Raw genomic sequence first — 72,089 nt, 5'->3', positions numbered from 1 at the left:
AAACAAGATATTTTAAAGCGCACCATTACTTCATTGTGAAAATATTGAGTTTTAAAAACTTGAATATTTCAAACAAAGCACGACTTATTTTCTTCTTGATGCTTACTTTCCACTAAATTTAGATCGGTTTTAATCGGTTATAAACACTAAATACATGTCGAAATGACTACAGAAGAGATTTTGCAATTACATATTTTGGAGTCTGCGATAGTCATTTTGTTTTACCATTAACGCACAGGGCGGTTATGAAATGGGCGGTTATGACGAAACCTTCATTTATGAGGATTATGCCTTGGCTAAAGATTAAATGCCCGCCATTAATAAAAAATGAAGTGATGGACGGCAGTTTATAAGAAGTAACCTTATCTGCAAGTGGGTTTTGAGTTTTATTAGCCTGCTTTACAGGTTTATTGAGAAGAAGTTTGAAAGACTTCTCTTCCATTGGAAGCATTCTTTTCAAATTAATTTTAGTGAAGCGGTGTGTTTTGAGACAAAATTGTATGTGATGTATGTATGTATGTGATGTGGAAGTTTGTTTGTATGAAATGTGAAAGTGCCATTGTATTTAAGAATATTTTTTCTTTTATCTGTTTTTCTAGTGCGTGTATGTATGTAATTTTCGATGCAAGAGTTATCTTTGACCAAACTTGACCGTTGCCACCAGGAAAATCGCCTGATTGTAACGTAATTCTAAATAGTTCTAAACAACATAATTAATGAAAAAATCATCAATGCTCCCTATTGAAACACGATGTTATGTCAGACGAAAATCTTGGCATTGTTCGCATTGTCGACTTTTTGAAAAAGCCCTTTGCATGGGCATAAAATATGCATGCCCTGGGTCTGTGAGCGTGGAGTATCGATGCTGGAAACGGAGAAAATCGTGCGCACTGAACAGCTCACATTCGCCCATTCGAGCGACGATAGAAAGCGTTGGAAAAGGGAAGACCTTGACGTCAAGGATTGTCTCAGAGTTCTGTCGGTCGCGCAGTGCTGAATTATGCGAAACATCGTTGTCCATTCACCGGCTGTGTAGGCGAGAAAAAAAAAGCGGGCTTAAACCCAGGTTATCCTGACGGTGCGAAAATTGACGCGTGGGTGACGAGTGATTTACTCCCTCCACCGTGAGGTGACCTTAATGCGCTCGGGTGAGTGACTCTGCAAGCCGCCTCAGTCCGTCTACGAGAACCACCCAAACGGCTGGCGACCCCATATCATTATCCCTCTTTCTCCTCTCCCCGGAACGCCCCAAAGTTAAACAGTCGCGTGTTTGTCGTTCAGTGTTGAGTAAACACATCCGCGATGAGCGGCTTGTATTTAGGAATTCATAAAATTGCTGCCTTCGATTCACACACGCCGGACATGTCGCTAGACCAATGCTTCCTGAGTCGTGTTCGGTGTAAATAATGATCTGAAAACAATTGATAAATGTTCATATAAAATGTGGGATGGCTGATGAACAAAATTTCGTCAATTGTTTGGACTTCACACGGTAGTTTACATTTTCAATTCGGCAAGTGGCAATATTTGCTTATTGTTTGTTCCCCCACCCCCTCGGTTATCTAGCGGGTGTGGCATAGTTTCTGAAAGCTCTTCAGGTGGCTCTTGGAAAATATTGATTAGTTCGAACCGGTGCAGTGATATACTCATTCAGTTAATAGATAATATTAAATACCGATCTGCCTAAGATACCACGTTAAGAAAGTCAACACAAATTGTCGAAATTATAAAAGTGAAAAAATGAGCTTTATTATCCTAGAGCGTGCATAATAATTTTATAAAAATTAATTTTTTATTAATTCATCACAATATATATTCACCCGAACCCCCCACTGCAAATGAATTGAGCATGTATAGGTACCTGTTTATAATATAATATATTACTTGTTTACATTATACTCAATGACATTTACGTGGTTTTGGACAAATCAGCCTGAACTCCCCTGTTCTGTTCACAATTACAGCACGTTATGAATAATTTTACTGCATTATGGTTGATACCATTGCTCATTTTGTTTAAATGGGACTTATTCTTGAGTTCTGAAAATCTTAAAAAATTCTTCTTCGACTAATTCTATCCATTAAACAAGGACTTTCCTTGGACGACTTTCGTTAAACCTAAGCTCCCTTTCCAAAGTATTGAAATCCACCATTATTTATATATATATATATATATATATATATATATATATATATATATATATATATATATATATATATAGGGAAGGTTTGGAAGTGTAGGGTCGATATGAAAGGTTTTGGGAGCGGAGGGGGGATCATAATGTCTGAGGATTGGGGTAAATAATGTCTAATATTAATTCCTGGCTCATTCCAGGAATCAAGGAGCCATATATACGCTTGTTCTACTGTTTTGAGTTTAAATGGAGGGTCGGAGGGATTCTAGAATGGAGACACTATAGCATTCATCAAAGGGAGCGTTATGTTCGGAGGCGTGTTTTAGCATTGGGAGCATCCCAATCAGGGAAGAATTCTTACAAGAGGCAAGGTGGTTATTAATTGTAATTTTTAGGGGTAGCACACTGTCCAACACAGAAGGCAGAGCATAGTTGACACTTAAGAAGGTAAACTATATTGATGGAGGTGCATGAGGAATAGGACATTGGTGGGTGAGAGTTAAAAAGCGGGTGGAAGAGGGAAGGAGTTCGGGTTTTAAAATAGGACATCTTTTGCATCTTGGTTTATTGTTGGGCATGGGAGTGGCTTTGGGACGACGTAGGGATGTAATGAGTGAATTGGTTGATTTGAGGAGATCTGATAAATTGGTTAGGGCGTTTGAAAGTAACGGAGGGACATTTGGGAAAAAGGTTGATGGTGGAGTTGTGGCTCTTGAGAAAAGGGTTTTTCAGGATGGATGTAGGAGACTCTAGGTCAAGGAAGTGTGTGATACCGATTGAAATAGGGTGGTTTTCTGCGGTGGACGAAGATTTGGGAGCGTAAGTATGTCTTCAGATTCTTTTGTTTATGAGGTAATCAGGATAACCTTGTTGGAGGATGGAATGGTGTAAGTTTGAGAAAAATTTATCCAGGGAGTCGGGATGATTGTAGAGTATCTGTCCTCTTGTGGAAAGGGAAAAATGAATGGAGTGTTTACTACGATAAGGGTGGCCACTGTTATTGTGTATTGTTGTTTGTTGATCGGTTTTATATGTACAGAATTGTAAAATGTTTTGTCTATTAATGATATGTTTGCATCTAGGAATGTGATTTGGGAGGAGGAAACGGTAGGGATGAAGGAAACAGAGTCTGAAGCATTGAGGTCGGAAATGAACGTATTCAGGGAATCAGTACCATGTTGCCAGAGAAGGAAAATTATATGTCGATGATAATTTATTCTATCCGATACCTTCCTGTATCTGTTTTAATGTTCCATTTATTCATGTGCCTGTGATGGCTTCTGAACTACGAGATAGTTATCAAGTAAACCCTTCCCTCATAAAACGCAGTCCTTTTCTTCCTGAGTTCATGTCCTCTTCCTTTCTTATTACTTCCCCCTTCCCATCTTTTCCTTCACTTCATTCCATTATCCCATCACCATGCGTTAGATGTTTTCTTTCTTGTAGGTTCTTAATTATGCCTCCTTGTTGGTCTTGTACACTTGAATACTTCTTCCTCTCGGCGAGTATTCGTAGGCATATAAAAATGGATCACCACTACTTGCATATGCTGAGATTCCTATTATAAAAGACCAGAACTTTGGAGGGAAATCCTTTCAGTGGGTATTTTACATCGAAACCAAGGTACAAGATGTTTCTTATAATTGATTAAAAATCTTCATGCATATGAACTATAGCAAAGTTCTAAGTATTATTCAAAAAATTCATGAAATAATATGAACTCCATACCAGCAATAATATTGAGTCTAATAGGAAATGAATGCATATTGAAGGATTGTTTGAAATTTAATTTATGTGTAATTAACTTTTTTATGACGTCCATCGCAGGAATACACGAGAATCGAGATAAAATCTGTCTCTTTCCTAGCTCTATAAATATTTCAGTTCTAATATCATGTGGAACTTCAATCTTCCAATATTTTTGTAAGAATTAGAATTTTATCTCCCATTTTTTTACAAAATGCAAATCCAAGTAAAATGTTACTGACAATCTTTAGGAAAACGTCAGCACATCATTGAACAAGATTCTCAATCCCTCATCTGCTATCGATCTTCCGGTCAAGGAAACCCGCAAAAAGGCCTAAGTGAACTGAAATAAGTGAGAAGTTCGAGTCAAAGTTATATCTCTAACAATGAGCCCCCATTAAGCATCATCACAAGGTTGCTACTTAACGGTGAAGATGATGATGTGAGTTGTTGGTTATTCTTCTGTAGGTCGTAACTTCGAGACCTTTCCACTGAAAAAATAGATGTGAAGACAAATTATCCTCTCGGTAATCATGCGATCACCTTTAGAAAGAAAAAAAAGTATCTTTATTTTCTTTTATTTTTTCAGCCATTCAGCACACTTTCATTTTCACTTCTAGAGTGAGCCACGATGAATGAATACTGTAGACAACCCTTTCAGCCCAATCCAATCTTTTTAAGTATGTCACTACCATGCCATTCACTCATCTCCAAATTGGATTTTTCTACCGAACAGCTTTTATCCCAATCTTACCAAGAGCTTACAATTAACTCGTCTCAGGTTGATTTCGCTCTGCCCCCAATTTAATGCGAGTGCAAATTGATTCACAGAAATATTTTCTCGCCACCGTTGACAATAGGCAATTATCTCGAATGTGGTGTGTGGAAATTTTTATGGCACCAGAGACAACGGAAACGTTTTCCATGAGGTAGAATCGGTCACGCCCCGACACTAAGAATGCTTTGAAGAAGCCTATTTTCTAAGAGGTTGCTGTATTCGTTGCATGAACCATAAGAACAAGACGATTGGCCCACTAATTTTAAGAACCAAAAATTTTGTCGAAAAATCGGACGTCCAGGGGCTTGTTTCTCAAAGATGCAAGTTGATTTTGAAAGGCCCTTGAAAAGGCCTGAATGCTATGTAAGCTTTCTAATGCATGTATAACATAATTTAAGCAGGGAACAAGTTCTGCAATATGTATTGCCATCAGCCGACTCCGTGTGTGTAAATTAAAATGACTTGTGAACTGACTGGTAGCTTTGAGAAACTGGCCGCACATGTAGTACTATATGGTTCATCTTCCGGTAACTCATGTGCAATTTAAAAATTAAGTGTTCATTGATGTTTTCCAGAAAATGCAGAACTAATTGCTTCTGATAACCCCAGTAAAACTCTATTGTATTCATTTAACATGACACAAAATTCCTTAAACCCAATGCTACATTAAAATAATTCAATTCTTCAGCTCTCTAAACTTTCTAACCCGATATTGAGGTTATTTGGCAAATCATCCTCAAGTTGTTAGATGTGACCTCTATGTTTTAACTTCAGACGGTTTTCACAAATGCGTCCGTGTTGTGATTTTTCTTCAGTACTCAAAGGTGGATACTATTTGCAATTTTATTGTGCTTCGGGTGTGGTTTTACAAGTAATCTACCGGTTAAGGTAGGTTTTGGATAGATACAACTATCCATTAAATATCTTGTCCCTTCAAACAAAACATAACAGGCTTCCCACTCTACAGCAAAGCTCTTCAACTCCGTATACTTCCTTCCTTTCTTCACTCCGCCCAACATCATTATCATAATCCTGCCCCTTCCTCGTTTGCCTAACATCCTCCCCTCTATCACAGTCTTAAACATCCCACTGCCAATCAATATGCTTTGTATCCATTTTTCCTGTCTGTTTATGATTTCTCAACAAGCCCCTCTCCTCCTCACCATACCTAGCAATTCCTTGTTTGTGTTCCTTACTGTCCACTTCAGCTTCTCCAAACCCACATTTCAAAAGCCTCCAATCCATGCCTATCCTTCTGCCTCAGTGACCATGTTTCCGAGTCGTACATAACTACGCTCCGTATCAAAGTTTTGACAAGCCTTTTCTTTACGACCTTACTGAATGTCCCCATCATCAATTCCCTACTACTTGGACCATTTTGTTCCAAAACACCTCCGATATACGTAAACTCTTCCGCCAGCTCTAGTTTTTGCCCCCCTATTTTAACACTTAACTTACCCCTTCTCTCTCTGGAAACCCGCGTACCATTTGTTTTATTTAAATTTATTCTCATAACATATCCGTCGTACTCAATTTCCAAATTCACCCAGCAATGCTTGCAATCCCTTGGCCGACTGACAAAATAAAGCTTGGTCATCAGCAAACCTAATTGATTTTACGAATTCCCCATCGACTTTCATTCCTATCTCCAGTTCTTTACATGTTCTTCCGCGTGTTTAAAAAATATAAAATCTGAATGGGCTGTGGTATATGGGGGAACGAAATATAATGGGAATGAGGGCGATCAAATGACATTAACACGAACAGAACAGGTGCAATCATAGGTACTCAAACGCGGACTACTCACTGTAAAAGTTTGCTCAGAAATGTTTAGTACTAATTCCTAAACCAAAACTTATGCGTACACCTGCTTTTCTGTTTTGTTTCAAATATTTTCACATTCATTAAACGTAAACAATTCCTCCCTTTGTCATTTCAAACCGATATTTTCTCCTCGGTATTCATGCGAATTCTGCTGTGAGACTTGTCATTTAATTTCAGTGGTTTGACAATAGGTAAACTAAAATCGAAGCAAAGAACTTCACTAACATCATGCATGACAACATTTGAGTGAAATAAGATTAAATTTATTTGAGCAAATCTGGCAAATCATTGGTCATACATCTTACAAACTACAGGTATATTCGCATACGGTCGCGTCTATTTCGCTCTGTATATTATCGATTTTTTTCCTCTTTATGAAACATCTTTATCTCCACTCTTTTTCGCTTCCTTCGTTTTTCGAAGAGTTCTAAGAAATCGACACAGAAAGAAGAAAGGAAAAAATATCTGCATGGAAATAAGGGAAATTCAGGTAGAAAGTGAGCAGAGCTAAAGGGTGAGTAATTTTAATACTTGATACGGGGGAACCAGTGTCTATTTGTGTCGTGTGATGATAAAATTAATTGATTTGAGTTATTTATATAGATTAAGTTATTTATATTATACATACAATGGAACCATCTAAATATTTGGTTCGTGACAGCAAAGGGTGATATTTAATTGAAGATATGTACAAGTATAAGATACCTAATTGATATAAAAGGTTTTATGTTCGCCATTAGGTGGGTTTTCGTGTTTCACTTTGTGTGCATTTATGTATATATGTATTTATGTAACTATGTTATATAAATATATATTGGTATATCGGTGCGGAAACGTGGTCATTGAAGCAGGAGGATAGACGTAGATTGGAGGCTTTTGAAATGTGGGTTTGGAGAAGAATGGAGAAGGTGAAATGGACAGAGAAGAAAACAAATGAAGAAGTACTTGGTATGGTGGGCGAAGAGAGGGGGTTGTTGGGAGAAATCCTATGGAGGCAGGAAAAGTGGATGAAGGGGGTGTTGACCGGCTGTGGGATGTTGAAGACTGATTGAGGGGAGAATGTTGGGCAAAAGAGGAAAGGGAAGGAACAGGATAGGGATGTTGGACGGGATCAAGGGAGGAAGAAAGTACTCAGAGATGAAGAGGGACCTGATATAGAGTAGGATGATGGATTTTGTGTTTTGTTAGGAGTAATAAAAAGTTTGTTTGGTCGTTGTGTCCATCCAAAAACCTACCTTAACTGGTAGATTACCTTAAAAAAATATTGGTATATATATATATATATATATATATATATATATATATATATATATATATATATATATATATACATACATACATACACATATATATATACATTCATACACATATATATATACATACATACACACATATATATATACAAACATATATATACATATATATTTATAAATATATATATATATTTAAATATAAATGTGCATAGTTAAATAAGGAGTAAGTTCGAGAGTAACGCATTGTTCGCCTCATCTTACGTCAGATCGAGCGGTTCCGGAGGGCACGTGGGTCGCGGAGGGGGTGGCGTGGATGTTTCGCCGCCGAGGGCAGCAGCCACGAAAAGCCGCCGTCACGTTCCGCCGAGCCGTGCCTCCTTTTGGAGATCGCCGAATGATGAGGACACAAGGGACATGTTGCGCCTCTCTGACAATAAGCGACGAAACGGAAAACGAGTTGCTGACACGCCTTCGTCATCTGCATCGGGAGCACGTTTTTGGAGCCGGGCGTGCTCGGGAACTCGAAGCAAGCAGCGAGAGAGTTGAGGGGAGCTAAGAGAGCAGGCAGTAGGTGAGTCCCATCTCCGGGATGTGTGGGTGGCGACGATGAAGTGTATACCGGCCCGGATATTGTAATCAGATGGTTCCCATTGTTCACGCTCTGACTTGTATAATACGTTCCAGCCGGTTGCGTCATGGGAAGCCGGTGGAAACTCGGAAGGGAGCATTTCTAGCCTCAATGTTTTTAAAATTGTTTTATTATGAATAGTTTTCTATTTTTGCATAGTCCTTGAAACCTTGACATTATTTCTGGAACAATTTCACGCAGCGTGGGCATCTTTCCTGTTACATCGCTGTTAAATTGATTAACTTATATTCAACCCTCTATTCGATCGAAAACGTGTTTTTTTAAGTGTAGCGACTAAATTCATCCCAAAATATTTAGGTATTTAGAACAGAATAATTATTAATCAATTATACTTAAATAATGCGTTCTCTAAATCTTCTAGGGCATTAGGGACTGGAGCAATTCAAAGCAGTATATTTTGCGAATCTAAGATAATAATATATTTTATGTGCATTTTTGAAGCCGTAATAGATCGTTTTTTTCCTTTTTCTAATGATAATATCTACTGCTAGTAAGAAACACGATATTAAGCGCGAAAATTGATTACTCAAGTACCTGAGACCAGTAAACTAATACTTGGATCAATGCTTGCTAGAAATTTCGTATTAATGCTCTCCTAATCAGTTGACGTTTGATCTTACACATTCTCTGCTTGGGAACAGAACATAAAATAGCAGTGCACTTCCAAACTTTTAGCGTCCGTGGCTCCGTGTATTTCCTTCCTTAAATCTGAAAATGATAATAGATTCTAATATATGCGAAGCTAACGAGCCGCGGGGTTATGGAGAGAAAGTGAGCTGGCCTGCGGAATGCGATTCTTTTAGGCTATGGGTACACCCTTGTTGTGCTTATTCATTTTAAACTAAGGCTCTTGCATTGGTAATCATGATTTGTTTAGATATAATATAATCAACTTACATGGCTTAGTCCAGTCACGAAATATCCAGAATAATACACTCCCTCCATATGAGTCTAGATTTAGTATGATTTTATATGGATAGTGTTTGATTCGGATGTAGGTTTAGCATGGTTATGGTTTTTATGTAACCAAGTCTTCATATTATTTTGCTGTATCCGATGTAAAAAACGGTCGCCATAACTACTGCATCCTTCCGCGAAAATATCGAGAAATCCGTGCTCCTGCCAGAGTTTTGGTCTTAGCTTGGCTTCAATTCTTTATTGTTGACTTATTATAAACTGTGGTATTTTGTGGTACTTATTCGATGAATTCTTTGTTACTGACCGAAACTACTCTGTAGTACTACCATTTTACATCTCATTTTCATATTTTTTAACGATCACAAAGATATATTTTTAACAACGTCGTAGTTTATTTGTCCGGCCCTGTTGTTACCCACGACCAATGGTATACTTCATTTTTAAGAGATACAACGGAAGCCTGCTACAGGTGCTAGTAGGTTACACGCCGGATACGGCGTCGATTACAGACCTTTCCTCTGTCAATAAGGTTTATTTCCAGAGAATTTTTGACATACCACATTCCCTGACGGCCGCACTTACAGTGACTTACACATACCCTGTATTTCCTTTCTTATCCAATATTTTCTGCTAACCTCTTCATGCAAACCATTTTGTATGAAATATTTTTGTTCTATGAAAAATATTAGTACTTCTTTAACTATGATAATGTACCGTAGTAATCATGGGAATATTGTAATGCTGAGTCTTCTCACGAGTCGCCACTTATTGAAATAATTTGCTTTTTTTTACTTTACGTAGTAGTGCTCTTCTCTCCCTCATCACTTCATCAGCGCTTTTATTCTTTAAACCTTTTTTGCCAGCACTTTTTCTTTGGTGTTTCTCTATCAAGATATTTTAAGATGTACGTCCAGGTAATATGCGTGATCTGAATTGAATATACACAGTAAATCTTCCCACTCTCGATTAGTAAAGAGATTAGAGGTTTGGAGGCAGCGTGCTGGGAGGAGACAATATTTTTCCGTCGAAAGGAATAGGTGCGTTTCTGGACTGAAGTTTTCAAATGAGAGTAAACAGAAGCAACTACTCGCAAAAATCTTCCAACGCCAACCCGAAGATGTGACTCATCCCCTAGGGATTTTTCGTTTTCTTTTTGGACGAGAGACAGGGAGAGGTTCGCCCTTTGTGAAATCCTTTTGGAAATCCGTGACGAGCTTCGACGGGGGGGAAACCGAAATTTTGCCAAAGACACGACACCAGACACTATTGACCAATTCTTTTCGGGCATTGTTTGGCGTATCGCCTGTCCATTCGAAATCATCTACATAACTCTACCGTTCCCTCCATTCATTTATTCTGAAAAAAAGAAAGCATGTTTAAAGTACATTAAAAAATTCGAATTTTCAGTGGTAATGAAAGAAATTTCGACGGAATATGGTAGACTTGTTTATTATAAAAACAATAGATAGGGTGAGGAATGACTGTATCGCGAAAGAATGCGGATTAAATGCACCTGTAATAGATATGCGTACAAGAAGTATGCTATGCTGGTTTGGTCATGCTGAGGAAATGGATGAGTCCAATCACCGAACAGTTATTTATATGTGAGATGCGTGAATGGCTTCATAGGGGAATGGGTAGATGGAGTAAGTCAAGGTATTAAGGTGTATTGGTAATCGCAAGAATAGAAAGCTGATTCTCATCCCTGTGTATATACAAGGTTTGTATAAAATGTATCGGGAAAAGTTTTGGAAAAATAGAGTTATTTCAGATATTGCTTCAATGCCTCAAAATTCTTCCAAGTATATCCCTTGAGCGTCGACACACTTTTGCCAGCAACTTTTTTTACGACTCAAAGGCTCCCTGGTAAGCGGACTCTAGAACGTCCTAAAGGGTACGTTCGCAAGCTTCTTTGACGGCACTTAGGATCCCATTGTGGTTTCCTTAGAGGGAGGATTTCAATTTTAGCAATAGGAAGTAGTCTGCTGGTTCCATGCATATTTCAAGCTTTATTACCGTGAATATTTACAGGTGGTGTTTACAGAATGGAATGTAAACGTATTTTATTTTCCATTTTGTCATCACAGCATCCCCACGGCGAAAGTAATTTAAAGTCCTTGTAATATATGTAACAATAAATGTAGAGCGTTCGTACTCCACTACATATTTAACATCATATCTATGCAATTTGAGCAAGCAGCGTGTAAAGTAGTCGATGATAACACTGAATACAAAGTTTAGCATCAGATATATGGAAAGAATGGAAATATATTCCTTCTATCGCTTATGTAAATTTTACCACCAAGGATAGAAGCCAGACTCGCAGGTCTCATTTTCTCAGCACTCTCCTTACCTTACACTTCACTTATCCACGCTTAAAAAGTTCTTTTTTTGATTTAATGGCTTGACTAAATGGAAGGATTTCATGACGATGAGAGTTTTCTCAGAATTTTTCCCATTTGCATTACCTCAAATGAAATTCCGGAGTTCAAAAGAGGGAAGGGGTGAGAGATGGCCGATCCAAAGGACTTTTTTATAGTATTCCAATCAATTCAATTTCAAAGTATGGTTTTTACTGGAGCCCATATCTTTCTATTCTACTGTATGTGAATGCAAGACAAGGCTGCATATTCTTGGGAGAATTATGTGGTGGTTTCCCGTTGCCTTCCACATCGCAGTATTGCGGCCAATGCCGTGCATTTCACTCTCGCCCGCAGCTGTGGCAGCTGATGCCGGGCCGATCCACTCGGTCTGCGCCACCAGTGCCTTAAGGTGAAACTGCTACCTTTCACCATGGTTTCAGGGGTCTATTTTTCTCGTTGCCTCGTTCCAAAATACCATTATTGTGGTTTTTCTGTTAATAGGTGGTTGCCTCATTCCGAAAAACCATTAACAAATATTTTCTAAGCCGAAAAATTTCCGCCGGTATCGGGACTCGAACCAGCGACCAAAGGACCAGTTTTTTTTCCTCTCCTCCCATTCTTGAATTCCTTCTCATTGTCCCCCTTTTCCTTTGGATTTTTCTTCATCTCGAAATGCTCCCCTGAACCTATTCGAGATTTTATCTCGCGCCTTTTACGCCCCCTTTTCCTCGGATCGTTATCAGGACACCATATGGTTCCAGGACTTTCTTCGGGATATCCTAAGCCGCCATTTTCCGTCACTCGGGCAACCGGTGGCCGAGGTAGGGAGGAGTGGTCCCCGCCTACTCTGGTCCTCAGATTTAGCTAATTATTATAAGCGTTAGTCTACTGGCTAGTATAGGCTTTGAATGGACTATGCAACGCCTTCCTTGCCTACCTGATGTTCTCCCTTATATCACAGTCTCAATTACCAATCAAAACGCTCGGCATCCATCTTTCCTGCTTCATTGGGTTTTACCCCAATAATCCCCTCTCCTCCCCCACCATACCCAGCACTTATTCATCTGTTTTCCTTTTTGTCCATTTTAACTTTTCTATCCTTCTGGTAGTGCTAATAAAATAAAATAAATATCACTGTGCCCTTAAATGTATAAAAGAAACGATAATCCCTTGTAAGTAGAGTCATATGATTTGTAACTTTGGTGTGTCTTTGAAACTCAGCTTTAAAATTATGTGAAAATTTTGGCTGCAAAAGATACCTCAGGGTTGATGATTCACTCCCGCCAATTGGTTATTCACTCCCGCCGCGGCTTATTCATGGCTATGAGTCAGAATTCAAATTCTAAGGGTAATATTTATATCCATTTTTCAATTATGAGCAAGTAAAAGTGAAGTAAATTTTGACGCAGTTGAGAGCGCGATAAAATAAATTTAACCTACGGCTAGCCTACTTGTGCATTTATTTTCATTGGTATTTATTTAACTTCAATCAGCAAATTAATCAAGCCTTGCAATAAGGTGTGTGTAGACGCCCCACGTGCTTCATCCTATGACATAAGAATACCTGACATAACCTGAATGTGATATTTATCGCATTCAGATTATGAAGACCTCAATTCATTCCCCTGTGCCGCATGTACCCAGGATGATTCCTATTAAGAGCAGTCTACCTGCCAGAGTGGATGTTTGATCGGGTCACTACCTACGCACCGCTACATTAACAAGCTCCAACTAACACGACACTGGAAACATATTCCAAAGCCTGCATTATAATTAACCATTCTTCAACTCCACACACACACACTTAATTTTCCATCCAAAAATCCCATTCTGTTCCTATCTCTACCTCGTCTAACCAATATTTTCCCCTCTGTTAGAGTCTTTCATGTTCTATCCTTAATCGGAATGCCCTGAATCCAATTTTCCTACTTAGTTAGGATTTCTTCAAACACATTTTCTCTTTCCCCACCATGCTTAATTCTTCTTCGCTTGCTTTCCATTTCGTCAATTTTATTTTTCATATCCTTCTCCACACTCACATCTCAAAAGCGTCCAATTTACGTCTATCACCTTGCATCTACCCGAAAAAATCATTCAACCTGTTTGGAGTATTGATAGCCATCAAAGGCGGAACCGCATTTAAACCTGGGGGACACTGTTATGCAGCCAATCATTCTTTCCAATGGAGCACAACGATGCAGTCACATTTGATTTCTTGAAAAACTCACCATAAGATTAACAAGAGACATTTCAGGCGTGATGTAGTGGAATAACATGATTAATTAAAAATTGGCAATGTTCCACCAAATATAATTTATTACGACCGATTTCAATGTAACTACTTCATCTTCAGGTATCTGATGATGATGATGTAGTTACATTGAAAACGGTTGTAATAAATTTTATTTCGTGGAAAATTGCCAATTTTCAACGAATCACTAAAAGATGTGGTAAACGGCAATTGTGAGGTGAGCACGTGGTTATCTTATTATGCTGGCCAACATTTGAGTAATAGGTGAGCAAGAGGAAATCGTTCGGGAAACATTCAAGAAAGGGAGAGCATTAGAAAACACGGAACGCCCCAGGTGTCGGAAGAGAGAGAGTGTGTGTGTGTATATAATGACTAAAGACCTTACTGGGTCGGGTAGGGATTCAGGGGAGGATTCGAGATCGAGGAGCTCACCGAGGTCCTATGAGACACTGAAACCCTTAAAACTCAACGTGGACTGACAGAGCCCATGGCGGTTTCTGTTAAATTGAGCATTGTGCGGATACGTCATTCCACGCATATCTACAATAAAACATCTTCGCGGATAGTTCGGCTCGGGAGCGCATTGTAGATTAATGTGCCGGCGAAGATACAAAACAATATTGTTTATTATCGTAATCATGGTGAATCTTCCCTAGGGCCTCACAAAGGAATCGTTGCCTCCTGGCATTCCAACCTGTGCATGGTGTTTCAAAGATTGTGTATGTCCTTACTTTCTTTTCATCCGTCTGCTTTCAAATTTTCCTTCTTGCTCTATTCTCAGTAATGTTTTCGTTTGTGATTATCTTTTGCCTGCAGTTCCTCATTAAGATGTGTTCTTTCCAACCCGTGCCTATCTCTTCCTTTACTGTTCAATTTGCATTGTTCTCCCCCGATCCTTTCGATTACTCTAATCAAATCGTAACCGTCAAACCAAATTATCCCCTCCATCCGTCGCCACCACAACATCTCAAAGCTTTCAATTTCAGTGTATATATCTACTTTTCTTCCTTCTTCCTATTAATCTCTGTTACACATCCATCTAAAACAATGCTCCATATGCAATACTTTACAGATGCTAGCTCCTTAGTTCTCTTTTGATCCTCCTGATAGACCAAATGTCCCTTATCTTATGTTTTTATACGAAACATTTTAAAGCCAATTTAGCAACATTCTTTCCAACGGGGCCCACACATATTGGAATAAAATTTCACAATAACTGTGGATGGATTAATTTGATTTTTTTCATGTTGAATTAGCGTAATCAATAGAGTGGAAGTAATAATACTTCGGATTATCCTCCTTATATCCGCGATTGCCGATGTTGGTGGCTGCTGAGGTGGCTAGTCGCTTTGAGGATACCAGCTTGGTCAGCGATGTTAGTCACGCTTGGTACACGGAGAGTCGCTCAATGCTCACGTAAGACTATGCTAATTTGTTTTGACTGAAAGGAACGGCAGTAGACTGCGGAAGGGAACCTATGGTACAAAATCCTTCCCGTAATATTTTGGTGCACTCATTACTTCACGCTAAACAATCTAAAATACGACTATGCACTCATCAGAGTCGGTATGGTGCTTCGACTCACTTCCGTCTGTCTGTCTTTACGAAGAAATTCACCCGAACGGATGTTCATTCGGATTGACAAACTTCTTTCAATGAGACGTAAGTGGGAGCCAGGATCGTGATGCTTATTCAGATATTTCGACAACTCCAGAGACAAATAAAATCGATGGAATGGTGGGTCCTTAACGGTGGACTTTGGTTGATGATAATGTTGTAGCAGCGGTCCGAGCGGTTCTTCTGAAGCCGTTTGCAGGTCGTTAAGACTCGTCCGAATGCGACAGCAGTGAGACGATTATATAAGTATTATGCAATTCGTCGGGAGAGAGTGTGTCTCTACTCTCGCCGGTCGCTTCACTGGGAGCAGAGCACCAAAATGGTGCGTGGAAGGGGGCGTTGAGAAATAGTGCGTATAGCCTGTCCACTAATCAACCGGTGGGAGGCGAGCAGATGACCAATAGGTTTTGAATCAGTGCCCTGGCTATCTAATTTTATATCGCGTGCCGCCGCAGTCCCTCCCCGCCCCCTCCTTGGGTCGAGTCGGGTGCACGTGGGAGGTGTCACGTGGAATCTCAAGCGGAACGTCGTCCACTCACTTTCGTTTTCTTTTTCTTCCAGTTCGGTTGCACCACCTGATTTTTTTTCCATCTCGCCAGCACACGCGGGTAAATAATTTAGGGCCTGATTAAATTGTGCAGAATCAAACTTAAGGGTTTTGAAAGTTACTTTTTGTCCTGTTTAGAAGAAAATCCTCGATGAAAATTTGAGAGGTGGCTTGACTCGAGAAAAGAAAATGTTCGGTGCAAATACAGGTAAATGTATTCCTCTTTATTTTTCCAGACGATGAGTAAATTTCAGTTCTTTTTGTCCTGTTCTCTTTTGACATTTTTTCGCCTATCGTCTTCTATCTTAAAGTGCATACCACTATCAACTAAAACGAGTTTTTCCGATAGAAGAGCCTGAAGAGTGCTTTTGAAATCATTGTTGTTTTGTGATTATAGTTTGTTATGTTATAGTTCTTCTCCGTTGCATGTTAGGATAAGTCGATTCGATATCAGGTCAATAAATACTACGTCTATCAAGACCAGAAAAAAACTACGGGAAATATAGGTTGAGACCGAGACTAAAATCTATTAAATTCGTTTGGACGATGTATCCGTTACACACTTGAAAAATATTCAAACAACTGCCGGAGATGTTGCGAAAATTAATTTAACGTAGTACTCCGCTGAAGTGAATCGAAACGCAGAAATTTCACAGAGTAAACATCATTCGCCTGGACCGGGTTTCGAACCCAATTCGATTCACAGTGAAAGAAGACGCCTCGATTGCTTATTTGGATAAATCACTCGGCCGGAAATGGTTTTCACACTGTGTAATTCCTGCATTTCGATTCAAAAATATTTTTAACTCTTCAATTATTTTGTCATTGGCATTTAAGTTTGAGAAGGTAATGATCTAATGCTAAGAAGCACAGCTAATCATTTCGAGAAAAAAGAGGGGATTTCAAAATGATTTTGATCTAGTGGAAAAATAATCATACCTGTACCTAAATAATAACCTATAATCACGTTCACGGAATCGACTATAAATTCTATCACCATGTGCTTGTACCTCCGGCATAAGTGCTAGGGTATCTTATGATGGATGTGTCCCGTCTGGGTTGTGATTTTACCCAAGTCCTCAGCAATCTCTTTCGTCATTTATTCATCCGAAGCGTGAAATCGAAAGCATACTTCATATCAACATTTGTTCCTTCTCATCGTTGTAAATGGAGAGAAATCTCATCGATAGTTTTTTTTTATCTCGCAACTGATGTAATTATGTCAGTCAAACACCCGCCGCTAGAGAGACCCGATCGGGTCCTACCTGGAATACGTTGTGGATTTTCTACCTTTGGAATCGAGCCATCCATTGATTTGCAATTCGCTCTGCCGCGGATGTCGCAACTTCGACCGACACGATCGAAGTGATATTCTTTTTTGTGCAAAAAAGGGAGTCAAGGGGAAAGAGACTTTGGCCCGGGCACAAATATAAAGTTTAAGAAACAATGGATTGCGTAAATCCACCGTCCTGAACCTCCTGTGATCCACTTGCGTGAACCTTTTCGGCGCGTTCGTCATTTAATGACACATGAGACAGTCTATTACACTCAAAAGGGGTTTCTCAAGGCATTACTTCCGGAGGAATGCGGCGCGCAAGCCTAAAAAATCAATTCCCATCATGAGTCGGGTGAATGATTCACACAAATAAGCTTGGAATGCATATGAAAAGGAAGACTTGCCGGCTAATTCTCCATACTGAGTGACCTCTACCGTGATCTCAGCAACAATATATTATTTATAGTAATTCCAAGCTCAGATTACGACGTAGGCTCGGTTACACGTGTCCAGGATGCAGTTCGTGATAGACAGACAGAATGCATTATGCCTACCGAATGCTTTCACGTTCCATATCAAGCGCTTGATGCGTGACTTGAGGAGATAGCATCACACACTGAATAAGAACGGGCTCACTGCCTTAAAACAGGACACCCTGATGAAGGTGTGGGCAAAGCGGTCGTCAAATTCGGTTTTTCAAAAGTGCTAGAATTGTGAAGAAGAATTTTACCTTCCTTCGTTTCCTTCCGTTCGCCTTCGAAAGTCATGAAATTTTCGCTACCTCGTCCTAAAGGTGTAATATTTATGTTAGTTCATTTATATAGGTTTAAAAATATTTTGAAGAGGTAATTCAGCTCCACCCTTCCTTAAAGTCGCGCGTCCTTTTCGTATTTGAAGTGAATGGACCCCTTTCGGTAACATAAAATGACGAAAAGAGGACAATTTCTGGAAGAAAGAGTTTCTTAGCCTCCCAGAAGAGGTCAACGTTAGGTTTTATCTTAGATTAAACAAACATTTTCTTCCGCACCTATAGATACAGGTATATTGTATGTACTGTTCACGATTGTCTGAAATATTCTACAAATTATTTCATTCAATTATACTTACTGCAACTTAAGGGCGGATAGATTCGGAGGCAGTGACGGATTTGGAAAATCTCGAATGGGGGAGAGATTACGAAGCTAATAATAAAAAAAATGTGTTACGAAATAATACACGAAGAACAACAATTTTTTAACCTTTTTGCTCACAAAGAAAGTAAAAATAGCGTCAAATTTAAAACTAATCGCACTAATTTTGAGATCTCAACGCAGATAATTATAGGTTCATGGGCTTCAACAGATATTCATAAGTAGTGAAGGGCGTATGCTAGTACTAATATTTTATTAATTTATTTTTTATTTAATAATTTCTTATTAACCCTCTTGTAAGTAATATTATTTTATTACTGGCAGTATTCCGTCGACTACCGTATAGATTTTTGATGGACTCTGACCTGCACGCTACCATTCTCGCAAGACCCATCATTCATTACACGTAAGAACCATAATAAGACCCATAATAAGTCCCATATATAAGACTCGTATCATTACACAAAATAATCTCAAATCCCTTTTTCCCCAAAGAAACTACAAATTTAAACTCCAAACTTAGACCCCAATATTTCCCTCTTCAGCTCAATACTTTCTACTCCCCTTAATGCCATCTAAGTCATCTAATTATTTTCCTCCCCTTCCTCAATTTTCCATCATTCTCCCCTTTATTAGCACTTTCAATGTGACATTACGTCAAAATTAGTATCTCGTGTATCCACGAGACCTGACTTAATCTAATTTTTTCACAATAACCGTCTCTCTTCCCCTCCCATATCTAGAACTTCATCGTTGTTTTTACTTTCCGTTCATTTTATAAGTAACATTCGTTTTTAATTTCATTAAAGGCAAACATTCCGTAATGTGAGTCGTACCAAATTCCAAATTCATAATCTTTCCCTTTCCTCACCTCGCTTAATCTTCGTTCAACATTCCATTACCCTCCAAAATCTCTTATATTCACTTTTCTTTTTTTTATTTCTCCTAGCAAGATTCTCTCCTATCCTACCATGCTTAGCACTTCTCCTTTTGATTTTTATCCATTTTCTCTACGCCCACTTCTCAAAAGATTCCAATCTACATTTACCTTCCTACCTCAACGACAAAGTTTAGGAGCCTCGCAACGCTACTTTCCATTTATAAATTTCCACTCATCTTTTCCTTCCATCCTCTCCTAAGTTCCCTGTCGTCTATTATCTGTTGGTTTTAAATGAGTACATATGTACTCGATGCATGTTACAATGCTCATGTTGACCGTTGAATAACAAATTTCATTCAGGCCATATGTAGAATTCACATCCAACGACAAGTTTCGATGCCTCAAAACACTACTTTCCATTTAAAAGTTATCAGCGGTCATCAATTCATTGCGTCTCCTCCTTAGGTCTCTGCTTTCAGTTATCTCTTAGTTGCAAATGAGTCAAATAAATTCATACTTGATGTATGTTATCATGCTCATGTTGATCATTGAATCATGAATGTCCCATAGACCTTAGGCTGAATTCAGATATAACGTCGCTTCTGCCTTCACAGTAAATTGATGTGCAATCTAAGATATTACAGGTATTTAGGTAATCAAGGAATACAGTTCAGAATTTATTTTCGTGGATGTGTGAGTTTTGCATTGGGGGGACCTCAAAAAATGTTCACGTAAACAGATTGGATGCCAAATGGATGAATCCATCTATTCTCCATCTAACTGTCAGTTTATTTTGGTAAATTAGCCAAATCCACAAGGGCGTACCATAGAATGTTTTATTTATAGTAAATTTATCTTTTGTTTTGGATTAACCCTCTTGAGATAATTTTCATTTACAAAGTTACATTTAAAAACCATGATCACGTCAAGTGTGGCACAAGTTTCCACGTTACATTAACAATTTAAAATAAATGTAGGCCTACAGAATGATTGATGACAAAGAAAAATTATGTGAACCGCAGATAAATACATTGAGAGTATCATATAACCCTTAACCCATACTTATATGACAAGAAAATTTGTGCACTAGGGAATAATTCGGGAGAATGAATGGGGTCTTAATATTTCAAAAATAAAACCACCTGAGTGTGTCTTGACTCCTTGTTAATAAGATCAGTGCTCTAACCACTGAGCTAAGGTGTGTCAGGTAGATAATTATTATTAGCATCAATTATTCTCAACTCCAATCAAACAGTCGAGCTAGACATTTGATTCGCGATCAGAAATTATGGTGTGGGCTATATGTTGACTTCCCATGTTGACGGCAATGCTAATTATAACACAAATTATTTTTATGACACTGATGCTAATCGATGAAGAAAATACTTGAGCCAACTGCAGTGAAACTTGTGAGATAGCAAGCAAGATCGGGTCGGGAAGGAGGTTTTAACTACATAGCCTTCGACTTGCGTATATGGACAATCTGTAACCCTGGGAATAAATTACATCATGAAAATTAGATTTGATGTTCTAATCTTCAGATTTTACCGGGTAATTCTGATTTTGAGCAAAACTGATTGTCTCAAAATTGACATTCAATCGCATTCACTTTATCACAAAATATATCATATAATCGTATATGTTAAAAATAAAGATGGAAAAATAACTTAAATGATATTAGAGAGAATATTAAATTTTATTATAATTTTAGGAGTGCTGTTTTTACCTCTTGAATACAAATATCTTCGTAAAAAATAACTTAAACAACACTTTTAGGGAATGATGAGATGAGATGAGATGAAATGTGCCATCTTGTAACATGTGACGGTACACATACATTTTTTTAGAATGACCCAAATTTTGTGAATACCTAAAAACAGGCCAAATTAATTCTATGAACTTTCCCCACAGTAATTGTTTTCATGGTAAATGAAGGATTTACTTGATGGAATGTTTACCTTGCCATATCTCTATGAGTAAAGAGTTAAGATGACGTATTTACAGAGCCAAAAATGCATAAAATGCGCATAGGCTACCGCACTTAAAAAGTTTTGCATTATCTTCGTGAATCGCCCCTTCGTATGGACTCCGAAGGCTCTCAACGTTACGGATTTCGAAGCCTGCTTTTTTTTTAATGGCAAGTGGTACCGGAAATGATAAAGATCCCCGATTTGGCATGTCCACACGAGAACTACATGAATTTCACAACATTTCAATTCACTTTCATACATTTTTGATGACGAAGTATTCTGTCCAAGCATATATTTGAAAGAAAAAATATTTTTTGTCGATCTTATCGTCCTAGGATTAGAGGACATTAAATATCAAAATGAAGGTTAAAAAAAGCAAGTGAAACGGAAAGAGATAATTCACATAAATATCGGGAAATAGAAAAAAAACATGTTAACATTGTACATGACTGATTGAATACCATTTCCATTCGGTATAAAGATGATGTGATTCTTACTGAATACGATGTCAAAGCGATGAAACGGAAAGAGTATTTGTAGAATCTTTATAGCAGAAATGAATTCATGCGAGAATACTGGAAGGAGACACCATTGGTGGTGATAAAAAAGGAGATTTCATCTTCAGATCTTAATTTTATTATGCATCAGAGAACTTTCGGGAAAGGGAGACCCCAAGGATCGACGATATACTCTCAAAATTAATTAAAAAATAAGAAATCAGATCCTGAAACAGCTATGCAACTTAATACGTGTGTGAATGGAGAGACGTGGATGGAGTCTGATACGAATAAAATCGTCCCTCGCCAAAATAAGTGCGGAAAAATGTGAAAACCGAAAACCATAATCCTACGATCCAAGCGTCAAAGTACTTGTAATAATAATATATCGAAGAATGGAGGAGAAAGCGGAAAAATACTTAACTTTTTCCCTGAGGTTTGGGAATTGCAAAGAATTTTCGCTCACATAAATTGAGCCCCAAAATAGATAAAACACATCTAATCTTCCTCTTGCGCTGAATCGTTATTAGTAAGTAAGCCATGTGGAGGAAGAATTCCACAGGGAGCAAGTTTTCAAGAGACTCGCATCAAAGAAGAAGACCCATTTTTGTAATTATTTTGAAATTATATTGGCCATTGAGAAAGATTTTAATGAGAACTATATTTCATTTTGAGTTGAATGAAAGTATCAAATATAAACGAGAAATGTCGGGTTTGCTACGCAAATACTATGAAAATATTACAAACTAATTTTATTTCCCGTGTCTGAGGAATATCCTTGAATTTATCACAGCAAACATAACAACTTTTACAATAATCCTAACGTTTCGTGAGTGATATAATTTGTTTCATATCCTGCTTTTCGAATTGCGATAGAATTATCATGAGATCGAACGTTATGTTGTACGGACGTTTGTACGAAAAATTGAGAAAACACAGCCTTAGGGCGATATCATCACGCAAATATTAATGGGAGGTGATATATAGAAGTCACGAAAATTTTAATGACTAAATGAGAGGAATATCCTTCAGTTTAGATTGGTAAAAAGAAGAACTATTACGAAGAGTCCTTCCAAGTTTTCGTGTGTGATTTTATCGAGGTTATATTGCGTCAGAAGAGTGAACTGTTTGCGAGTCGGTTCAGACGTTTTCTCGGAGAAATAATATGGAGAGTCAGCCCGAGCGATGCTGTATTTAGAATGCTCCCCAAGGCGCCCCTAATAAAATATTTTCCCAATTTTCCGCTCTCCATTGGTGAGTCCCAGGAAGAATATCTCCACTCTTTTACGCTGATTCGTTCTGGGTAATGATGAATCTTACCTCTGACAGTATTAATGTGGTGGCATTTAAATGAATTCCTCTGGCGAAAGCAAAAACAAAAGGATTACGAAAAAATGGGCCATGCACACGATTCCCAAAGTGTGGGTCCTGCTTCGGTGGGAAGATGCCAAATCGTTCAGTAGAGGAGTAAGTACACTGAAAGTAAAAATTGAAAAGTAAAAACCAATTGGTTATAATATTTTTGATACGAGATTAGACCCAACTAACCAAGAAATATTATAATTAACCAAGCAAAGTGTTGTAGTAATCAGTAATTATTAATTCATTTAATTGGTAATTGAGTTTGTGATTTTCTGTAATTTATTATTTTATTCGGGATATTATTCTCATTTAAGGTTTTATATTTTCACACGCAAGTAGCTAAAGTAAAATTTTAAGTCCTTCTTATTTTCTCTAATCTTTATGTCCCCAATTTCAAGAACTGTCTTTCCTATGCGGTACTTCATGTAATGCGTGTCGTGGGGTATGACCAAAACTCAGTTTAATGACCGCTGGTGAAGTTTAAAACCGAGTGTTCAATAACTGACAGGACCATGTTACTACGGCCAGAATTTTCCGATTCTCTAATGAGTAATTTTAATTGTTTGTAAATTAGAACCTGTTCGTAATCGCCACATTAAGCCAACCTTCAAATTAACTGACGATGAATTGAATAAGTCGTCATAAAAGTGGGCCTTAGGGTACTAACCATTGCAATGAAACACCGAAAAGTTTTCAAGTTGAATTTTAATCCATTAGTGGACTAAACGTCTTGACGGAAGCATGAGAAATGACACTTATGAAATGATGCATTTTAAGAAACTTTAAGTCAAACTCTTAATTAGTATCATTCATTTATGCTAATATATGGCGATTCAATAAAACTTCCATAGAAATCAGTAGACGTTAAGAGTATACCAAATTAAATCAATCAAGTTTCTGCGTGAAGAAGGTTGTACAGATTTTTATTAATATAAAGTTAATGAAAAAACTATTACGTCAATATTCCTTTCCAAAAGGGGGCACAAATAACCTTGGGGTGACTTAATAATAGGGGTTAGGTAGAAGAAGGGACTGTCAAGTCTCAACCTCGCCCCAGTTTAGAAGTTTCATTATTATTATTATAAATGACTCACGGAATCAATCACCTTGATCCCTGGTGGATTCCTCAAATACCTTAATCGCCTAAAAATACATTCTCCCAGTTTGTGAAAACAGTTCGTCTTTTCATCGCCGCTTCTGTGTGAAAAAAAAGAAAGTGCGCTGCTAGTTAATTTAACGGCAAGGATACCAGCACCGAATGCTCTTAAGGTTATAGCTAAGTCGATTTCCCATGAGGCCAGTTGTTCATGCACGCGAGCTGCACGACCGAAATTAGACCATTGACAACTTGAGTCGCGCGGTCCCATTGCCCGTCGAAACAATTGAATCATTCTCTTCGGGTGTACAAAAGGTGGGGGCAGTCGTCGACACGCCTACGCTTTACGACGCAGCCTAAATGTGTAACAGTCCGTCTCCGCTCGACTTGGTGGCTCGACACGCGGTTTCGTCACCTCTTCGTGGCGTCGTGAACCTTTCAAGACCGTCCGTGATACGCTTTAGTTTTCGATTAGCGAGTTTTGCACGCCTTCCTCATAGCTCCGTGGAGAGCCGGACGTCCGACTTTGACCATGGACGAGTCACGTCGGCGGTCGCTACCGCTTTCACGCGCGACCTTAGCGTTCCGCTCAAGTCAGTGACATTGGGAAGAAGGACTTGTTTCGCGGCGGCAGATATGACAAAGGCACCATCATCTTCGCGAAGACTTCTCCCAGAATGACTGCCGCCCTCCACAAAGAAAAAAAACTTGATCCTTGAAATTAAAGGACGGAATTTCAAGATACCGTTCGCCCCTTAAAAAAGTGCAGATGGATGCGTAACGGAAGAGCGAAAGGTAAATAATTTTTGTTTGCCAAGTAGGTTGGGGATTGGCAAAGACCAGATTCTTGATGAGGAAATAAGTTTATTAATGCTTATGATCACAGTTATCGGCCATCGAAAACTAATGCCCTTTAAATACGAAGGGGTGGCTTGGAACGCTATTTCAAGTAAAAGATGATCGTGACTACTTGATTCAGTCAATCTTTGAGGCATCACGGTTTAGAAAATATGTATATTCTTAGCCATAAAAGGCTTGTCAATGATAAGGTAACCTCTGGAAAACTCAGGAGAATGCGCCATTCTGTAAAACTCAAGGAAATTGGCGAATGTTTTGGAAAAATCATTTTTTGATACATTTGAGGTAGAAATGAAAGAAAAACTCCACATGATGAAGAAGCGGAGCCACGACGTAATGGTTTTGCTTTAATTATATTTATTTATAATTTAAAAACTGAAGGAAATTGAAGAAAGGGATATTTAAAAGTGGGGTAAAAAGAAGTTTAATGAAACTTTGCTCATAGGCTCATGGACTCGAACCGTTGGAGCAATAAGATGAGTAAGTTTGGATGTATTCGTGGAGTCAGTGTGTGTACGTGAAGACAAATAGAAGAAATTTAAGGAAAAGCAAAGAAAATCAGCGAATTAGTAATAAAAATGGGATGGAATGAGAAAAGGTTGCTGGAAGGAATTGAGAAGGTGAATGGTGGAGGCAGGAGATATTGAGAGGGAATGAAAAGCAGAAGAAGACAGTGATTAAGAGGGGAGAATGATGAGCGTGTGAGGAAGAGGAAGGAAAAGAATACGGCATGTTGGACGGATTAAAGAAAGCAGAAAGTATGTGGATTTAAAGAATGATGAGTTTAGTTCGTTGATTTAAGGTATTTATTGCTAGGTGAAGCTTGCCATTGTAGCAATGCTTCGTTCCTGGATCTATCGAAAACCTACCTTGAAATATGGAACTACCTACAGTTTTATTTCGTTTATTTTCCTTATATAGTAAATTGGTTTTTATTTTTGCTATTAACAGGGATTACTATGCTTCCCTCCTCGAAACCCTAGTTTCCTATAAATGAATTCCTTGGTCTTGTTAGTGATGGTTCGTCATTTTTTATTTATTTATCTAATAAATTATTAATGTGACTCCAATGACACCTGCCATCCCCCCGTCTGTTGGCTCTTTGTTCATTTGCATCATTATGGCCTTGCAAAGCATTTTGGAAAATTAAAATATTTTCCAGTTGAAACTTAAAACACTTTTTGTATTGCTAAATACCTTTATTTTCAGATGCACTATTGGGTTAATGGATTAGGGAAGGACTTCGTTAAAACGATGGATAGCCATTAAGATGTAAATAATTTGCACTTGTTCACATATACATTTGTATTATATCTTGATTTTCAACTTTACATAGGGATGACGTACAAGCAACGTCCAAAAGTTTCTGATAGACTGCCATAGTTGCGAAACGCGGCGTGGAAACTTTAATAACATAGTTGTTCTTTTTCATTTAGGAATTACAAAACATGTTTTCACTTGCATGTAATGTTAATATACGTATTAAAAATACAATGAAATAAATATTAAACCAATATAAAAATAATTAAAATCAAATTGAAAAAAGTGTCCCCGATCAACATGCAATCCCAATGATCATTCGATGTAACCCTCTTACTTCTAGCATAGCGTTTCAATTATGAATTTTGTTTACCGTATGTAGCCTTATGGCGCATATTATACCCTTTTTTACATATTTATGTATCATTTTGTGGAACTGTTTTATTAAATGAACAGAAAAAAGCTTTGTTTAATGTACACGAAAACAAAATTTAGTATTAAAGGTGGGTAGACTCATTATCGCTCAATACGTCATTACATACTCGATAATTACGTCTTAATTGAAATTTGGAGCGTACAATAACAATTTGTTTGTGTGACCCAATTTCTTAAAAACAATTTTTTTTTTAATTTTAAAACGGACAATAGTGATTAATTTATATTTATTTTTAAAATTATTTTCATATCATTACCTAATAAAATTACCTAAACCAGGTGAGGTATAATTGCGCACGGGCCTGTGGCCGGGCTTTTACCAACCCCGTCCTTGCATCAATTATTTTAAATGCTTTGAGAGAGTTGAAGGCGATACTTTATGTAAATTCATTTATAAAGCACGATGGAAGAATAAAAAAGGACTATGCGTTTCCAAAGGAAAGAATGTATTACTGTCGACTAGTTTCGCTATACTGTAGCAGTGATGAGTTATAACTAAAAAAGGTATTCATAAAATAATATTGGAAGAGTCAAATGTGATATTTTTGTGCTCTTCCCGATTTTCTGTCTCATAATGGAAACATAATTTTATATTTATCTCCCTTCATTTTGATTTTATTAGTGAAGACAAATGGCAGCTAAGGTCATTTGTGACACAGACATATTTAAGCAGAGGTCATTTGGGTCACAGATATATTTCAGATGTCATTTTTTCCACGAATAATAAGGGACGAGAATAACATTGTCCGACCGCGGAATGGTCACATTCGGGTCAAAATTAGTCTGGCGTGTATTCACCACCTGCCACACACCCTAGCGGCGGCTTGCAGGGTACTAAAATATCTAAATTTCTACAAGCGTCATTTTGAAACGTTACGTTGTCGCAACCCAGGGGTGGAATGCAAGAGCGAATGCCAAAATGATATGTTATCATAGTAAGAGGCAAGCTTACCAGGAACACATAAACTTGCAGAAGCTATACCTAGCGGAGTCATAAGATTACATGCACTTAAGGCACATATACTAATCCCAAACTTTTGGCCAACAGATGCCTTCTTAGCTCAGTGGTTAGAGCACTGGTCTTGTAAACCAGGGGTCGAGAGTTCGAATCTCTCAGAAGGCTTCGTTTTTGAAGTATTATGGCCCGATTTTTATGTTCTCAGAATTTCCTCTATTTCTTATATTCGCTAATTAAATTAGTCCTGCGAATAATTTGATTGTATTTGTCTGATGTTCCAATAATATTTCATTATTATCAAACATAGGATAGGCCTTCAATTTTTAAACTGGTAATTTAACTTCGAAACTTGTATAAATCTTTTGTGTGATCACGGCTTATACATTTAAATCATGAAAATTAAGTAAAGAAAGTTATTCGAAAGCAATGGATATTTTTACTGCTTGATATTCTTGCTTTATTATTCAAGTATTCAACCCTCGTTCTAGAAAAGAAGCTTTAGCACACGAGGACTATGGCGAATAATAACCATAAGTTAGCAAGTGGCATAGTAGTAAATGCTAATAAAACTTGGTAAAGACTGGATATCCAAATGGGAGGGTCCCTTGGAATGGGAGGAGACTTCGTTTCATCATATCAGAAGTGAGAGGTGAACCTTCACTTCATAGAATCTTTAAATCCATAATATAATCAACTAGGTTACTATTTTGCACAGTTTAGCATAAAAACGACACAGTGCGTTTTTAACTAAGTTGTAGAAACTAACATTGATTTTATAATAGAAAGAAATTTATATATATCGTAATGAAGGATTCTATTTTTCGTGAATTTTGATGAGGAGTTTTGTGGACACAAGTAGACAACGCAAATTAAAGCATTGTTTATTAAACATTATATATCGAAGAAATAAGTGCCTAATTCAAAATCCTTGCATGACTGTACTGGTAAATATTTCACGTGGGTAATCGGTAGGTGAGAGCGCAGGATATTTAGAGGGAGAAATAGAGTACTTACTTTGCCATCGTTCATCTTTACCTTTTTGCTGAAGAAATAAATAATAATCACCTAATAAAGTGTAAGAATGAATATAGAAGTTCAGATAAGTTTAGTATACTGAAATTAATGGCCCAGAATAAATGGCTACAGAATTTGTCTTCCTTAGGTTGTTATTTTTTTCGGATTATAAAGCTTCTTTGGCATCTTTCACAGGTAAAAGCATCATTACTCACTAATGTTACATGCAGTTTTAATAAGTATGAGTAATGTATACAATGCAGTGTGAGGATGAGTTAAATGAAACGCTGTTTCAGCATTCGAATAATTACTGATGCACAACAGTTAGTATTATTATAAGCGACTTCCTGGAATTGAGGTACTTTAACCTCAAAAGTCGAACTAAAACTTATCTTGCCTCATCTGCCTTAAAAATTCAACTCCTGCTACAGTGCTTGACTAATGTTTCAGGGAAGAAAGCCGTCTAGCAGTAATCGGAAAAATGCCAAGGACGCGCCTGCCAACATTGTGATTTCGTCGCTGCGTGTCGTAGTTACAGCTCGCTATTTCATAATATCGGCGGGCAAACAGAAAAAAAATCCGCCATTAGAAGGTTGCCCCGGTGTCTGATATTTGAATATCCATTGCCATTTTTACTATTTTATATAGATTCTTGGTTATATCTTCAAAATTTTACCCCATAGTAAATCTATGAATTAGGGCCACAAACTTTTCCCGGTGACTAGTCCATTGGATAGGGGGCTGGTCTACTCAGCGGAGGGCCAGATGTTCGGTCACGAGTGACACATCTGGGCACTATCAGCTTTACCGGTGTTGTGCGAATTTTTTGCGCACAAGATCTCCCTGAGAAATCAGAGGTAGAAAGGCGTTTGTATAAACGGGTAATATCAATACCTATCTTAACTGTTTCGAGCTGGTCTGTCATTTATGTTTCTCTACTAACTTTACATTTTTCATAAAACCATTGGGATAGAAAACGAGAATCATTCCTGATCCGTTCTACTTTTTATCACTGATTACCTTCAGCTGTTGTACTTCAGAAGTTAAGATAGCTGAAGTTTTGTAATATCCGCCGAAAGAACAGAGACGATTGAGTTAAGACGAAATCTTATCTTAATGTCAATCCCCAATAATGAAGATTCTTATTGCCATACCAACCATTGCACCTCGAAACAATGTATATAAGAACTGTAAAAGATGCATCACATATTTTTAATCTCTTAGAAATTTATTCTGCTGAATTCCGTAATATTCAAAGCTCGTCCCGTCAGCACAAAGGCTACAAACATTTTTTCTTCATTCCTTGAATAAGGAATTGAAGAGTCACCTGCGTTAATTGTCAGTGATGAAATAAATAATAATGCGCGGAAAAAAATGGTTTATGGGTATGATACTGACACCTTTGAAATGATCTCTCCAATGTTGGGGTGAGAGAGCACCTCGCGATGGCACGCAATACTCCTCAGCAGTGTGACTCATTCCCATGTTACCGAGTCAGTTCTCGTTAAACTTCCTCGGTCGTACATGTCGTCAGAATTTCAACATGATGGACATGAGAAATGAAGAAGGGAAATCGAACGCGGAAATTGGTCCTTGTTATCATTTCCTCGATCCTCAACACGTTCACGGATCGAGTGGTGAAAAATTTTGGAAATTTGGACGTTGAAATGAAAATTTAAGCTTAAACCAGATTATATTATTATTAAAAATAGGTTACCAAACGGTTTAGGTTTTTGTTGGATCCAATACATAAGCATTGCTACATTTTCAAGATCACCTAACACGATACTAAAAAATACTCTAAAAACTGCATTGAAATAAACCATTCTCCATCATCTCCATACCCCCTACCTCTATCCGTCCATTCTTTTCCTACTTCTACTCCGTCTATCAAATATTCTCTTTCTATCAGAGTCTCCAACATTTTTGCATCATCTCCATTCCCCCTACCTCCATCCGTCCATCATTTTCCTGCCTCTAATCCGTCTATCCAATATTCTCCTTCTATCATAGTCTCCAACATTCCATTTCAAATCAAAAATCTCTACATCCACTTTTCCTGCCTCCAAATTTCTCCCTGCAATCCCTTCCACTGCCCTACCACGACTAAAATTTTGTTCGTTTTTTATCAAACCGTTTCACTTCTTCCATTTTCCTCCACACTCACATCTCACGTGCCTCCTGTTTACCCTTATCAGCGACTAAGTTTTCGAATCGTACAATACTACGCTACGTATGAAAGCTTTCACAATTTTTTCCTTTGCATGTTAACTTATGGTCCCTGCCATCACCTCCCTCCTCTTAGTAAAAGTTTCCTTACTTAACGCAGTTCTTATTTTGCTGCCTACTCCACTTTTCCCACCTTCTTCGAAAACTTGGGGAGAATCGAATGGAGAACTATATTCTAATATTGACCTTTGCCTTATTATTTCCTAAGAATTTCATTACCTTCGATTTTTTCATTGATTTTCTTCCCAAACCTATCACTCTGATTCTTAAACGTACTCCGGCAAAATTGCAGTCCCTTGGCTGACTGTCTGTTAAACCATATTTTTATGGCTAAAATATTATTAGTGATATATTTATAATATATCTCACAATACGGACGGTAGCTTTTTCATTAAATTATTTGCGTCGCTATTCCAAAATATGCATTGCACGAGTATGTAATGTTAATAGTTATATACATATTCACAATAATTATCCCTGAGCCCATGTAAGGACGACTTCGATAAAATATAAATGTAGACTTGTATCCTATAAACCAATTTCAGGATCAGTGACTTCAGATGATAAAATTTACTAATTACCTTTGATTTTTAGTGCATTAATTAATCATTGACCCAAATTATTTGTCTGTCACTGCAAACTGTGCGCTTTGAATGGGCAATTGTATTATTAATATGTATGTTTCTGCCAGTTTCTGACGAAGCATTGAAGAACTTCGATGCCACAACTTTTCATGCAGGATTGGGAATGATCGACTTGTTTCCATGAAATTGATCAAAAGTCTTTTGTTCACTCGATAATACTACCATCTAACCACCCAACCATCACCTGTAGAAAACTAGGTTTTGAATGATCAATTATTAGTTGTAAAAACGTTTATTTTTCTCGGCGATAAATGCAAAATTGTACCAAATATATAATATACCTACTGCTTAATTTTACAAATGGTTTTATAAAGCCATGGCATCGATTTAATTGATTTCAATTGCAGAAATAAAAATAATTAGCATGAACAATACAAATAATTATTAAGTAATTAATAATGATAAAAGATCAGTAATACTGATATAGTATTTTGGTAAAAAAAACTCAAGTAAATGCATAGCTTAATTCGCATTTGTATAATGAGTACATTATTTTTTTAGATAATTTTTGCTGTGTGTGTTGCACAAATTTATGTTGCTAAAAGGTGAGCTTTCGTATAATTTTCTCTATGTGACGGATACATAAATATCATTGATAGTCCTTGATATATTCTGTTCAGTGTTTCAATCTACTCATCCTCGCGAATAATTGTAAACGATTACCCCGCTGGCCACACCTTGTTCTTGACTACAACCAGCTTTGGCGCAATTATAAAAAAGAGTAATGACAATCCGCCGTGTTTATGACAAGGTTTTGAACTTAAAGCGCTGTGGTGACTTTCATTTCTTTCGAACATGACTAACCGAAGTTTCTTCCTCACTGAACGTAAATTCGAACGTTCCGAGCTTGGCTGTTCGCGGAAAGCGTGTAGTAATATTAGCAAAAAACTTATTCCGCTCATTCATATTGTGACAGCCGTTTGTAAGCTTTTTCGTCACCTATAAATTAATGATTATCAGTTCATCGTACTGCTGTATTCAGGGAAACTGCTTACTATCTTGTTTTATAGTTCCCTTTTAGAATTTTCGTATTTCTCTTCTTCTATGGAATTGCAATTGTCGTGGGGCCGCGATGCGCATTCAAGACGTTTCAGCAACAGTCGCAATCTGTGCACGCGTTGCTCTCTGCATAGGGGTTGCAGGTCGCTAAACACCTCCTGAACGATGTTTGTTAGCTAAATGACTTTCATACGACGTAATGAAAGAGGCAGGAGGTAGAGGAAATGAGAGCCTAATTGAGAAAGAGTGAGCCACCTCTTGTTGAGTCATCGCGAGGTGAAATGGTAATGAATTCATTCCCGAAACGTCGCACCTATTCTCATTGAGATTTTGAACTATCTGCATGCAATTTAGAGGGAGAGGTGCCGGAAGAACTAAGTCGCCTCGAATAGAGTGGACAGAGAAAAACATTTGTCGCGACTCAATTTATGGATGGAAAATGTGCAATTCGGGATCGTTTTGCGGATTTAATTTATTTGTCGTTCTTCCTGCCTAATTTTTTTGCAATATGCACTCGAAAAAATTATATAATTGCAAGTATAAAGTATTATCAAAGAATCACGAAGGGGTCAGTCAAGTAAAAAAGAGGATTGCCTCCAAAGCCGTACCCTTTTCGGTTACAATTAAGAGAGTAAAGGAATCAAACAAAGATATTTTTAATGTACTTTGAGCTAAAGAATAAACTGATAGTTTAATAGTTTTTTATCTCTTTTTCTAGTCGCCCTTTCTTGCCAATTTGACCTACAAAAAGTACGGCCTAAGGGGTAATTCTCTATTTGTGTTTTCTTTTGACGACCGTCGGTATGACCTCCATTCAATTAAGATAATTACCGCAAAAAATTAGCTTGCAGCTATTACTTGTTATAAGTATTCGATTTATTAAAATAATAATATTCTTTAGCACTCCGGGGGTACGTGTGACGTGGCAGCCCGTTATATGTAAGCACGTATATGAAACCCTAGCGGTATAGTTGACTGCAAATATTGTTTATTTCCCATTGAGTTAATGTGAAAGGTGAATTAATAAAAATAATAGAATGATTATATAATTTACGATTGTTGACAATCTTTCAAAACTTGAAAATAATGTCCATTTAATCATAACTACTACTGATTTACGATTTACAGAGGTTCTCTTATGTTTACATTGTCTAGTAGTCCTCGAGTACCTCGACGGTGTCTTCTTCCTTCTTATCAGGAGTAAGGTGGCGGCGGGGTAACGTCCTCGCCTACCAACCCAAAGGTCGCGGGTTCGATTCCCGCCTAGGTGGATTTCCCTCCATCTAGGGCTTGGTTGTATGTGATTGTCTTCAATATAATGTCTGTAATGTAGGGTTAGGTGGAAGAAGGGACTATTAGTCTCAACCTCGCCCAAATAAGTCGATAAATAAAATAAATAAATAAATAAATTTGTTGAGAAATGAGAATTTGAACTATCAGCTCAGTTTCTTGGGACTTTTCGACACCCAAACAGTAAACGGATCTTTCGGTGCTGTGGGTAGCCTTTTCCAATTTGGCCTTGGCCTCTTGATGATTTAGTTCATATCACCTATCGACTTCGCTGAATCTTGTTAACGGTGCGAGGCAACCCCGGAAGCAGTACGAGAGCTTATGAAACACAGATGCTTTAGTATACTAATTTTCTTCCCGATTCGCTAGCTTCCGGATACACAGTCCATCATGTTTTCAAATGCAGCATGTTTTCTTGCGTTCACCATGAGAGAATGTAAAGGTAAGTTGAGGGGAGCAGTAAAAAAGTTCCATTTGCATCTTAAAATATACATATGGTAGCGAGTATACGTATAGGTTATTACTAATTCTTAAACTAGGGTATATACGACGGCTGTCCAATAATGTGTGATCATAAATGTTTTATTTTCGTAATTTATTTTGAAAATATTGAATGCTACGTATTATTGCTAGCTTAATGTTTAATTCATATATGTTACAAGTATCATTGATTTCCCTCCAGTATTTCGTCAGCCAGGCGTTGCAAGTTGTGTTTTGATAGAAGAGGCATAGAAACTTGCCGTTTTTCATTCTTTTCCAATCCATAACTTACATTAAACGGTATAATAACTCACAATAATACTTATGACAATGGCACCGAATCAGGCTTTTAAAGGGCAAATGGAAATCAAATGTTAATAATTTATATCTGAAAATCTTAGATACCTAATTCATGAAAAAATTTCCTTCTTCCATTACCCGGGTCATTCAAAACTTGTACCCTTTCCGTGCCCTCGATCTTTTTGTAGCAGCTTTTGATGAGCTTAGGGGATAGAGCGCTGGGATTGCTTCCAACGACATGGCGAATTCAGTTCAAGATGACTCCCAGTCGAACTACAACTAGTGCGATTTTCTTGTTACCTTACATTTCTGGGGAAACTCTCGCTTCACAGCGAAAGGGACTCCGAATCCCTAAGTTTAATCTCACACGACGTCGGGGAATGCTAGGCGAACTACATCCTGATCCATCTAAGCGAAAGAGGATTGTTTTTTTTGCGGAGTAACTCAAGGGGTCGACGGCAAAAAGTTGAGGTTTGAGGATCTGGGGACAATCGCTTTGATCTGACCGGCCGCGACCTCACTCGCATATTGCTCGTCGGCTTAGACAAAAGGCGTCTTGAGAAACGTAGCCTTTCTCAGCGTGGGTGTTGTTCGAGCCGGCGTGAGCGAGCGGATGGCACGCATTCGAATGATTTTGTTGTAATGTGGGTAGGTGATGGAAAAAAGCGAGTTGCCTCAGGCACAAACAAAAGGCCGAGTTAAACAAAGAATTGGTCATTTCAACTTATGTCAACAGCTTTGATATAGTTCCAAGTCAAGCGTTAAAATACTCTTGCGAAAGTAATAAGTAGTAGCTTTATCGATTGTACAACGGAAAATCTTTTCTGCCATTAAGAGGAATTTAAGTTAGAATATTCCAGATGTACCATTCACTCAAGCAAATATAGAATGATAGCAAATATTAAACAAACGGTGTTAGCGTTTTAATTGTGGATCTCTTCGACAAGGATAACATTCTTCTAAATATCCTTGACCGCGCCCCTGGAATCATTTAGGCCTCTTTCACTGCTCGTGGGATGGTTGAGAGACATCTGGTTTCCCCTGACATGACTGCAAGGAGAGTGGACAAGAGTGCCTGAGGTATCAGTGGGGATTTTTATTACTGACCAGAATAGCCCATGCCATGATAAATGGAGGCATTAGTATTCATTTAGAGGGTGTACTAAAATTAATAACAAAAACTCCGAGGAGAAAAAATCGTGATCGGGAGATTGGGATGGTACGGTGGCTACTGTACTGACTTTCCACTTCGCTTCCCCGGTTTCGAATCCTTGGAGGTGGCAGGATTTTTTCAGTGGTCCGATCCCTCCATTGGGAGCTGCTTGAAGAGCACTTCTAGGGGAGTACGCCAGCCTCCGTATGAGCCGTTGGATTGTGGACCCTTTGGCCCCTTTCGTTAAGATTAGGCAAACGCCGACGCTGGGTATCTCGCCACACTTCTCCCATTTTCTAAAAATCCTACCTCAACCAAACCACACACATCTATAATGACGAAAATGACCTTTACTGTCGGTCGCTTCCTCAAATAATTTCTACTACTAGACTTCTTAATTTTAAACAATTTCCCACTGCAAGGCGTATCGCCTTAACTCCTTAGGTACTGAATTAAAGTAAAGAAAAATTTCAATCCGGTATCTTTTCCTGTAACTAATAAAATTTTTTCGAATAAATAATCAATGTGAAAGGTTGAATCGTTTTCCGATCGCTTAGTACGCGGGCACAATTAATTCAACGTCACCTCTCAATGGGCGATATTCAAAGAGCTTCACGACTGAAGATGAAATTAGTTGGAAATTAGTCTTCTATTGGCAAGGCTTTTCTGTTCATAACTTTTCAAACTCCAGAAGTAAGCAAACATTTCTGCCAATTGAATTCCCTTTGCCTCACTTCAAAAAAAGCTTTAACGAACCTTTTTCTTATATCCTTATTCAACATCCCTGCCATCGACTCCCATCTCCTTCCTCTTTGCCCAACGCTAATCTTATGTCCCTACTACTTTGACCATTTTGGTCCCAAGCGCATGCGTGAAAGGTGACTCCTATTTGAATGCTCAACTTAGCTTTCCCCTTTCTTGAAAACCGCGATAACATTTACTTTGTTTTACGATAAACAAAACTAAACCACTTACAAATGAGAAATAAATTCCTAAAATTACAAAATCTTCTGTCTCAAAATATGTATTATTAATCTGAGAACACTTTGTGTTTGTAAATGCATATCTTCCGCATCCTCTGTTTTAGGACTAAGTCCAACTCTTTTGTTTAATCCTATGCTTGTTTTATCCCACATTAACCACACGAGGTCGGTTGGCACTCCCTATAGCTGTAGTACAAGCTATCGCTCAGTCAGAAAGTATGTCTTTCTCATCATTGTTGGGGGGGTTGAAAGGGGGTTGTTCATATATGCCCAGCTAGTGCACGGTTGACAATAGGCATCTTATTTGGATACAACAGAGTGGAGAAGTCAGTATACCTAGCTGGAGGATCACTAGCCCTCTCCTCACCGAAGGGAATGGGGATGTTGTTGCGCGTGGAGCAATCGGAAGCAACGTCGACGCTCTCCTGTCTAGCACTCTGCTCCTGACTAGCGGACTGCTCTGGGGGCCGACTGGCTCGTGCATCAACATCGGCGGTCACCACAGCTTGCCGCACGGAGTTGGTTACACAACGTGTTTGGTGGTGATGCGCGCAGGAAATGGGTGGGAACGATCGGCCATCGGTCGCGCAATGCGGAAACGCTGAAGGCCCCAAATAACCAGCGATGAGTTTGGATGGTGGGAGAGGGCTTTTGCGAAAGACAATTGAAAGCCGAGACGTCATAAGACGAAAGCGATCGTGATGGAGGAGATAACTAATAATTGAATATTATGACGGTGGGGAGGAGGGGTAGGGAGGATGTCACGGTTTCATACTGGTACCTGGCATGATTGGGAGCCTTCAATCGAGGAACCGGCGATTGCGACTCTCTGTCTGAAGCTTGCCTGGGTTTTCGTGCATCCGATTTTGCGATGCAATCATCACTGGCCTATGCAACTGTATACCCGTTGTCATGGCTCTGACGTTACAGGGAATGAAACTAAGAGGAAGGAGACTCGTGCGTCGAGCGTTTTGAGCGAATCGGGCGAATGGCACATCGCGTCAACTCATACTGCGCGGAAAGGTATGACTGGAGAAACTCCTAGGCCCATCATAAATTGCGTCGGGCATCTATGGACTGATTAATTAAGCCTAAGGCAACGCAGTATTGAATGCAATCAAACGTAGACTGATCTAAAGGACAGGGGACAGTCTTGAAATGTGCATTGCTGTCGTAAAAGTAACATTGGTCTTATTCCCAAGTGCGTCCGAGAGACATTCGACACCCCCAAGTAAATTTTTAAAAATCTCTGAAGTAAATACTTACTTACTTCTTTTCCCAGCGCCGACCACATTCCGTCCTGATTTTGTGAATTTCACAGTTCATATCGGGCTAAGAAGGTGAGAATTATCGTCCTAATCTATCAAACCAAACTTTGGGTTGATAACTGTCGTTTGTTTTGCTATTCAACCATTACTCAAGCTTCTTATCGAGGTCTACAACGTAAATCCTCATGCTTAAATACTTTGTCTTTCACACTCATCATCAAGTTTTCCAGAAGAAATTTCTCTCGGGGGTCACATCGGAGTCCAAGACCCATTGAGTCGCCCTTGTTTTGAAGGTTATCTTTCCCCGTCCTCCCCCCCTGACTCGTTTTAAGAGGAATCCGAGTTAAAAACGACATGAGCACAAAAATTAAAAAAATCTTAATACAATATCCCACTTAAGAAATATAAGTTCTTCGGATTTTCTCAGGACGATTTTCACTTTCGAGAGAATCGGCGAGAGAAATCGGCTACGCCACAGGTAAATAATTTAAATGACGTGAAAATTTGGAGAGACAAGCAAATCTGTTCGGTTTCCAAAAATAAACGTTTTAATTGACTCAAGAGACATAAAAAGTGACCCATAATGATTGAAGCTGATTTTGTATTTTATTATGTAACTGTAAAGGCAGACTTTGATCACAATTTAATAATTATTAAGCGTAGCGTCCACTTCAAAAAGATGAGGCAGGGGAGGCAGTTTAGGAAATGAAATGTATCAGCGTTAACTGGAATGACAAGAAAGGAGTATCAGCAGGCAGTAGTGAAAATAATGGATGAGATAAAAGAGCTGAGTATTATCAAGGAAAAATGGATATACTATATATCAAAAGAGAGATATCAAAAGCAGAAAAAGAAATTATAGGAATAGTTAATAGGAAAATGACAAGGAAACCATAGGTCACAAATGAGACGATAAGAAAGACAGATGAGAGAAGGAAATGGAAGAATGTAAATACAGAGTAAGTCAGAAAGAAGTACAAAGAGTTAAATAATTAATTGAGACGGGTTTCAAATAAAGCAAAAGTAGCATGGTGTAAGACACAGTGCAACAAACTGGGAAGTTTGCAGAAGGGTGAAATTGGTACACTATACAAGAAGGTTAAAATACTTTTGGGAAGTAAGAAGGGAAGATCTATGTTAGCAGTAAGAGATAAGTCAGGTAAAAAACTAGTTGAAGTGGAAAAGATCCAAGATAGATGGAAGGGATAAATAGAACTGTATGGTAAAGATAGTGAACGCCATAAAGGTGCTATCTGTAAAAAATGTATAAATATTTATAATGAAACTAAGTTTGGTATCCTTTAGACAATAGAATGTATTTTTTAAATCACTTTCAAGGGAGATATTTACAAAATTATATACAACAAAATAAATACTGCTACTTATTACATAAATATATATTTTTAATTAGGCAATACCTCTTCACACTAACTCATAGCTATGAGATGTAATATACTTTATAGAACCTATTAACAACAAACCTTTGGTGCTTCCATTATTTTACATTTTTCCTGTATTATTTTCCTTCAACTATTTAAGTTAGCACTGATGACATATTCCATGTTGAAAAATAATTAAATTTTTAAATATTAAAACCTATCTCCAAAAGAAGATTATATGTTCTATTGACAACGTCTGTACATATACACATGATTGTGTACTTATCTAAAGTAATAAGGGAATTAATTAATATTACTATAAAATGCCATTGGATCTTAATTTTTAGAAATAATTAGGATTTCATTGATAAATATGATTCATTTTTTTTAGAGTGAGTTCTACTCAAAGACAAGGGAAAATCGCATTATTCATTTTCTATAACATTGGTTCAATTCACACACTAGTGTCATTCTTAAGTTATTGTAAATATTTGAAAAAATATGAACTTTCACAGAAGAGCCCCTAGGTAAAAAGAAAGGGCTATTTTTGGATCTCTTGGTGGAGTCATTATTATGTATCATGGCGGTCATACATGCATTTTTCATTAATGTAGCAAAAAACAATAATTTTGAATTTCATCCTACCCAATTACCCTATCGGAAAATCACAATACTAATTTTTACATTTAATATGACAGAGAAGAATATTCAATAAATTTTCCTCCTTTTATGCATCATTCCAACCTACAGCTTGAATATCATTAAATGACTTTTCATTACTTCAAATGCACTTAAATCAGACTGAATTTTGTTAAACTAAATACCTTCTTGGCAAAATATTGATATGAATGCAATAATCTAGCATGAGATGATTCACAATGAAAATAAAATTAATAATAGCGAAAGAAAACATACCACTTTTAATCACAATGAAATCAAATTTTATCATCCGCAGTGAATACACACCTTGAGAAAACACCAACTTGGAAGACTTTTAACCAATGATTTTCACACACCATGGCAATAGCAATGTTTACATGTTGAACAAAAAATCACTTCTTCAATTTTTGCAATTTTACTTAGCAATTAGAACAACCCATATTAATTTATCCAAGTTACTTATGTACTTTGAACTGAAGATGGGTCAGCCTTACTAAAATTCTGCCTTGCAAGGTGTGGATTAAACTGGGAATTGTACTTTTGTGATGGAAACAACAGGTCATTTGCTGCCTTCTTCTCTTTGTCCTCCTCAATGGGCTCTCCTCTGGCCTTAGCGATTAGAGCTCGAGCTTTTTCAGACTCTACTGCTTCTCGCTTTAATCTCTCCAGCCTCAGTCTCTCAATATTTGCCCTACGTTCCTCCTGGCTATCCACAGAATGAATGGAGCCCTCATCTTCGTCAGATGACAACTCCTTCTTGTGTCTTTTACTTCTCTTCTTCTTGTACTTTCCATGTTTTTTCTTCTTTTTCCCCTTCCATGACCTTTCCTTCCCTTTTGATGATTCTTTTCTGGCCTTTTTATTAACACTGGGATCATGTTCTTCCTCATCTGAATACTTTCTCTTGCACGAGGCAACCACAGGTTTAGCAACTACTGCTGAAGAATTCAGAATTTTTGAGGAATTTTTGCCTTCTTTCATTTGCAGATACTTGCACATATCCTTCACCGGATCCAAAAGTTCTTTCTTCTGCAGTATTTTTGCACTCTTTTCATCTTCTTCAGGCCTAGAAAACCTCTCTGGTACTTTGTTGTACCATGATACCTCTCCCGTTGCCTCCACTGTATTCTGGCCCAAATAAGTCAGGTACCCAATGCTCTTTTCATATTTCTCCTTCTCTTCTTTCTTCTCTTTTTCATGCTCCACGTTGACCCCATAATCTCTTATCCCTTTCTCGATATCTTCAAAAAAGTTGACGTGTCCATCAGATGATGATGGTTTCTTGCCATCATCCTCAGGTGTATCGTCAGTGAACCTCTGTCGAGCATTTTTCCTGAGTATCTCAGTCCTGGCTTCTTTTTCCTAAAAATATAAGCATGTCCATTAGTTCAAAACATTTTAAAACCAATTTAGTTAATCAAATCAGTCATTATCAATTCCAAATGTAAAAAATGGTCAGCCTATGTATCCCAAAGTCAACGAGATTGTTGGAAGCAGCCTTGCAATATTTTATGTGAACTTTCTCCATATTTTGATCTCACATCCCCTAAAACACATCCAGAAAAACTATGGCTGATGAAAGATTAAGCATGTGCTAAGTTTTTAGATTAAAATAGTAGCTGGGCCCTCTTAAACAACCACAATATTGACTAGGTGATAGAGCTCATTTTTTTCTCGGACCCCAAGAACAGTTAATGCAACCATTTACATGTCTCAGACTGCTTGGGTGTGATTGGGGGATGGAGAGTCTGGTTGGACAGTGCTAGGAAGAGGAGTAAGGCAGAATTGTCAATTACCACCTGTGCTGTTCAACTTATATGTGGAGGAAATGATAAAAAAAGGCATGGGAAGACCTGGAGACACGAATTTAAGTTGATAGCATAGTTATGTGTGGTGCAGAAACATGCTCATTGAAGCAGGATGATAGGCAAAGACTGAAGGCTTTAAATATGTAAAAGAAGATGGAATGAGAAGATAAAGTGGACAGACAGGAAAACAAATGAGGAAAATCAAGGTATGGTGGAGGAGGAGAGGGGATTGTTGGACGAAATCATAAGGAGGCAGGAAAAATTGATACAAAGCATATATTATCGGCAGGGGGTGTTCAACACGGGCGTATAGGGGCGAATGCTATGCAAACTAAGAAGGGGCAGGAGTAGGATAGGGATGCTGGATGGAATAAAGTAAAGAAGCATTTCCTTGTCTCCTGTTTAAGTTTGAATGAAGTATAAGTTTTCCTGGTTTTTCTTGGATCCTGTATAAGTTTTGCATATTTTGGTAATTGACATTATTTCAGTTCTGTTATGCAAAGCAATAAAAATTAAATATGTATACATACATAAGAACTCAATACTATAATTAAACATAGATTTTCTCATAATATAGATATCAAGAAGCCATACCAGAGAATCTGCCATATTCCATTTATATATGAGAAATTAGAGTTTAAAAAAAAAACAAATCTCTCCATCTGACTTATAGAGCGAATTAGGTATATCATACTTAAGGAGAGGTAGCTCATTGCCTATCTAGAGTACTCCAACTCAGGTTGGAGGTTGTTCTGGGGGAATTTGCCCGAGGATAACCAATAAACTGTGAAAACAGGGCAGTATTGGTTATCTATATCACACTATTCTTGGGTTGACTTTAATGATATCAAGAATATTTAAAACCCTATCAAACAAGAATGTATAGTTTGAGAACATTACTTCAGGGGTGAACTTTGTGCATGAAATGATGGTGAATGGATTATAGAGGCATGTAGGCTGACTTACATTCTACTTTCAGAAATTAAAGGGGTACGTATTATTTACTAAGTTGAATTTGAATTTCATTCATGATCTGAGATTTATTGAAATGTTCATATTTAAGCTTTCAAGAGGAGCGTTCCCATTTCTGTCTCTTTTTTAAGTCTACCTAAGTTAATACGTACAGCTAGTAATATTTTTCTCTGAGACTCCTTTTCCCGTTCGGCTGCCTCTGCCTCATCTTTCCGGACTCTGGCAATATTTTCCTTGGTCCGTACATGCCACCTTAAAGAATAATCAAAATATTTAATGACAAAACGTACAAATTTCCTTACTAATATAGTTACAGCTTCATTCTCGAATTTTGTAAAAGGTGATCGGTTCTTAAACGTGAATTTTAAAATCTAAACCAACTTACCTCTTTTTCGGTAGAATATTCATTTTTCTATTTTCATTTACATTAATTTAATTCCAGTCTTTAATTTAAAATCTCACACAATCTGTATTATAGCTATTCGTAAACACATTTTTGCGCATTCCTTAATCTGAATGCATTTGTTTTAAGATGAGTTATGAAAAGAACGATAAAGAAAAACACATGTTGTATATGTGGTAGTGGACCTTCAAGTTAGTTCCATGTGTCTTTGTTGTTCGTGATATTTAAGTAGGCCCTTTTCATTAAATGCGAGGCAAATAGTCTAATATGAAGGTTAAAGTAATATCTAGGAATCCGGATGAATACCTTCGGGCAACTAAACGTGACATATATAAAGGTAATCATTTCCGTTGATTTATTACATTTTTATTAAAGAATGCTTCTAGGTGAACTTATTCGTTTTTGTTTTTATTTTCGTATAGTCCCACGAAACTTTGATCCTGTTCTTCATCCATTCGAGGGACCAAGGGAGTACACTCGCGCACTGAATGCTGTAAAGCTGGAGCGCATTTTTGCTAAGCCATTTGTGGGAAATTTGGATGGCCATCGTGAAGGCGTGTGCAGTCTTGCAAAACATCCGAAGCGTGTTTCGATTCTAGTTAGCGGAGCGTATGACGGAGAGGTGAGAAATGAATTATACTAAGATCTTATTCAGTTCAATGTGAGCTGTCCTAATAATTTGATGTAGATTTAAATGCTCGTGGTCTAAATGGCATTATAGTATGAGCCAATCACTCTCTTTGCTTCTTGTTGCAATGCCAATGCAAATTCTGTAATCATGTCAATTTAGCCAACCGACATCGAGTAGTTGTAATGGTTATGGAGCACCACCTAAACTTATCATACCTGTAATTTGAGCCACAAGCGAAATACTTAACGCACATAATAATGTATTAATGTAGTCTTATTTTACCCATGACCCTACGACCCTTCGTATTAGTTAAAGTTATTTGCCAGTACTCATTTTTAGTTCCACTTATGTGTATCTACTATGACGGTCCTTAGTGTAGTTATATAATATTAAATGTGATATTAACCCAGTAAATTTCAGCATTGGTAATCGATGTTGCATTTTTTTTCTTCTGGTATTTATTTTAAGGTCCGCGTTTGGGATATTGCTCGTCGTGTCAGTACAGCATCATGGCAAGCACATAATGGCTGGGTTAGAGGCATTTGCTTTTCACCTACCGAGGAAGGTGACTGTTTCTGGACTGTTGGTGATGATGCAACGATAAAAGTGTGGAATACGAGCCCCAAAGATGAAATGAATAATGACGTCAGGCCTCTTAATACTATTATCAGCAAGGTGAATTTGTAATTGTTGATTATTTTTCTGTTGGTAATATTAAGGTATTTGTTACAAGTCAGACTGATCCAAAGTTTGTATGTGCATTAAAGAGGATAAAATCAAGGTTATTTAAATTAGTATGAAACTAATTAATGGTTCAAATTTTGGCAGCCGTATGGCTATCTTTGCATTGCCTGTTTTTTAAAGCCCCTGCATTATGAAAACCAGAAAAATATCAAATTATACAAAACTGATATTATCGATGTAAGCGAAAAGCATTGAAATGATTCCTGTACATTTTACTTTGTCGTTTTTGGTAGTTGGTGAGTATGGTTGAGGTCTTAACACCACTAAAAATGATTGGTGAAGGTAGCATTTCAAATTTTCTGGAAGGTGTGTCGAAGTCTTAACTTCAGCATAAGTATTTTAAAATTTCCAGTAGTAATTAAATTAAATGAAATTCAATTTGAAAAAAGTATGGTGCATATATAATGGAACAGAGAATGTTCAAGCTAATATTATGTTCACCTTTTAATTTCAGTCTGTTCTGACATCAGTCAGTCACCAGTGGGGAGGGAAGTTATATGCCACAAGTGGTGATTGTTGCCAAGTGTGGGATGAAACCAGAGATGAACCCCTCCAGTCTCATTCTTGGGGTGTTGATTCACTCTACTCAGTTTCATTCAACCCTGTGCAGACCAATGTTTTAGGTAATATCATGGTTTTGATGCCTTTACATTATATTGTTTTACAATTGAACTTTTTGTACTCTTGGAGATAACCCTGTACCATGTAACATGAGACTTAATCGAATGAACATTTATTTGAGAGGGCATTTTAAATCTTTCAGTGCTGCTAATGTGAGACATTGGAGCCCCATGTACGTGTATGTATTAGGCTGTGAAGCAGCCCTCAGTAGACTTGGGCCCAGGCTTGCTTGATGCTGAGATGGAAAGCTCATTAAGGGAATTGAAATCAAATAATCCTATGTGATAGAAAGCATTCCCACAGAACTGCTAAAGGGATGGGCTAAATGAAAAAAAAAATTTGGGCTAATTTATTGCATTTATGAGGGAGCAATTATGGCTAGAGATTTTATTATTTATGTTAGTTCCCACGCCAAGTAAGAGAAAGGCAGCCTATGTAACAACTATGGAGTATAAGCTGGTTTACATGTAGAAAAAGTGGTTCATCAATATAGGATGGAGAGTTGGGCTAATGATTACTTTGGGATGGTCAGTTTGGGTTCGGAAATGGGAGAACCACTTGTGATGCCATAAATAAATGGGATCACTTGCAGAGAATATTATAAAATACAATCAGGATGTATTTGTTTGTTTCTTAGATTTTGAGAAGGCATTTATTAGTGTAACTTGGGTAGAAGTTACAAATATATTGCAGAAAAAAGGAGTAAATTGGCAGGTGACTTAATTATAATCTGTACCTATGCCATACTGCTCAGGTGTAGATGGAGAGTCAGGATAGGCAGTGTTAGGAAGAGGGATTTTCATTATCACCCATAGCCTTTCACCTTTTATGTAGCAGTTGTTGTAAAAATGGAATGGTAGAAGCTGACGATCATAGAGCAGAAAATCATTGATGCATTAGAAAGATTTATTGCAATGGATCAGGAGTTTTTAGTATCACGAATATCAGTAGCATAGTAGAGAAATGTTGAGGGAGCAAAATCTTAACAGTTTCAGTCAAATATCCAAAATCAACCAAAAAATTCCTTTCCAGCTACATGCATACTCATTTGGTTTATCTGACTTGAAACCTAACATCTAATACACCAGTGTAACCTAGAGAATGTCTTAGTTGCTGAATTACAGTACATCTTATATCTCTATTCCCCTAATGAAGGTGCAGCATTGTATAATTAATATGTACGATAAAATATTCCCATTGGCTACAAATGCATGTGCTCCACCAATTTTTCCTTTTGTAGAACTCTGCATCACTTTAATGAACTTTCATGCAATTAAAGAACACCGTTTCTAGAATAACAAGGTGGACATCCTTCTTGATGAAAGAAAATACTTTGCTTTTCCACATCAAAAAATTTTGACCAATGACCTAGGTTTCATTACAGCATCCTAACTTGACCTGAAGATGTAACATTGTTTCATAGCGTAGCTTGTAACTAAAACTTTTTTACGTGGAAAAGCCAAGTGTCTTCTTTCATCATATCTTGCAATGCCTTGTAATATACTTGAACTGGCATGTAAAATGTAACTTGAATTAGATTCTTTGATAAATACCAAATGCATATGTAACTTTTTTGAAATGAGCAACACATTTCAGTGATGCAAAGTTGCATGTACTGTATAAGGTACTTTGTCCGAAGTGAATATATGTAAAACTAGCTACTTTCTGCACAGGTGCCTGTGCAAGTGATCGGAGTATGATTTTCTACGATGTACGGATGTCTGGCCCTATACGTAAAGTGATAATGCAATTACGGTCCAATAAGATTGCATGGAATCCAATGGAACCATTTGTATTTACTTGTGCCAGTGAGGATTACAAGTAAGTCCCCTTAATGGTTTATTTAATGTCCTAGTCTTACATAATGAAGAAGTTAAATTTTTATTATTTTTCTAATGATAATTCCTATTCCTTTTTTGGCAGTCTCTATTCCTTTGATGCAAGATCATTAGGTCAGCCTTTCAATGTTCACATGGACCATACTTCAGCTGTTACTGATGTTGATTACAGCCCTACAGGAAAGGAGTTTATTTCAGGAAGTTATGATAAAACAGTCCGCTTTTTTGAATTGGACAAGGTAATTATTTATGATTTTCCTCTTTTGTACTCTATCAATCGGCGATAAGATCAGATTCACGCTTATCACTTGTGGTATTATGTGGAAAACGATTCTGGTTTATGGCACCTAGGAACCTGCTTTGTTTTCAAATTTTCTGTTTGATCATCAATGAATTTTGTTCCAGCAATGAATTACTGCAAAGGTAACTTTAAATTGTTTAAAATCTTCACATACCACCCTTGTATAGGACTAGTTTTCATTTGTTCATGAAATATATTGCTGTAAATTATTTCAGAACATTTTTTAAATATATGATAACCATCTAAAATAGGATTTAATTATTTCCCAGGCAAATGTATGGTGTGTTGAATTTGATCAATAATAAAACTTTTTTGGGGCTCTATTAAAAAAAATGGGATTTTTCAGTTAAATTGGAAACTTTAAGCATTAAACTCTTAATAATTTGTTAATGTGCGATTGCTAGATTTTTAGCATAATGCAAGTTTTTTTAAGTGTTTGAAACGGTGGAAACGTACTATAAGCGCTGAAATATCTCTTTCTGAATGAAGCAATGTGGTAGTCCAGTGGGTAGGGTGTAGGACTGTGAAGCTGAAGGTCGGTGGTTCAAGTCCAGGTCATGGAAAATATTTTTCAAGCCAGTATCTAATCCTTGGTAGCTCATTTCATTGAGTTATCCATCTCGAAGATCTGGCATATTATTCTGAGGAGTAAGCACCTGCCAGTGTTATGCAATAAGACTGATGGGTTCCTGTCTTCTTGAACATATTTTTTGAGACTAGGCTAACAATTAAGACAAGCTTTGCTTGTTATTTGCTGCTCTATGAAATAGAAAAATCTTCCATTAAGCTCTTTAAGTTCCTCCCATTTCTCAACTTTAAAAGAATTGTTTATGGTCCCAGAGAGATTTTTGTGAAATACGTATCCAGCCCTTGATATCTGATCTTCATATTAATATTATTGTTAATATTGCTTATTTACGTAAATGTGCTCAGTAACCTATTTTAATTGCCAAATGCCTTGAAAATAATTGTGTTTACATGGAATTAAAAAGATTTGGAAATAATTATTTTCTTTGAAATTCCTATTACAGTTTATTTCACATGGTTTGCTCCCTCAATATAATTGAAGAATCCTATGGTGTGTATTTTAGTCAACTGCCATGAAATTAGAAAGATCAGGATATAGTAGATGAAGAGTAAAGAAATATTTGTTGCCAGACTAACATTTTACTTTTCAGTGGCTTCATTGTTTACGTTTTTCATTGAGCTAATTTTATATTATAACTGGAGTGATTTATGAGCATGTAATTAATACCAGTACAAGCTAGCTCTTCAGTGAACCTCTAATGTGATTTATTAAAATGACATTTTAATTATTGTCGGTTAAAAATTGTCAATATAATTATTTCCTCATTGGACAAGTCTATAATTAGAAGTTACATCATGTGTTACTCCAGAATGTATAAGTTTATGGTGAAATTACATTGGAATTTTGCCTTTATTAATCAAATTTTCAGAATGTTATGTTTTTCATTATCAATCTCTCTCAACACGAACATTCTTAGTGCTCAAAATCCTTCATAAATATGTATAGATAATTTTGGCATCAAGGTTTATCTTAAACTCTCTCTCTCTGTTATTGAAAGTTAGCTGTTTTTTCATCATAAAAGTTCTAGATATCCTTCTACTCTTATGGCGCATTGGCTACATTTAAAAAAAATGTATTAAATTTAATAAATACCCAGGATTAGCACCCAAACAATTTTTTGGTTCTTGGGATTTTGATTTCAGAACCCATTCCTTAATGGCACAATTACCCATGGGCCCCTACTTTTCATGGTACCATAAGTATATTTGAGGAAAACGTGAGTTACTGACAAACTGAATTGTATCTCCTGTCATCACAGAAGTTAGCATTCAACAAAAGTTAAAGCCCATGGATGAATGGTTTATCTCAGTATTTATGATCAGACAGCTTGCCTTAGATTTTTGACTACTGCAAGAGTGGTACCAAAGACTGTGCGTTGTTGGTATTGCAGTTTCATAATCCACTGAGAAGTGTCAGCTTTTGTGGTGTTTGGTTTCAGGGTTAATTATTATGTATTTGCTGAAATTTGAAATTGAAGAGTCCTGATCGTTATATATTCATAAGGCCCTTAAAAAATTGCTGAACTAGTAAGTGAAAGGAGTCTGTTTTATTGTGAAAAATTTAATTAACTGGGAAGTACATAAATGTCTGTATATCCCTTCATTTAATAGGGGCATTCCAGAGATGTCTACCATACTAAGCGGATGCAGCGATTAACATGTGTTGCCTGGTCCCTGGATGCCAAGTTTGTTGCAACAGCATCAGATGAAATGAACATTCGGATTTGGAAAGCCAGAGCTGCAGAAAAGCTTGGAAATGTAAGTCTGCATTTAGAATCGTCTCTCTTTTTCGTAGCAAGATGAGATAATTATGATATTGATTTATAGTCTCCTAGGGTGTATGATAAATATGTCTAAGATATTCACTGAAACTTGTATCTTAAATTTGTAGTTATAGTAATGATAATGGTAGGTATGTTCTTATTATTACCTACAATATCCCCTCCCTGTGAACTGCATGGTATTGTCTAGGTGGAGAGGTTTGTGTGCTCTGAGGAACACCAGAGCTGGAGTAATGGTAATTGCTCCTTGCAAGGTCACCCATGCCAGATAGGTCGAAAGGTAGGAGGCAGACGAAAGATAGTCCTCACAGCATCTGTTCCTGTGTATGAGTCCTCACAGAATCTGTGTAGCTTCCTCAAAGGCATTTTTGATTACATGGAAAGGCTGGAACAGTATATGATGCTTGTAGATAAGCAGCAATTGTCACTGCATATCATTGAATAACTTCAGGCATTGGAGGAACTGTGTCAGCGGTAACCAGCACTTGTGGCAATTAATTGCCACTCCCAGCTCTTCAGGAACAAATTTGATGATTGCCAGGGCAAAATGCTCAAAAAAAAAGTCCTTCTTCATCTGAAGCAGGTCATCTAATAAGGGATCATTTTGACTTGAAACTGGTAAGGCATCTGCACCTGCTGCTGGTGTCATACAGTGCCTCATCCATAGATGACAGAAATGGATTTTTTTCAAAGAGATGATGCCATTTCCTGATCATGAGATGAAAGATGCTCCAGATCAAGACTGGCAAGTCAGGCATTGTGTGAACTGGTCCTCAGGCAAAATGCTGCACATCTTAGATGAAACCAGGAGAGGATATAATACCTTATCCAGAAATTGGTCATGCTCAAAGATTGCACTGAACTTTCATGATCTTAGGCTTAAGCTTTTTCCAGTAACTCCCTCTGCAAAAACTACTGCATCACTCTCCTCAAAAGCCACTGTATTAATAATAGTAGAATTATTTGAATAGTAGTTGAATTATTTTGATGAAAATCTGATTCAGAACCTTGTTCATCCTCTGAACACAAGAGAGGGAAATCTTCCCAAGCACCTCAATGATCTCTCTCTTTCACTGACACCTTATAAGTCTCGCTGGAATGTTGTAACTAGCCCATAAACAATGTAACTGGGCAGTGTAAGGTTTGGCACACAATAGTCAGCAATCACACTCTGCTGGCATGCCTCTTTTAACTTAGCCGAATGAGAGAAAAGCTGCATCACTCATTGCTGGTAGAGAGCAGTGCAGATACTCAATTTGACTTAGTGTCCTTACAAGATGTGATTCACTTGATACACTGTTTCTTTGCCTTATACAAGGAAGGAATAAGGAAACACCTGCTCACAAGAGTTCTATACCAACAGAAGCATCATAGTGCTTATATCAAACCATAAATCATCAAAAAAGACTGATTTTTCATGATTACCCAACAATTAATTTTTAGTGTCATGCATATTTTCTTACAGATAAAACATGATGGAATCTTTTAGGAAGTAGAATAATGTTAAAAAGTTGTAATCCATTGAAAGGCAAAAAGGGTTAGTAGTGTAATCCTGTAGTATTCCCATCGATTGATGGGCCATAGGCCATTAAGAACATAGTTAATTGGAGATAAAACAACAAAGACTAAACTAAATGAAAGAGGATTAGGGTAAGTTTTAAGAACAAAAATGATATAAAATGATAATGATATGATCAAACAGTTGTAGTTATAGGAATGCAATAATTGAAACCTGTCCATTGATAGTGCACTAGTGTTGTCTTTCCTAGGATAATGATGTCATTTCTCGTCTATTTGCCACAGAAGCTTGGCTTTACCCTGTGAGTGATATGTGAATCTAATGAAAAGTAAAGGTGAGGTGCTATTTCAAATTGTCACTTTTAAAATATGCACCAAGTGTAAGGAACTCCTCAGGGGGAGTTTTAATTGAGTAATTAGAAAAAGTTTATCCCCCTTCTTTTCTGTTAATGTTGTTGTTAAATGAAGCAAGGTTTATCAAACATGTTTAGAGTGAGTCAATGTACAATTTTGAATGGGCTACCTTCTTTCATATAGGGCAAGCCAATCTAATATTTAAAGGATTATAGAGGACGCTGATGCTAACTTCTATTGAATAAACAGATGAGTTTGGCCTTGTGAAATGAGAGTGAAAGCCTCCTGCAGTGAGCGTTCACTATTGTGGTATAATTTAATGGATTTAATTTAAATGGTGTAGGATTTTACTGTCTGAAATGTTTAAGCCATCAGAACATCTGAAATTCAATAAGTGTGTGCCATCATTTCTTTCATTTAGCTTAAACCTCGTGAGAAGAGAGCTTTGGAATACGCTGCAGCATTGAGGGAAAAGTTTGCCTTCCATCCGCAAATAAAGAGAATCGCACGCCATCGGCAAGTGCCTAAACACATCTACAATGCTCAAAAAGAGATGCGTGCCATTAAGGACAAGATGTCTCGCAAGTAAGTGAAGTCAACTTTACTCCACATTATTCTCTTTATTCAGCAATCATGGATAATAATTCAAGTGTTATAATAGTATTTTTAAATGTTTAACCATAACTATCACATGCTCATTTTAAACTTCTGAATCTTTGAGTTAGAATTAATGCATTAGATGAAATATTTATGCCTTAAATTTGAACATATTGGTCATCCCTCAGTTGGCAGTGCAATCATTTTTGCACGTACTAAGTGAGATGATTTAGTGAACATAAATTCATGAGAGGATTCTTAAAGTTTTGGATTATCAAGGACTTAATCCTATTAATACATGCATGTATACCATTCATGCGGATAAATAAGAATATTAAGTTATAATAAATTAAAATATTGGCAGTAAACAGGAGAGTATGAAGAGCTGTAAGAAACCAATCTTCTATCAAGCAATGATGATGATGAAATTAATATAAATTAACCATAAAGTGATAATTTCTACTAACTGATTTTCCTTTGTTATTTCTTTTGTGTGAAGGAAAAATTTAAATATGTGCATTTATAAATCATTACATTTGTTATGTTAAATATATTTCACCATGTTGATTCAGTTATATCAAATCGTCACTCAAAACGTCATCATTTGAAAAAGCATTAAGTATAAAAACCAACTCGTTTTTGGACTTAACTCGGACATACATTGTACAAGTTTTGGTATTCATGTGAAAATACAATGAATTAGTACACCTTTAATAAATGAATATATTTGTTTTCAGGGAGGCTAACAGAAGAGCCCATTCCAAACCTGGGTCTGTTCCACACATACCTGAACGGAAAAAGCATATCGTTGAAGAAAAGGAGTAGTGTGTGTGCACTTTATCATTTGGACCATTTATTATTTTTTGTAAGCATCAGTGATATTTATACAAAGTATATCATTTTGGTGAATTTTGTTACCAAATAAATTTTAATTAAAAATATTAATTTTAAATACATAATTTTAAATTGATCATTTTATTTCAGAAGATGTAGGAAATTGTGAAAATGGAAAGTGATTATTTTTTTAAGCTTAACCTTAATAGGGAATTTGTGTGATTAAATCATTCAAAGGCATCCTCTAAAAAAATTTAAAACGAGTGTTATATCATTAAAAGAGAAATGGGACGACTGTTTTTTTTCAGAACATATTACATAATATGAAAGGAAGGTGAGTAAATATGATATGAAATATGGGTCAATCAGAGCTCATGAGTGAATAATAAAGAGACCATTTTTCATGGAATGTTTTGATGGGTCGTAAACATACCATTTTTGTATCTACAGGTACGTATCCTGTATACGTATATTTTTGTCTAAAGTTGTGACAGAATAAGTAAGGAATTCTTAAGTAATGATTGAAACTAGATAGACCCTACAGAATGGCACAGTGAACATCCCTTTGATTTGCTTAATAGGAGAGGGTAGTCAACTTGCACTGCAACCTTACCATGTAAAATCTATTCCGAAGTTAGGGAACCGTAATTCCTTTTTTAGTGTCACTTCACAAATATCCGGTACCTTATAATTACACAGTTTGATTGAATCATTTGGTTGTTTATTTGATTTTTCTGTTAATACATATATAAATAAAGATATTCACATATAGTACACTTACATCCAGCTGCCCTGTTATTGAGGTTCTATAACAAAATGGTATCGTTAAACTAATTAATCAGTGAATTTTCCATGAGAATAAAATAAAACCCCAGTCATTATCACTGAAGACTCATTAAGGAGCAGGAGATATAAGGCATTCATAAGGTAGAAAAAGACGTACCAAACATCCAAACAATTAATATTCAAGTACAAATATAACTCTGAAATATTGGCCCAAATAAATTGTAATGCAACAAAATGCATTTTGAAGGATTGCTTTGACAAAGACTCACGAGGAGACTTAAGAGCCAATTTAGGTGATACATTTTATGCATTTTTTCTTAAATTGTGCAAGAAATAACCCAGCTTGCAATAGGAATCACCCAAATTTGAACCCAGGATCTCTTGTCATTACTTGAATCGGAGATGCGTGATGTGTCCAGGATGATGAAACAAGCACTATAAATAATTTTTGGAAAAAAACCTTTAATCAATTCTACTGTTTTCAGAGTGGTAAGTGTTGAAACATAATTGCATGAGTAAAAATCTCATAATTTCTCAGTCAGGTAAGCATACCCATTTGCTACAACTAAGGAAAATATTATATTTGTTTTATGAATGACTATCTACCAATGAGAGAGACTCGAGAAAGCTCATGATGCCTACTATTTTTCCCTGCAATTTTGAACTAGGGTTTGAGGGAGACAATAAAAAGGGGTGAGATCTAGGAATTATGGCAATACATGACTAAAATCAAGTCCTGTCATCATGCAGCACTTGCATTGCAGGGTGTTGTAGAAAAGTTGAATGCTGAATCAATCAACCCCATGCACTGGATGACTGGACAAGTGATCATGGGCACTGTTAACACTTCCTTGATTTCTTGTCAGGTGATGACCCTTATAATATCATTTCAGTGGAGAGCCATTAGCTGTAGTCCAAACCTGGCCTGGTAAGAAAGAGATTTTTTTGCTGATCTTTAGACAAGAAAGACATTTTCACCATGAAAAAATTCAAAATTTTCAGCCATGGCCATGAAATTTATAGCAACCTTTAATGTGCTGTAGCTATAAATATTTGTGTATGTAAGAATAACTCACTTATGCTTGGTTTTTAGGAGAGATTTTCCTGCTTTTGACATTATGTACTAGTAACTTCACAAGAAATCTGTGAAAGGAGATACATTGTTTATCATATTCATGTTGGCAGGTCATAAAAGTAAAGTATACTTGGAACTTAAAGACATTCAGAGCTTCACATGAAATTTTTTTCTGATCCCTTTCACAAAATGGAATCTTCAATTAGTCATATATAGAATTATTTATCTAGAAAATGTTGTCTTATTTATTGACTCACTAAACAGTAGGTATTGTGTAACTTAAAGAAAGGTATCAACTTCAAAAGAAAGAAATATCTGAACTGACATGGAAAAATTAAAGCTTAATGTAAACCGATTATTTATTTTGCAGAAAAAAAGGATTAACATCATTCTGTGTATATTATTATTTGAGGTTAAGAAATTTGAAATTTTTTTGTGAGTGATCCTTGAATAACATATCTTAAGAATTTGGCCCAAAATGAGGTCTTGTAGACTAGCTACATTGGTTCCATTAGTAAGAAGCAAGCAAGGAGGAAAGTGCCTGCTCTGATGACTAACAAAATTAATCTTTATGTAGCAGAGGTGAACTTTTCACATTTTGCAAAGTTATAGTTTTTTGTGCAAAAAATATTCCATAACCGTTTTTTGCACTTAATTTCTTGAAAAGGAAGTCACTCACAGAAGTCACAGCATTATAAAAATAAATCATGAATTCAAATTAGAGTGTGCTTTGCCCTTGATTCTATCATGTAATTGTGATTCATTAAAAGCAGTCTTAAATTTAATTGTCTTAAAAGCTTAATTGTTTAGTTCATTAACAGCCCTGAATATTTTCACTAAGAGCAAAAAATTAGTGAACCCACTCAACTGCTTCAATTTTGATTGTATATACCAGAATTTAAAAAGAGACCCATATTCTAAAATAAGGCAAACTGAAGTTGAATAAGACAATTATAGTTAAAAAATTTTTGGACTTTTTATATATTTTATATACCTTGTATGATGTACCTCATCTGACGTCCCTCTTGACACACAAACATTGAAACTGATATAGTTGGCAAAAGTATCCATCACATTTAATAAACATTTATGAATATCTTGACTTAGACACCCAAGTTTCACCTCTGTACAATAATTTGGGTAATGCATGTTTAGACAGCCATTTCACTTGCCTAGACAAAAAACCTTTTTTTTATATGCTCTCATTCACATGATACCACCTTATGCATATGTCCATGAAAGGTATGCTAAGTCATCAATCATTCTTGATATAAAAAATTATGTTATTTTGTTTTAGATTCAATTATCCTTCTCTGATGTCTCAGTGAAGCTAGCCTGGACTTCCAGTAAATCTTTTGGGCTCTTAATCAGCTATTCTCTCTCCAATAATGGAGATGTGGCTACTTTTTTATCTCCAAGCCTGATATCTTCCTTCTCCATGTGTTCCTCTTTTTAGAGGTAAAAAGGTTTATTCATAAAAACAAGTCATGATAACATAATGCCTCTTAGTTTCACTCCATGATTTATTTCAAAATAGTCGTCAGGGGACCCAATCTCATCCATTCACCATATTATTTTCAGGGATGACTTTACTAACACTCCGTAACTGCTCATTCATACCATATTCTCCTAAAACTTTCCACAACTGCTCCCTATTTACCCTATGTTATATCTTTTTCTATCTAACTAAAATCATTTCTGTTTTCTCTGAAATATTTGGAAAGCTATTTTACAATTATGTTGTTAACTATTTACGCCACTTCAATCTTCTGCATTTCCCCAACATGGCTTTGCAAAGGGAAAGTCAACCATAACTGCAGCCTTTCAACTAATTAATAAAATCTGGGTACTACCTTATGAAAAAGATATAGTTGGTATTTTTTTAGTTATATAAAGCCTTTAATACCATAGATCACAACACACTTCAAATTAATCAGCAATGGATTTAATGGCATTGCTTTATTAGGGATCAGATTTTACCTCATATCATAAACAAATGGTCCAGATAAACCTCAAACATAAGTCTGGTGCCAGCACTTTTAGGTCCAGCCTAAATGAAACGCATTGTAGAGTACCTCAAGGCTCAGTACTAGGTCCACTTTTATTTATTATATTTATGAATGACCTTAACACTTATTTACCCAATAGTGAAGCAATATTATTTGCTGATTATATGTCTACATTAAACATAGGAGAGAATTTTACAGTTGTCAATACCTCTACTCATCATACTTTAACGAACATGTCAAACAACTGGCTATTGAATGAGAATAAAACATGTTTCTACAATTTCATAATAAAATTAATCCACCTATTTTAAGTCCTCCTCTTTGAGCAGATTCACATAAATTTCTTCACCAGTCCAGTTCTACAACATTTTTGAGAATATCTCTGAGTGAAAATCTTGACTGGTATTCTCATGTTGATGAAATAGTCAATTAAATGGCCACTGGGACATATATGATCAGGAAACTAGCCTCAACTACCTCACTTGACTTTGAAACTGGTATACAATGTCAAAATTCATACCTACTTAACCTATGGAGTTGTCTTCTGGGGAGCTCTAGTGCACCCAAGAGGAATTTACCATGTGAAAATGCAATCGTGAATGCTCCCATGAGGACCCCAGTATGGCCACTATTTAAGGAACTGAACTTAATGAACCTGTCATGCATATACATCTTTCATCTCCCTTTACTTGTAAGAGAGAATTGATGTTTGTTTTAACCGAATTCCACTGTGCATGATCACTTGGCGCGTGGAAGGGAGAATGTGCACCTGACAAATCAACCACTCACTATATCAGAGAAAGGCCTGCATCATACAGCCTCAATTATTTATAATAAAATGCCAATGAACATAAAAAATTTTCCTCTCTGACTGCCTTTAACCCTCTTAGTGCGGCGGGCCGATATATCGGCTTTTGTATCCCTGGCGAAAAGTGCAGCGGGCCGATATATCAGCTCTTGCGTAGGCTATTGTTTAAATCGCTGTAACTTATGGTTTTTTCTTTAATAATTTATGGTTTTTGTGCTATCGATAGGGTGAATTCCATGCAGTTATATAATAATTTTTTTAATTTTTTATTAGCAATTTTAAATGCTTTTAAAAAAGTATAATTCTTACTATAATTTTACGTTCAGTTTTGTACATGTCGGGAAGCTCAGCCTAATTGTCTGCTGGTTTTTTCGGAGTGGTCTTTCCACTATAAAAAGCCACTGAAAGACTACTAATCTGTTTTCATCTGTAATCTCTTGAATGTGTTATGGTGGGGTGGTGTTGATATATAACTGCTTTTTCAGACTGTTGAGAAGATGGAAATGAGAGCACTGCTTTGTAATCATTTTGGTTTCTCTTGCCTCTATCCTATCTAATCATTTGCGCCTCCTGTATGGGATTACATTGTCAGCAGTTCCCTGTGGGTTACAACTTCGTTTTTTTCTGCCTTTAGATTGTAAGCGCATTGCCGCAGTCTCAAGGAAAGGGGAAAAGTCCCAATTTGACTCAGTGAGATCAGCCGTTTCAACAAAATCGAACTATGCAGAGGCTGACAAAAAAATTTGCAATTCACTGGTTTTTCTTTATTTATTTATAATTTTTTCTACATGTCTTTTTGATTCTTTCTTATATTTAAATATGGTAGTTTTACTGAAAAATGTTTTAAAAAAGTATTAGTATAGTGTCTAAAAATCGAAATATTATTGCTAAAAAAATATTCTTCAAATTTATAATACTGTAATAATTACATTTATTTTTCAGATGATGTAAATGTATAACATCATTAATAACTACAATATTTTATTTTAAAATAAAAAAACTGCATTGGATATCTAAACAAATAACTTCATAATGTTTTCTTTCGTAAGGTGATACATTTTCTCAAATTACCCTTCACACGGAATCCCCACCGCATTAAGAGGGTTAAAATTGAAGTTAAGAAGTCATTACTCCTCAAGTTTTACTACAGTATTGATGAATTCTTAGTTGACCAATTGTAATTAGAATGATGTTGTGTTCTGTTTAGTAATATTTTGCATGTTATTTATATTTTTATTTCTTTTCCGTACCCTGCGGACCATGCTCTATGTCATGTACTTGACCAATAGAACCAATAAGTTATTATCATTATTATCTTCTCCAATTCAACAAATGAACAAAAACCTTTCTTGTGCTTATCCATAACTTTGTGAAGTAGGTACTTGTTGTATGCTAGCAGAATACTCGTACAGCCTTTGTCTGAAATATGTATTGACCAACACAGTTTTGTTTAAACACAATCAGAGTTTGTCAATAGCCCATGCTGCTGCTGCTAGTTGAATGCCATGCACATCAAAAGTAATATTTATCATTGAGCAGTTTCTGAGGAGCATCATCAATATTTTCCATATTATAATAAGTTGATTATTCCACACAATTGCTATTCACTTAATGCATCAGCTAGTAGGTACCTACGTCAGGCTATTTAAGGTCAGCCCAGAACTGAAGCCGAAAAGCTTCTGAAATTCATACAACTTGGCAAGTTCCTTCACCTGCACTATTTACTGCAAGACCATATTCGGTTACCTTTGTCCCATTGGCCATAAATTCGCAACATTTGGATTTTGATTGATGCTCTGAGACAACATCCAGGATTTTAACCCAAGACCCCAGTCATTCAGTCACACTCTACAGACTGTAATTTATAGGGTACTAAACTACCCTTGAACTAGTTTAATGTGTATCTATGCTCATTTTATTTTAGTCATGTTTCCTGCAGCCAAATATAATCTGTAATTCATTATTAAAAGCAGGTTCCAAGAAGCTAGGATTCAAAATAGGAACAATATAAAACATTTAACATTACTTTGCGAAACAAGTGTTACACTTTACAAGTTACAATATGCCTAAAACATCTTATTTAATTGATTTAATATAAATTTACAAGGAGAATAAAAATATTATGAGTCAATGATATCATCTTTTCAAAATATTCTCTTCTTGTTAATTAAGCATTTGAGTATATATAACATCAAAAACACCATGGTATCATGTTTAACTTCTACTATATCAGTGACCTGTAGAAACATAGTTTATTTAAATTAGTGTTGGAGGGATGTTAATGCAAGTGCAAAGTGCATACCCATTATATGGCCTGCCTTGCTCATATTTATGCCAACTATTTAATTGTTTCAACGAAAATATAAAAGTTAATTAGGATTTCATGATATAAATTTAAATATGCGATTAATATTACTTGCTCTTTTTATGACTGTTTTAAGTTTTTGGAATATTCATACAAAATATTCTAAAAATGAAGAAAGAGGTTAGATAAAGGGTCTTCAAAGCGTTGATATAATGATTAAGTGATATTTAATAAGTTGTGAAAATTACATTCTACGTATTAGAGAAGGTTAACTTCCAAGGGGATCAATCTGGGGTATATATCAGATAATTGACTTGTTTTACTACTTTGCAGGAAAGTAATATACTCCCCTAAGTTTCTGTGCAGAGGTTTCCCTAAAAGAAGGTTGTTGTGCATTCAAATATAAAAAATACATTACATTAACTGAGGGCATGGATCCAAAACAACAAGTTTTTGAAAAGTGGCGGCAGCAACAGCAGCTCAGAAATGATGATTGTCAGTTGTTAGCGGATTTTAAAAATGGCGTTGGTACTCTGATGTTTCTGTGCGGATTTTGCGTTCTATGGTTCTCTTCTGCAGTTTGGATGTGAGACAGCCAAATATGATAGGTGCTTTAAATGTAGGAATCCAAGACACGTCTTTCTGTAAAAACTAACAACTTTACCGTGTTGATCTCTTCGTCTGTTCTGATTTATTTTTGTTCAAGTCTTCATGGAGGGCGATCAAGAAGATATAATACACACAGAAGAATTCTTTCAATCAAATAATGAAGCGGATTCGCAGCCACATCAGTATAATAACAAGTTATTTTGGGAGAAAATTTTGTTTTTCGTATCTCTTTTTGCGGTGGTGTCGTCTGCAACAGTTTTAGTAGTAACTCTCCCGCTATACTTGGAAGCTGTTAACGTCAAAGGTGATGCGTATTCTACTCTAATTTTTACATGCACCGTGTCGACTGTGTTGCTTGGTGCAGTATGTATCGGTGGACAACTTCTGTGGCCATGGCCAAGGAGATCTTTCGGTCCTCCTCTGCCCGTAACACGCCTAATCAGGACAGGAATTCTGAATGCTGTCAGCGGAGTCATCATCATTTACTCCCTTGATAGAAAAAGGGTGTTATGCCATTTACAAGATCCAATAATGGGCGTAATTTTGGTGTTTTCTCTTGTATTCTACTTCTTCTTCTGTGGAAAAAGTAAGTATTATTTTAAAAATCTATTGGATATAGACGCGTTTAATTAGCGGCAGATTACTAGTAGTAACAACCTTTCTGACCCTATTTAGTGATGGGACTACAGAAGATCTTTTGCGCAACGACAATCATCGTCGGTCTTTTCATCAGCGTCGATTATCAACTTTGTGACGAATTCCGATGCCACGGGAGCAGCAGGGAGTCACAGAGTGAAGATTCTGTTCGGTTGTCTTGGCGCAGTCACGCTGTTTGGACCTTAGTTTATATTGGAGCCCTTGCGATTTGGACACTGAATTTTACTCTGCTTGAAGGAGAAGTTTACAGATCAAATGTATGTATTAACTGTTGCATTTTTTTGCGTTCTTTGGAATTCTTTCTTAGAGTATTTGTAATTTTTAAATTATTCTCTCGTACTTGTAAATGGCGTTCTATGACATGCACGATCAATGTTGTATTTTTGGAAATGATACTTCTGTTATTGAAATATTTTACAATGGCATGCATAACATCTGGTTTTTATTTTAAGGATATACCGTTTGAATTCCTTATAAATTATTCATTGGATCTAAATACTAGCTAATGTGTTGGAAGATAATGTTATTTCACCTTTTACTGCAGGTGCTTAATTACTCCTTTTTTATTTTCAGTGCATTCATTCATCGTTTACTCCGTCGTCCTTGTCTTCCACTTCACTGCTTAGCACGATATCCCGGCTTGTAGCCACAAAAGATAGGCTCAGGCGAACTAATAACGATGCCTGCCGCTCCCCTCTCCTTGCGTCATCCCCAGATGTCAGCAGCACGGTTTTGGAAGGAATGAGTGGAATATCAACCACTGCCGTTGAATCTCAACAAATCAGTGGAATCCAAATACAAGACATCGGTGAAACTTCGCAATGTCACGGTTGTCGGCTGCCATCTCCACCAGCACTTGCTTTCTGGATACATGCCGTCACAATGCTTGCCGTGTTTTGTCTCTGCTGGACTGATATGATACCATATATTGGAAAAGTAAGTTCTGAAAACAAATTTTGAGTTATTCGTTTTTCCTCAACGTCCATCTTAAAATGTAGCCTAGTTGGTAAGTAGCTTTCATTAGCTTTGACTTTCACTAACTAATTAGTCTCATATTTTTTTTAGTAGAAGTGGTAAATAATGATAGCCTATTGTGAAATAATTTGTTACAAAAAGTACTGCTTCTTTTGTATTATACGTGTATTGTTAGTTAGGTATTTGGTTTCTACCCATTCAGAATAAAGTCCAAAATATTACCATGTCTTCTCCTTTGTTGGTAGGGTGCATCGGCTGCTGAGTCATGGGATTTTGTGACTTCTGGATTATCTTGCCACTTTGGAGGAGGTGGTGAGTCTTGTAAAATGGTTGCACAGCGTGGTTGGGCTTTTGCCATTGCCTATACAGTATTTTTTCTGACATCAACTATTCTACTAGTTCTGTCAGAATCTTCTGTCCTCACTATGGCTACTCCAACAGCAGCATTACCCCTTGCATCGTTGTTTTGGTCTGTGTTGCATGATGGTGGTCTCGCAGGCCAAGAACCTGGGCTCCATTGGGCCCCAACAGTCACAGGAGAGCTTATCTGTGCCCTCCTTGGCCTTCCCGTTGTCTTAGTGGGCATTGGCTTGTTTTGCAAGAGTCACTGGGCTGAAAGAGCCCAAGCCGAAAGCTGCAGAGAGCTACAGTCTGGCTGCTCACGCAGGATTGATATCCTGGAGGAAAAGCAGGGAGATTCATATGATGCCTGAGCTGACTAAGCATGTATAAGAGATTTTGTAAAATTTAGGTGGTCGATTCCTGTATTTTGGTGACATTTTCATTTGTGCATTTGTAAAGTGAGTATATATTTTTCAACCCTTTTTATGGAATTTAAAGGAAAACTTACAAGTTGTAAAATGCCATAGCAACATACCTGTAGGAAAGGAAGCAGAGTTACTTATTTTGTCTTTGGCATTTCAAATTATGCCTGCCCATCAAAATTGTTAGTGTCTGTTTAGTATATTGGACCTGGATGTTAACATTGTCATACCAAGTGTTTTGTTTCACCTATATGTTGTTATGGCATGTTACTTGGATGTGTCACACAAGCTACCTAGTCGTGAAGTAGCTTGCTACAACCAGAATAAATATTAAACCATATAATCTATAAGACTAAGCCTGACAATTTAAGATATTACAAAAAAAACATATTTCTATGACTATTTGAAACATTCTTTTGAGTTTCCTTCACTAGAGACCTCTTTCAGCTCGTGTATGCTTTTGTAGGTGTGCTACCAAACTATCTTTGCTCTCCTTAACTTCAAAAAGAAAGTCCTCCGTACATTTTCTAATGATTGCTTCAGCTGCCTTGTTGGTAAATTATTTTTTTAATTGTTGATGGGATGAACAATTTCATTTTAACCTTTGAATAAGCCATTTATTCATTCATGCTGGGATAAATGCATAAGTTGTGATAACCGTATCTCTTTATTTGAATATGCTGGCACGAACTATTTTTTGAGGCATGGTGCAGACTCCCCAGGCTGTAAATTTCCTTTTTCCTTCAATTTCAGGTTAGAAATTAAGAGTTGGTTGCCGCAATTAATTTCTGATTATTCCAGTTAGAATTCCCACCAAATCAAATGTGTTAAAATTATCATTTGGCTATTTTTATAAGTAACTTGGAGGTTTCACTTATGATGCAGGGTATAGTAGTAACATGCAGAGAAGACATATTTGTTCATCAGGTGTATACAGTGCTGCCTTTGTACAGCTTTAAAGAAAAAAAATGTCGTTTGGTGTTTTTACTAATATTGTAAAAGTGCTCGAAACATTCAAATTTGTTTGCCTCAGTATTCTGTAAACAGCAGCCTAATGGCTGAAACAGTATTTCTAATAAGCTCATAATAGAACTTCGAAATAGAATTCCAATTTTCACTATTTTGTGTGCTTGTGGTGTGCTCAGCAAATATTGATAGAGGGAATAATTTATGTGATATTGTTAATTTATTCTATATTGAGTATTTTGTTTATATTTTAGGGGTTACATTCCATTTTATAGGGCTATTAAATGATTGTAATTTAGCGTTTGATATACACTTATGTACGTATATTGCAGTGAGTTTAAAAATGGTTTTACAAATGAAAACTTTTGGGATAGTGTAGACTTCATATATTTGGGAACAAGTAACTGCATGAATCCTATGAAGAAAGTGATTTTGTGTAAAGTTCTTTTTTTTTTTAGAACTTGTGTTGTTTCATGAGCAAATCAAGATTTGAAGAGAAGAGTCCAAATTTGAAAGCAGAATAGCTCACCGAGGGTTCTGCTTTAATTGACAGAGAGAGAGAATAAATGCTATATATACGTGTAGTGTTCTTTCCTTTGAGCCAAGAAATTCTTAAAGTATTGATACATTGTATTTGTAACTATCACCCGTGAAGAGAAGGGGTGTATAATCTTGTATGTGTCAGGATTGTTTCATCTAAATGCACTTCTGTAGTAATGGAGTGTTTGACAGATATGCCATTAATTAAATAAAATGCTCTCTGTGGTAGAAGTGGGAGAGGTACATAGTAACCTTGCCAAGTGCTAAAGTGCTACTTTTTCCCATTTTGGAAAGTATGTGTTTTAATCATCAAAGCCATTAATTTTAGCTCTTGCCAATCGCTGGGCTCCCTTAAGCAAAAGATCCTGACTACTTTATCACAGTCTTTAAATTTAATTTTGTGTTGTAATCAGTGAAAAATCATGAAGTTGCTACTTTGGTCATTATAATATTAGTATCGTTTAGGTTTTTACCTGCAAGAGATCCTGCTTCCTTCATCCTCAGAACTACTATGTTTCAAATGTATTGTTGAATAGAAGAGATCCTAACCAAATCATGTCAGCTCTCGCCCTCCCATTAGGATGCATGCCTCGTTAACATTGAAATGCTATGTGGTAAATAATCTAATTGATAAGGATAATTTTAATGCGGTTATGAAATAACTAAATTGTGATGTAAAATTGAAATTTGTGTGATTTTTAGAATGTCAGCATAAAAAAAGGTAGTTGACTAATAAAATTTTTTTTTATGGAGCACTTCTAGTATAGAAGCTGTTTGAATAGTCAAAACTGGATTTTGAGTTCTCAATCACTTTGCTAGTTAATTTAATTGACATAAAGATCTAGGTAATAGAAGATGTATGGACTTAAAGATTTGTAGTACACTCTTAAAGTACATGTCTTTAAATGTATTGACTGATGGTTTTTAATCAAATCACAGGTATTATTAATGTGATTGTGGGTAGTAAGTTGCATGTTGTGACCAATGTAATTATTACTGTAAATGTTTATGCATTGAAACATCTGCAGATTTGATAACTGAGTATAAAAACATAATTTTGATAGTCCCGGGGTCTTCCGAAATTATTTTTTATGTACTTGGGAAGTGCACGTTATCACTGATTTTAAATTAGAGCTGGTACAATCAAGCTTTGTTTTTATAAGAATTGTTGTACATACCCTTTTATTGAGATGAGTGAATAATCAAAGGAACCAGTTCTTAAAAAGTTTTAAAACTTGAAGGTTCCTAATAAAAAAATGTTGTTTCTTGTAACATTACCACCTTTGAGGGACTACCTGATGAAATTGTGCCAAAAATGTAACAGTTGCTACGTAAGAAAGGCTTCACATGCCTTCAATGTATTGTAATTAAGTGGTGTAAGAAAATGATTAGATGTGTAAATAGTTAAGTGGATAGAGAGGTAGCTCTGTGATGTGGTTATGAAGCTCTTTGCGTGGCAGTCATAATTTTGTTTCCTATTTATATATCCTCACTATCATTTTTATATATTTTATTTTGGATCTAAAATGTTTTAATACTGAATATTTAAACATTCCAATATGACTGCCTATATTATGGAAGTGGAATATCATATTGTAAACTTTGTTGTCCAATGCAATTGTCTATTAATTTATTTATCTGAATTGCTTTAGTAAAGTGATATTTCTTCAGTTTGTCTTATATTTAAAACTGAGTGCTGGAGTGTGTTTTGTTGTTAAAAAAAATGATCAATTTGGAAAAAACATCGAAGAAATTTTGAATTCAAAATTCTTCCATTTTTTCAAAGCTTCATTCCCACAACCCAATGTTTTTTAGCCAAAGCACTGTTGTAGTTGAGAGAGTAGTGTGGTAATGTACTGAGCATGAAGCATTTGTCGATGTACAAAGTGCAGTTACGTAGTTTACAGACTAGGAAAAATGTATGTGTAATGAGAGGAATTTATGTTAAACTTTACATATCTGGAAAATCATCAGGTGATAAGAGATTGTTTAAAATGTTATAGGTATTCATCAGCCTTTTATGATTTATTGTTAACAGCATTCCTGCTAAGTCCACTTTGCCCGTCCAATGCATTTATTTGCTTGAATCATGCAAAACTTGTTATATCAATGTTTTCATTTGTTATGTGACCTAACTAAAAATTCTAATTTGATGGTTTCAAACTGACTACATACCTACATGACTGCTCTTAATACTGCTATATTGTAAAGTGCTGAACATCTTCATCTTGATTGACTACACCAGCAACTTAAATCTATTACCTTTAATCATCCTTTATCTACATTTAATGAGACTATTTTCATCACAGTTGATTAAAAGAGGAATTAAGCTTTTCATTTGTGAAATGCTTTGCTACATGTTATATCACTCAAATGATGCTAAAAATTAAATATTATTTTTGTTCCAGATCTTTGTAGTATGATAATATATTGTGTCATTGATGGGGTATAATCTGTTCAAATATTAAAACTTTGGGGATGTTGCTATTGATGTACAAGATGGTATGTACTTAAATGTGCACATTTCGCTCTCCATTTGAAGTCAAAGTAACCCTATTATGATGCCTCTTTCAATGCGGTCCTTTCAATCTTTCAACTTGTCAAATTCAATGTTTCCTTGTGGCTTATACCCATACCAAGTTTGTTGAGAAGTCCGAGGAACTAGCAGTCCAAACAGATAGGAGGCTTGAGCATGTACATGATTCAATAATCTTTATATTTATCATTTTTTGGCTTCATTCACATGATAGCAACTGGTGACCGCTCAAATTCCCTAGCGACTCATGATTGGCACATTCCAGGGACATAATCATCCTCTCCCCTAGTTCCTTCATAGTGTTTTGCACCAGATACCCTTGTTAGAGTAGGTAAGGGGTCCCATATCACTCATGTTAATACTTGTTGTCAACGCTAGGGAAGTTGGGTTATCAGTTTGGGGTAATTTGTATCCTAACCAAGGATGGGTAGTAATTCAGCCATGTCAACAGCTCTCTCTTCAAGATAGGTGTCTAATGGTCAGTACTCTGTATCCTCTTTGATGGATGGAGTATCGCACTTCAATCTGGAAGTGATCGCCATTTGGCATCCAAGAAGAGATAAAGAGGCAATGGACGAATCAGGCACTTTTGAAATTCAAACGCAGGCCCATGGGGAGAGAATCCAGTGAACTAGTCTCCGATTTTCGACTAAATGGTGTTAAATAATCATCCAGCCCTGTTTTCATTGCTAGGCAAAAAGTGTAGCCATAGCGCTGAATTACTGAATTTTAGTCGGTGGGTGGGTTAAGAGGCGATTGCCTCCTAACCTAATGAATACCCTCCCTCCCTTTCCGATGTACTTGTTGCTGATTATTTGCCATGTGAATGAAGCCTCAGCTCCATGGTATAATATAAATTCATTATGTTACCAACTTAGGCCTAACAATGAAAGGTGCGTTCTAGGTGGTTTAAACACTTTCAGGGCCATTGTAAAACCTCCACTAAAACATGTGCCTGCCTGCTGATGCATAGCATGCATTCAAATTCCAGCAGTTTTTGATAGTTTCTTTGCCAATGTAGTAAGGAAACCGGAGTAGTGGTTGGGCTAATTCGTCTCTGTGAGGCAATGCTCATTTTCCCTTTCTCGACAAATTCTCACCAAGTGAGGAAAATGGGTTGCTGTGTATTTCCCTAGGGTGGCCCTAAAAGTGTTACTGCTGAATGCTGCTCTTTTTTCAGGATAATAGTTGATTTTAAACGGAATCACCATAGTAAAAAAGTTATGGACATCAAAATGTTGTCAATGTTTTTGGACATGTAAAAGCTTTTTATGATGGCTTATATTGCTTACAAAAACCTATTGTGCCTAATTAGGTCAGTATTTTTATCAAGTATTTTTTACAGCAGTTGTTTAGGATTGTGGAAATTTTTGCATCATTTCATAACTTGTTTTTAAAACGCGGCTTTGTTTTTCCTTCACTGTTACAGAAATAGCCTTGCTTATTCAGTGCCCACACCTGAATAAATTCTTTTTACCTCATGTTAAAATAAATAAGAATATATCAAAAAGATCATATCCAGAAGGTACCAAGTCATATCGTGTGTTTTTTTGTATGAAAATTAAAATGTACGTGATGATCCCTCAGTTTTTATGATGTAATTAATTGGAACAATCTAAGGGAGTTGCAAATTTTGATGTTTTCTATGTTGTTGAATAATTTCAAGGCTTTGATTCCTGAAATTTTATTTCAAAAGTGTTTTTGCATAATAAGATTTTTTTAACTGAAGGTTAACTGTACCATAGTGCTATATGTTTACAGTTGATGTGTGCCAAATTAGATGTGTATTGTGCAAAAAAATGTTTAAAATCAATCAAATAAAGCCACTGTTTTAGGATAACATTCTTAACATAACTGAAATGTTTGTAATCTCAATTTATGTTTCGTATGTAAATTGTGAGCACATATATTGATGTTTTAAACAGAGTTTCTCTGTGTAACTTAATAGTATGGCTGTTAAAATATTGTTGTGGGATCCATTTTAACAAATATGCTTGCTCAACTGTTTTCCGCAGCATTTGTCGGAACTGAATCATTATTTTTGTGCACATAGCTCTATTGGATTTTCTAAGGCACATTTTAAAATGGTTTTTAAGGTTTTTAAGCTGATGTTATTCCTGTTCGTATTTGCCAATTAGCTACATGGCTGTGTGATTGTTGACAAAGATGATAAGATGTTCTAGTCATTTCCTTTTGTAAAGACCATTATCATCTGGAGAGAGTAAAGTTATTGGATCAATTTTGCTTGTTTTATTTAATGATTTTTACTTATAACAATTCCAATTAAAACATTATTCTCTGCCGTACTTGATTTTCTTGCCATCCGTAGACTTCTTGTGAACTGGAAAACAAAAAATAGTTTTTTAGGATTAACAGAAAACAACCATTCTTCTTTCCTGGAAAACTTTTATTGTTTCATAGGTTTGAGAAAAAATTAGTTTATAAATAGAAACAACTATAGGGAATAGTAGTTTTATTGAGCATTAGTTTTTTTAACAGTGGTAAAATAAATCGGAGAATAAATAAAATATATATTTAATATGTGGGTCACAATAATCCAGGGGTAGAGCGTTGGACTACTGACCGGAGGGTCCCAGGTTCAATTCCCGGGCAAGGCACTCAGGGCACCTGCAGCTCCACCCAAGCTTAGTGAGATTTCGGGAACCAGGTCTTCCTGGGAAAACATATCCGGGACAGGGACTGGCCCTCCTACCCTGATGGGAGCAGTTCACATGCCTTTGGTCTTAGTACTGGGTGAACTCTACCGTCACCTACTAAACCGACCTTTGGGTTGATTACTGTGTTTTTTTATAATAAATATTTTAAAAATATAATCAATTTAGCTTTTCTCCTGCTATTATGGCCCTCAACAATGGTGGTATCTTCTTCACTGTAACATTTGGTGAGGCTCTACTTGAGGAACCAAGGTATTGTGTACTTCTGGTTTGGTATGAGGTGATGCTCATCATGAATCACTCCGATTGGTTTGATTTCGAATTTGGGAGCAAAGTGGTACTTAATTCATACTTTCAAATGCATTAATTTGATGAGGTGACGGAATCAATTCCAATTTCGGTGACATCGATTGGCAATAATAATGATAAAAAGGAAATTTTAATGTCTTTTGATTTATTTTCCTTCCACCAGTCTAATTTCTCCATTCATTGTCTTTTTCGTTGGCTCACTTAGCAAAACAATTAGAATCTGTGGTGCATTTGGTAAATATATTCATTTTCCGTGTTAATATCTGATACAAGTAGCCATTACTTGAAAGGAAAAAAAAAAGAGTTTCGTTCCGTGTTAAACCTTGGGAACCATATGTTCATATTTCGAGTATAGGAACGGTAATCATTTGTACTTGATTAATTTATGAACTTCTCTAGATGATAAGTATTGTATTAATTTCATATTGCTTTTGCGTGTTATTTTCACTTAGACGAACTACAACTGTGAATCTGACCTTCTCGAAGTAAAAAAATAAGAATAACGGAAAATTCATTGACCACATTAGTATCGAGGGCGCTTGAATTTGTGGAACAATTGTTTTATTAAGACCACTTTTGAGGTTTAAGAGGGATCACTTTTGAAGTTTAAAGATTCACGGTTTGAACATCATCCGTCAAAGACCATTCCGAGCATCTTTCATAACGTACGCGCCTCTGTTGCACGGTGCGCAGTATGGATGAGCACGAATGAAAAATTTTTCATCCAATAAGAGGAGGTAGAAATTTCTCATAGGTCGTGAAAACAACAAAGTGACGATCAAGTTTTTGCTTGTCGGGTTGTTTCTATCGTTTCTATTATATTTCCGTGCTTCGTATGAAGATTTTCTGCTTATAAATAGTGGCCATGACTTCCAGAAGGTAGGTCAAATATTCAATGAATTCATACACTATTAACTGGATTTTTTTTGCTTCTTGCTGCTGTAATATAAAGAAGTGTATTTGAATCTATTATAAATGTGACACTCCACGTACAGTGCACTTTCACCTGGGTGCGACACACCTTTGTATGTTACCCTAGTTCTTGTGTTTATTTACCTAAGCTTAGCACATAATTTTTTGGCAAGGGCTGTTTTTCATATCCGACAAGACCGAGTTCAATTATGCGCGGAACTAGAAGTTTTCGACGAGAAACGTCATTTCAGTGCAGACGGGTGTACTTGTTAGAAGAATCACTGTTTTTCGTCGGTATGCTCGGTTCTGAGTGGCCTAATCTCTCAAAATTTAAGTGTATATCTCCGTCTTCAATATATGGTTAACTGATTATGATTGGTAATTTGCATTCATATATATCTATTCTTTATTGTGCTTGATTTTATCGTTAATTGTTTGAATAATGATTATCGTGGCTATTTATTTCTGATACTGTATTTGCGGTCTATACCGGTGCACTGAGTGTAACGTCTTTTTTACCTTTTGCTAAAAGATATAAATTAATTAATATTAAAGGTACATTAATTTTTTTCCATGTTAAAATAGCCTTGCTAATGCCCCTTGAAAGTTCTATCGTCGTACTTGGGTTTCCCTATCCCATGAGTCTCTTGAAAATATTCAGTATTGGCACAGTCACTTATTTTCATTAGTTAAGGAGAACAAAACAAAAGCATTACAAGTCTTTTCATCTGTTAATTTTAAACATCGTATTTGTTCTGGGATCTGTTTGAATTTTTAAAATTGTTGCTCCATTTATTTGAATTATGCAGGACAACTTGTAGTTCTGGTATCGTTAGAATTTTTGTTGATTTCTTTATGAAGACCCTTTTGCAAATATTGTCCCTAAAAAATGATAATTATGTTTTGGCAAACTTGTTGCATGATATCTTTTAACTCTCTATTTCAAGTAGATTGATTACAATTAAAAACAC

The 72,089-nt window shown here is 36.5% G+C and overlaps 3 protein-coding genes and 1 non-coding gene across 5 annotated transcripts; 3 read left to right on the top strand and 1 right to left on the bottom strand.

Moving 5' to 3' along the window:
* The first annotated feature begins 27,895 nt into the window (after positions 1 to 27,895).
* TRNAT-UGU (transfer RNA threonine (anticodon UGU)) lies at positions 27,896 to 27,968 on the top strand. The gene has a single exon. It is a non-coding gene; the product is annotated as a tRNA-Thr (tRNA).
* Positions 27,969 to 39,510: 11,542 nt separating this feature from the next.
* Positions 39,511 to 43,488, bottom strand: LOC139696237 (leukocyte receptor cluster member 1). The gene is made up of 3 exons (XM_071594911.1): positions 43,368 to 43,488; positions 43,135 to 43,234; positions 39,511 to 41,564 (listed from the first exon to the last, which is right to left on the bottom strand). Exons 1-3 carry the CDS (start codon positions 43,388 to 43,390, stop codon positions 40,662 to 40,664), a joined length of 1,026 nt encoding a protein of 341 aa, XP_071451012.1. The 5' UTR covers positions 43,391 to 43,488; the 3' UTR covers positions 39,511 to 40,661.
* Positions 43,489 to 43,546: 58 nt separating this feature from the next.
* Positions 43,547 to 53,315, top strand: LOC139696326 (DDB1- and CUL4-associated factor 13). Of its 2 annotated transcripts, none has more exons than XM_071595043.1 (9): positions 43,547 to 43,722; positions 43,808 to 44,007; positions 44,485 to 44,691; positions 45,215 to 45,383; positions 47,055 to 47,202; positions 47,305 to 47,458; positions 49,720 to 49,866; positions 52,183 to 52,346; positions 53,096 to 53,315. In XM_071595043.1, the coding sequence occupies exons 1-9, from the start codon at positions 43,653 to 43,655 to the stop codon at positions 53,181 to 53,183; spliced, it is 1,347 nt and encodes a 448-aa protein (XP_071451144.1). In that variant the 5' UTR covers positions 43,547 to 43,652; the 3' UTR covers positions 53,184 to 53,315. The 2 variants fall into 2 exon arrangements, with proteins under 2 accessions (XP_071451144.1, XP_071451145.1); XM_071595044.1 differs by having other exon boundaries at positions 52,183 to 52,350; positions 53,100 to 53,315.
* A 7,441-nt stretch (positions 53,316 to 60,756) lies between these two features.
* Positions 60,757 to 69,462, top strand: LOC139696951 (uncharacterized). Its single transcript, XM_071595848.1, has 4 exons — positions 60,757 to 61,370; positions 61,460 to 61,698; positions 62,015 to 62,377; positions 62,662 to 69,462. Exons 1-4 carry the CDS (start codon positions 60,887 to 60,889, stop codon positions 63,127 to 63,129), a joined length of 1,554 nt encoding a protein of 517 aa, XP_071451949.1. The 5' UTR covers positions 60,757 to 60,886; the 3' UTR covers positions 63,130 to 69,462.
* Positions 69,463 to 72,089: the final 2,627 nt, after the last annotated feature.

This window comes from Hetaerina americana, unplaced genomic scaffold (genome assembly GCF_022747635.1).
Source record: "Hetaerina americana unplaced genomic scaffold, ioHetAmer1.1.p SCAF_7, whole genome shotgun sequence".
Classification (NCBI taxonomy): domain Eukaryota; kingdom Metazoa; phylum Arthropoda; class Insecta; order Odonata; family Calopterygidae; genus Hetaerina; species Hetaerina americana.
Note: the sequence above shows the minus strand (reverse complement) of the source record. Positions and strands in the feature narration are given on the sequence as shown.

Coding starts and splice junctions, on each gene's coding strand:
- LOC139696237 (XM_071594911.1), bottom strand. CDS start 43,390: ATGAATATTCTACCGAAAAAGAG. Junction 43,235..43,367: donor AATATTCTACCGAAAAAGAG/GTAAGTTGGTTT, acceptor TTATTCTTTAAG/GTGGCATGTACGGACCAAGG. Junction 41,565..43,134: donor AGAGAAAAATATTACTAGCT/GTACGTATTAAC, acceptor TTATATTTTTAG/GAAAAAGAAGCCAGGACTGA.
- LOC139696326 (XM_071595043.1), top strand. CDS start 43,653: ATGAAGGTTAAAGTAATATCTAGGAATCCGGATGAATACCTTCGGGCA. Junction 43,723..43,807: donor TAAACGTGACATATATAAAG/GTAATCATTTCC, acceptor ATTTTCGTATAG/TCCCACGAAACTTTGATCCT. Junction 49,867..52,182: donor CTGCAGAAAAGCTTGGAAAT/GTAAGTCTGCAT, acceptor TCTTTCATTTAG/CTTAAACCTCGTGAGAAGAG.
- LOC139696951 (XM_071595848.1), top strand. CDS start 60,887: ATGGAGGGCGATCAAGAAGATATAATACACACAGAAGAATTCTTTCAA. Junction 61,699..62,014: donor GAGAAGTTTACAGATCAAAT/GTATGTATTAAC, acceptor TTTTATTTTCAG/TGCATTCATTCATCGTTTAC. Junction 62,378..62,661: donor TGATACCATATATTGGAAAA/GTAAGTTCTGAA, acceptor CTTTGTTGGTAG/GGTGCATCGGCTGCTGAGTC.